Consider the following 67,654-nt stretch of genomic DNA (forward strand, 5'->3'; position numbering starts at 1 on the left):
GACAATAGGCGTGATCATGAGATAAACTCGTTACACGGAGAAGCAATATTGAGACTTTGGCAATATTTGCAGACAATAAAAGGCGTATCACGTGACTTGTTTTTTTTTCCCTTGGCATTAAATGTCACAAGTATCTTCCTTTACATGCCTCACCTGTACACTGGTATCCCCCTGTTTCCATTCCTGGATTTTGTCTCACCCATCGTACCGTGTCTCTCTCTCTCTCTCTCTCTCTCTCTTTTTCTTCCTTTGCCTCTCTCTCTCTTTCTCTCTCTAACTCACACTACCTCCTGTCATTGGGCCATCAGTGTCTGTCTTCTGATAATGAGTACTGTTTCTGTTTATGTAAGCACATTATTTTCATTTTATTTTTCATTTTGATGGAACGTGGTTTTTATGTGTGCGTGTGCGTGCGTGTGTGCGTGCGCGTGTGTGTGTGCGTGTGCGTGGTGGATGGATTATTGCACATTTCAGTGGCCTGTTTGGGTGGTTGGAAGAATCATGCTGGCGTAGATTTGTGTTTATATGTGTGTGTGTGTCTGTGTGTGTGTGTGTGTGTGTGTGTGTGTCTGTTTTTAGGCCCGCCTCTCTGTTCATCGTGCAGTCATTATGGGCCGCCCATTTATTAAACATTTAGGTGTTTTGTGTTTGGATTGTAATAACTCTCTACTCCTCGAATATCCTCTCATCTCTACCCATCCTACCACGCTCCCCCCGTCACCTCGTGGTTCCTCCCTTCCTTTGTTCCTTCCCTCCTCCCGCAACTCCCACCACTCTCGTAACATCTTTGCCCCATGTCACCGTGTCTGACACTCTTTTGTCCGTACCTCCGCCTACCTTGTTGTTTTTTTCCTTGCTTTTCTCCATCCCCATTCCCCTGCTCTTATCTTCTCCTTTCTGCCCCCCCCTCCCCCCCCCCCCCCCCTCATTTTACTTTTCCGTCCTGCCATCTGCCTACTTTGCTTCCTCGGCCCCTCCCTCCCCCCACCCCCCCCCCCCCCCCACCCCCCCCCCCCCCACCCCCCCCCCCCCCCCACCCCCCCCCACCTTTTCCTACCTCGTCTCCTCCCTCTCTCCTCCTCTCTCTCCCCCCTCCTTCCTTCCTCTTTTTTCCGTCGCTCCTCCTCCTCCCCCCCCCTCCCCCTTCTCTCTCTCTCCCAGGTGTCTGTCTGTCAGGAGATGCTCGCCGAGTTTCGAAACGCCGTCTCCTGTAAGAAGAGCTCCCGCTCCCGCCGCCGCCGGCCCGCCTCCGGCGCTGCCGCCGCCGCCACGCCGCCGCCGGCCTGCGCCACCCCGGCCGCGTCGCCATGGGGGCCCCGCGGCCCCTGCGCCTCGTCCGCGAGATGCGCCTCAGCAACGGCAGGCTGTACAGCGGCGCCGGGACCCTGACGGGCGGAGGAGGAGGAGGAGGAGGAGGAGGAGGAGGAGCCGGGCCCTTGGCGGGCGGAGGAGGAGGAGGAGGAGCCGGGGAAGGGGGTGGAGGCGGGGCGGCGGAAGGGTCCGCGTCCGGGTCCGCGTCCGCCGACCTGGGCCCGGGGCCCCAGCGCATCCTGGAGTTCCCACTGGGGGCCAGCAGCGCCACGCCGCCGCCGCCGCCGGCCCACGCCGCCGTGACGCTGCCCCCCGCGGCGGCGGCGGCGGCGGCAGCACGCGGCTGCAGCCACGTGCGGATCTGCCAGGAGTGCCGCCGGATCCAGAACCTCCGCGGCGGCGGCGGCGGCGGCGGCGGTGGCGACGCCGGCCCGGGGCCGTCCGCCTCCACGCGCATCCCGCCCTCCTCCTCCTCGGCGCCCCTCCCCAGGCTACCGCCGCCCCCGGCCCCGTCCTCCTCCAACACAGACAGCGAGGGCGGCGGCGGCGGCGGCGGCGGTGGCGGCGGAGGGCCCAGCCCGAGGCGGCCCCACACCCCCGGGCCCCTGCTGCCGCCCCTGCCCCCGCCCCCGCCGCTGGGCAGCAAGGCCACGGACTTCTTGGCCGAGCAGGACTGAGGAGAGGCCCCGCGGAGATGGTGGAGGTCATGGAGCAAGCGCTGGCAAGGGGGGTGGGGGGGGGGGGGTGGGGGTGGGGGGGGGGTGGGTGCGGGGGGGGGGTGCTCCGTCGGAAGACATGGCACTCCCTCTCCCTCACCCGGCCATTGACGCCGGGTCACGAGGTCAGGGAGGTGGAGAGGAGTGGGGGAGGGGGGCGGCCGGGACGACTCAGAAACTAAGTGGAACCTGAAGGGACCCACGGAGCCCCCACGGAAAGTGAGGCGAGCGTCAGACGAGAGTGAGAGACCCGTAGACTCCCAGGCAGGTACGCTGAGCAGCGCGGCCGAGGACGGACGGACGGACGGACGGACGGACCGGCGCTTTTCCTAGCCCGGCGGTCGAGTGGCGCTCTCTCTCTCCTCAAGGCGGCTCACCTCTTCTCCCGCCTGCTCCCGTCTGCACACACAAACCAGAAACGACATGGAAGCAGGGACAAGCAGCGGGGACAGGGACGGATCACTCATCACTGTGTCCGAGCTACTGTTGACTCTCGGCTCTCTGTTTCCACCTCCTTTCCCCGCCCCGTCTCGGTGTACTACATCTCAGAGGTCAGGAGCTCGGGTTTGGATCCACAAAAGAAGGACCTTTGTCCGAACGGGGTTGTGGCTCCCGCACTGAGCTGGAGAGGAGGAGTCGGCGCTAGAGGGACAGACGTTATTATCCTGTGTGTGAATCTTATCAAAGCGTGACTTTCAGACTTGACAATAATTCCTGTCGTTTTTTTTTTTCGTTCTTCCTGGGTTGTCTTTCTTTGTTTGTTACCATTATTCTAAATGGGAATTAGAGAAAAAAAAAAAATACAATAAAAGACTATTTGTGACACATTTGTGGTGGATTAGAACATAAGGCGCCCCACACAGACGCCTCTCAAGTTGCTTAGAGAGTGAGGTGGATGAAATCATTTCTCGTCCGGTCTGCGTTTGTAGTGAGTGAATGGGATGCGTTCATGTTGAACTGTGTGTGTGTGTGTTCGCTATTAAGTCGGTCAGTAATTAACCAAAGGGAGGGCGGCTGTGTATCCGATGAGCGCATCGTTTTTATCAACGTGTGATAATCCAACAGTGACAGACAACAAGAGGGTATGAGAGGCTCTGAGACGTACGATTTGTGTTTCTAATTAACTGCCACAACTCTTGCTGTGGATTCTGTTCTTCTCTTATTATTTCTACCCCTGATTTCACCGAATGAAAGGAGACAGGGTATTGGAACCAGAGGAGAGAGAGAGAGAGAGTGAGGGACAGAGATTGGGAGAGAGAGAGAGAGAGAGAGAGAGAGAGAGGGAGAGAGTGACGCGGAGAGAGAGAGAGAGAGAGAGAGAGAGAGAGAGAGAGTGTGACACGGAGAGAGAGGACAGGAACAAATCTTCTGGCGGCTGTAACGGGATGCCACGGTAACCGAATTATAAATCCCTCATTGAACTACTTCCACTACCAGATCTGTCCTGATCTGGGGGTTTTCTGGGCATCTTCTAGAGATGCTTCCACTTCCAGCGGGGGGGGGGGGGGGGGGGGGAAATCTGCAGCTTTCTGCTGCTCTGTTTTTCAAAGCGACAGACTTGGCAGAGCGTGCCAGAGGCTCTGCTGCCAAAGTCACAGCCCCCCGACAACACAGCCCTGTCAATAGTGTGCCATAGATCCGCCCCGACGCCCAGTGACCTCCAGCGACAGCAGCGCACTGATTCAGGATTGAGCTGGAACTCTTAAGCAAACACAATAAACACAATTGGGAGAAGGAATCGATTGTCAGGTGAGGGTTTATTTTTTTTTTCTTTCCCCGCTCCTCCTGCTCCTCTTCTTCTCCCTCCTCTGTTCATCCCGAGAAATGGAACCCAGCCGCGGCTTTGGTTTTTGTTTTGCATCACGCGTTAGAAACCGTTCTGACGCATGAAGTTGCCGGTCTGAGTCGCTCTAGTTATACCTCTGGGAGATGGTGGGTGGGTGATCCGCTGGGGGTCCGCTTTCTACATTGAAAACTACAGAGGGCACATGCAGGACCTACAACGCTATGTGATGCCGTAACTGTTTTGTGGTGTTGATGCTGTTGTCCACCGGGGGAACACAATTACAAATCACTACGATTATGTTGGCAAATAAGGCCCGGCAAAGAATAATGTTTTTTTTCATTGTTTACCATGACGGTGTCGAGTCATTCTGTCGTAACGTTGGCGGACAAACAGTAAATATTTACTGGTTAGTCTATTATACTTGCAGAGAAAGGTATGGTGGGGGAGTGTATTGCAATTTAAATGTTGTGTATTCGCCTTGTAAACAAGGCACAACGCTAGAGGGTTGTACACACCAGCCCTTTTACTGATCGCTCTCTGCTGAACCATTCTAGGTTCACCCTCTTCCTCTCCGTCGTCTGATGTTTGATTGTTTTGTTTTGTAAAAAATGACTGCAAACTCATGGACATTAGCCATCCAACATGCACATGACAGAAGTGAATGTGAACACACACACACACACGCGCACACACACGCACACACACACCTCAACACACTGTGAGAAACACTGTCTCTCACACACACACACACACACACAGACACACATAATGAAACATGTCTCTCACACACACTCACCGTCACACATAAACACACACACACACACACACACACACACACACACACACACACACACACACACACACACACACACACACATTCACACACACAACACTGTCTATAGTATAGAGTTATTTCCTCTTCTTCATCTATGAAGTCAAGTGAACATACCTGATGAGCTGAATTGTGTAGCTACTGCTCAAGATGATGTTACTGTCCAACAAAATAGTTTGTGTTAACTGCAGCCAACAAGCTACTGGGGACCATGTTAGAATATGAATGGATGTCAGGGTATAGGGTTATAGCGGGAAATAGGAGGAGGGGGGGCGGGGGTCACTAAACTCACCGAAGAGGCGTCAATGCGAGGGGGTCTTTCGATACAAAAAAAAAGATTTTTGTTTACTTTTTTGTTCCCAATTCATATTTCTATACTAGTGATACATGGATTATTGAAACAATGATGAATATTATTATGATTAAATCGTTATTATTCCTATTGAACTGAAAGCGGTGTCTCCCGGTGCATTTGTTTTTGTTTGTGCCGCAGTGGCCTGCAGGCAGGAGTTAGCGTAAAGGTGTGCTAAAGCTCTCCACAGAGACTCCTGTTGTCGCTGAAACCTTTACGCACTCTCTTCAGTCAAATAACAAGCACTTCCACACGGTGTGTTATCTGTGCTGTGCAACCAGACGGCTGTGAGAGTGTACACGCTGGTATGCTCTGATTACCGAGCCCGGTGTTTTGAAGTTGGAATATTTTATTAAGCAAAAGAATAAAGAATACATTGTTGTTTATTTAATTACAGCTAAACAGTTAATAGTTAAACAGTTAAAGACAGACCACATGCTCTAACATTTTTAGACTGCCCACACATTTCTTTTGCGTAAACAGCTTCAAGCTTAAACACGCAATTTGCATTTGCTTATCATGTTGCATATCAAAATATGCAAACATGTACATTTTTGTGTACATTTTATGTATATACTGCTATCAACATAATTATTAGATGTCATTAGCAGATTGTGGGGATCAACGCGTTGTTATGTACAAATTAAGTAGAAGGAATAAAGCAGAACATAATATATACATATATATCGCTAAAAACTCAATCAGTGAAATTGTAAAAATCCACTGGTCGTTATCAGATAGTCTTGAGAAACACAGAATTACACAAAGCAGAAAGAGTAGAAAGTATTTCAAGACATTAAACACAACTCCAAAGTGTATTGGTGGTGCAACACGCTAAGAGGAAGTAAGACTTAATTATGTCTTTTTCATCTTTAACATATTACACAAAGCAGATTTAATCTAATTCAACCAATAGGGCTTGTAGATCAGAATGCATCAGGGGATCATATTTGTTATTGTGGTGAAAGAGTGGTATCTCCATCTTATTTCTTCTTTGGATGTGCCACTGCAACCTTTAACTACGTGATGTCATCCTCTTCAGCATATTTCTCGTTGGATGATAATAGGCTGAGAGAGAGAGAGAGAGAGGCGCGAGAGAGAGAGAGAGAGCGAGTGAGAGAGAGAGAGAGAGAGAGAGAGAGAGAGAGAGAGAGAGAGAGAGAGAGAGAGAGAGAGAGAGAGAGTGAGAGAGAGCGAGAGAGAGAGACATAATGTTTACATAATGTTTCATCTATGTTTCTACCATAATTGCTATATTTCTGTGTGCGGTCTAATTACAACCTTGATATAAATAGGCTATTATCAACTTGTTTAAGATAAGGACAAAGGAGAAGTGACACAGCTGTACTCACCACTGGGGACTATGTTGTTGAGATTTGTTTTCCTAGAAGCACAGCAATGAACAGAGCTGTGGTCAATCATTCATAATTAATCTATAATAAATTATCTATTATCTATTTTGTTATAAACACAAATTAAATTTGATATGCCTTGACACTTTTGATAAATACAGCTTATCATGTTATTTTGAAACTGGGTAATAGTACTATAGGTACATAAATGATTAAACACATTTATATATATATATATTTTAATCAATTCTGACTGCTAAAACCCAAAAAGTAGCAATTAGATGGATTTTAACTGTACACACACACACACACACACACACACACACACACACACACACACACACACACACACACACACACACACACACACACACACACACACACACACACACTGATAAATTGTTAGAAATAAATTGCTAAGGAACCATTGAAGGATTCCAACTGAACGCACCGTCCGTCCCCCCAACACACACACACCTTTTCGGATAATGACTACATAAGCCACCACGATAAGGCTTGTTAATGATAAATTCACAGCAACGGCCATCACTATTCTGATTATCACACCTGCTACGATACAAGTCATCCACGATTAACCAATTCCAAAATTAGCGTCTGACATGTTGATGGATCTCTTAATTTAGTACTGGTCATTAATGTATTATTTACCATAAGCCTTGTTAAGGTATTGCTTTGTTTAAATGCTTTAGCAACACATATGCCATGCTAAGCCAATTTAATTGAGAGCAAGAGATAATACTAATACTACAATAGGCCAATTCATTGATTGACAGATGGTAGTGATTTACCTTGAACTACAAGTTGAGTGTTTCCCCTAATAATACCATAGGGGAAGACACTGAGTATGCAGGTGTACCGGCCCCCGTCGTCCATCACTACCTCTCGGATGACCGCGGAAAAATCATGTTCGGAAGAGTTTATTAAAGAGAATCTGCCGTTCAGATGGCTGTCGGAAATAGATACAACCGACGGTGGTAGATAAACAAGAATTGGTTTTGAAATGTTTTTGACAACATAATCCCACTGCATCTGTTTCACTTTCAATTCTCCTGGGTTTTGGAGTTTGCAGGGAAGGATGACGTCAGAGCCAGTGTAACCCGTCACCGTAGGAGGAACGACGATCTCTGGAGCAAACGGGGGGGCTGAACAACACGGACAAACAAACACCAATAACACAATCAAGTAGTTAGAAATTTAAGAAAACCGTCACACATAGTGGCCGAATACTGTCCATGGCCTATGACGTCAGTAAAATGAATGAAAATTAAATTTAAATAATAATTTTTAAGTCTGTTTATGACAGCTTAAGTAGCCTGTAGGAAGACACAGACACATGAAGACTCAGAGAGAGAACCTGCAAGCAGAACCGTCAGTCAGCTGGTGAGTCATAGTTCCTGTTTAAATAATCAACCACCCGAAAATAAACATAATTTCATCCACACATCCACAGTGACTTACCTCGAACTACAAGTTGAGTGTTTCCCCTAATAATACCATAGGGGAAGACACTGAGTATGCAGGTGTACCGGCCCCCGTCGTCCATCACTACCTCTCGGATGACCGCGGAAAAATCATGTTTGGAAGAGTTTATTAAAGAGAATCTGCCCTTCAGAGGACTTTTGAATTTAAATAAATCCGACGGTGGTCGATAAACAACAATTCGTGTTGAAATGTTTTTGCCAACATAATACCACTGCATCTGGGTGACTTTGTTTTGTCCTTGGTTTTGGAGTTTGCAGGGAAGGACGACGTCAGAGCCAGTGTAACCCGTCACCGTAGGAGGAATGACGATCTCTGGAGCAAACTGGGGGGCTGAACAACACAAACAAACAATAATTAATACATTCAAATAGAGGCACAAATATAATACAAATAAAATATGCTGTAGGCCTAGAAACAAGTATGCAATAAATACAATAGATACAAGTATCTAATAAATATAATATATAAGTATGATGTTGATGATAGACTGGAGTAGATACATTTGGAGTGTATCTTAGTGATCAACTGGTTTGTAGTAAATATAACAACAAGAACACTAGATAAAATTCATTCAAGTCAGGAGTATACTTCAATCCCACTGATAAATGATGATTATAGTGAGACCACAACTGGCTATTACAAGACGAACAAGGTGCAATAGCAAAACGGTTAGAGCTCTCAAAATAACCTAACCAAGAAAGACAAGTAGAAACATGCAGTAGGCACATTGATTAGGCTTTTAGCTTCTTTTTTGTTGTCTTCTAGTAGGCCTTGCTAGTGTAGTGATCCTCAGTAGGGGTTGCGAACACAGCTTTTCCTAGCTCCTCCCCCTGCACCCAGGTGCACTATAAAATGGCCAAGATGGCTGAACTCAACCTCTGCTGGTTGCCTACCAGGGTGGATCCCCTGCTGCTGTTCTGTTTTTGTTCTGTTTTGGTTCTGTTTTTGATATTTTCTTTTGTTTGCTTTGGTTAAGTTTGCTTTTGTGTTATTTCCCCTTTTCTGTTTCATTGTTTTGACAATTGGGTTGCTGGTTTACATAACTTTTGTTTTGTTGTTTGGTTTGGTTTGGTTTTACTCCAGTTTTCTTTATTTAGTGTTTATCATTATTGTATTAAAATAAACATTTAATACATATATTGTCTCTGCCTCTTTTAGATTTTCGAACCTGTGTCCTTATAATTTCTGTAAGGTAATAGTTTAATTTTCTTTGTTCTTTATTTCCTGGGGTGCAATTCCCCAGGTGGCGTTGTCGGTCCCTCTTTAGTTATCTCCCCCCCGTTTATATTGAGTTTTATACAGAGTCCCGCCACATTTTGGCGTTGTCGGCAGGATTTCTTTGAGGCAGAGACTTGTACTTTTCTTTTTTTTCCACAACCCAATTGATTTGTATATAGCTTGTTAGGGTTTATTATTATTTTTTTTACAGAACAGCAGCAGGTGCCGGGCAGTTCCTGGCATGGACAGTTTCTTTCACCTCTTCGGTTTTGTTTCCTCATGGAGGAGGAGGTCGCACAATTAAGAGACCTGATCACTCAGCTGCGAGCTGAGAGTCAGCGGATGCGTCGGGAGCGAGGGGTTGGCCGGCCTTGGCCCAACACCTCATCAGCAGTTTCATCGGCTCCTGGACTCTCTTCAGCTCCTGTTGCAGTGACTGAGAGACTGGTTCATTTCCCCAGAGACCGGAGGTGCCCGCTGTTTCGCCGCGGGACGGGACTGAGCATTGGGGGGTGGATTGAGGAGGTCCACGCCTGTGTACGAGCTCGTCACCTGTCTCCAGTAGACCAAGTACTCTTCATCTATGAACACCTGGGTGTCCAGCCCTATGAGCAGGGCGACCAGCGTCAGCAGCACCCCAGATGCATTCTGTTGTTTAGTGGTGGCATCCAACCAGGGGCAGTCATTGGCCCTCATGTAGACCCAAGTATTCACTTGGTTTCTGACCTGGACCCCCAGTCTACATGGTTCCTAGTCCACATGGGTTCCTAGTCCAGATGGTTCCTACTAGTGCACATGGTTCCTAGTCCACATGGGTTCCTAGTCCAGATGTTTCCTACTAGTGCACATGGTTCCTAGTCCAGAGGGTTCCTAGTCCAGATGTTTCCTACTAGTGCACATGGTTCCTAGTCCAGAGGGTTCCTAGTCCAGAGGGTTCCTAGTCTACATGGGTTCCTAGTCTACATGGGTTCCTACTAGTGCACATGGTTCCTAGTCCAGAGGGTTCCTACTAGTGCACATGGTTCCTAGTCCATATGGTTCCTACTAGTGCACATGGGTTCCTAGTCCAGAGGGTTCCTAGTCCAGATGGTTTCTACTAACTCTCTGGTGTCTGTGCTTAGTGGCTGTGCTGTGTTTAGGCCATGGCAGTAAATGTAAATTGTCGGGCCGCCAATAAAAAACCAAGGGGGTAGATTGTAGTGATCCTCAGTAGGGGTTGCGAACACAGCTTTTCCTAGCTCCTCCCCCTGCACCCAGGTGCACTATAAAATGGCCAAGATGGCTGAACTCAACCTCTGCTGGTTGCCTACCAGGGTGGATCCCCTGCTGCTGTTCTGTTTTTGTTCTGTTTTGGTTCTGTTTTTGATATTTTCTTTTGTTTGCTTTGGTTAAGTTTGCTTTTGTGTTATTTCCCCTTTTCTGTTTCATTGTTTTGACAATTGGGTTGCTGGTTTACATAACTTTTGTTTTGTTGTTTGGTTTGGTTTGGTTTTACTCCAGTTTTCTTTATTTAGTGTTTATCATTATTGTATTAAAATAAACATTTAATACATATATTGTCTCTGCCTCTTTTAGATTTTCGAACCTGTGTCCTTATAATTTCTGTAAGGTAATAGTTTAATTTTCTTTGTTCTTTATTTCCTGGGGTGCAATTCCCCAGGTGGCGTTGTCGGTCCCTCTTTAGTTATCTCCCCCCCGTTTATATTGAGTTTTATACAGTCCCGCCACACTAGAATGAGGTAAGTTCCGGATTTGAGAAGCGCACTAAATCTTACAAAAACAAATTGGTTTACTTGACAATAAGAAGGCAACAAATGAAAAGGGAGTATGCAAAGGAATATGTTGATATTTATTTTAGAGTACACTATCATAAAGCACCATTATCAAAAGTCAGATATGTAACATGACTATTTGTGACACCATTGATTAGGTGAAAAGTGTGTGTTAGTTTGGAGCTAGTCTACTCACCAGTTGGTAGAATTAAGAAAGCCAAGACAAAAAGTCTCAAGCAACGCTCCATGGCCAATAATTTGGTAGAATAAATTACAATTAAATAACTAAATGTTTTTGACAGCTTAGACAGACACAGAAAGACTCAAAGAGAGAGTGCACGGTACAAGAAGAAGTGAATTTTCAATGTCAGTTGTCAGTGTGTCGTATTTCCTATTTCAATCACAAATTACCAAAGACAGCCTACACATGACCAAAGACAGCCTACACAAGAGCAACCAAAAGCTTGGATATATAAAGATGATGATTGTAGAATCCGTCCCCACACTTGTAGAAGTGTTGGGACAGCAACATCATTTCCTGTATCGCCGAGCGTGCGTTGGATGGTCGTTCACGAGTGCTTCGAGTGTTCTTCGTGCCCGCCGCCAGCTTTTCCTTGGCTCCTGAGGTTACCGCCTTCTCTTTAATCTTCTTGTTGTGCATGAGTGTTTCTTTGTGCAAGGCCCAGCACATTCAGAATCAGAATAAGAATCAGAATCCTTTAATTTGTCATTGTACAGTGTACAACGAAATTGTAGCAGCGTCCATATAAATACACAACATATAAATAGTAAAAGAAAAAAGCGTAAAAAGTACAAGGCAGTAGTGCAATACGCATAAAAATCTAAAATAGATAGGTTTGTTTTTACAATTATTGCACGATTGTGTGTGTGTGTGTGTGTGTGTGTGTGTGTGTGTGTGTGTGTGTGTGTGTGTGTGTGTGTGTGTGTGTATTTTCGGAACCTTATGTAACAGCTTCATCTCGTCTCCATGCTGGGGAAGACCTGGGGTTGGGTGACTCTTTTCCTGCCTTTGGAAAGCGTGCCCCCTCTGTGACCTCGGATCCCAGTGGTTCGGCTGATTCCGCTGTGACTAAATCTGCCCTAGTTACTGAGGCTACTTGAGATCTACTAGAGCAGTGGTTCTCAAACGGTGGTACGCGTGCGTTCTCTAGTGGTACGCGGAGTATGAACGATTATTTAAAAAAAAAAGTTGAAGCAGAGCTGGGTTCACCGTAACTCTCACGGGTTCACCGTGTGACACACGCTTTTGCCTGCTTACACACACGCCACACATCCAACAACAATAACAATCCTGATCGCTCCCCCCCCCTCAAAAATCCCGATCGCATTGTTGACGGTTCATTTATTACATAAATAAACTGGCTACAACAATGAAACAATAAATTATTTACAATGCTCCGAATGAGCACATGTGTGATGGCCGTGCAGTGTTTCCCACACATAGGCCAATGTGTGGCGCTGCGCCACAGATTGAACAACGAGCGCCAGAAATTGATTACGCTTTTCTTATTTATTTTTACTTGAACGCGTTTTTTAAATGTAACTCCGCCAGCCCGTAATCGCGCCCCCGTAATGCTGCCAGTCCGACAAGTTCCCATTCCGACAGTCCTGTGCGCGTATGCAAATTAGCCATGTGCGCCAAACAGAAGAAGGGCCCTATCTTGCGCCCGGCGCAATTGACTTTCTACACCGACGCATGTGTCGTTGCTAGTTTGCACCCGGCGCAAAGCTGATTTTCCCCCGCAGCAACCAGGCACCACTACACTTGCATGTTAAATATTATGATGTCAAAGATTATGCATACGTGTGAAACTGCATAGAAATAGCGTGTGGATTGTGGAAACTTTTTTTTTTCCATAGGGCTGCATGAATGAACATGAATGAAGTATAGTAAGCTATGCCATGCGTTAAAATAATAATAATAATAATAACAATAATACATTCGAGAAAGTATATTCCAGGCTTCCAAAACAAAATCTAGTTTTAGGGTAGGCCTAAATGATTGGTTAAATGATTTCGGAAAGAACAGCTGATACAGCGGTAAATTGTAGGCCTACTTTTAAATCAATGCATCTGCAAACACCGTACAGCCAACACATATGTTCTTGACAAAGACATCGTGTACAAGCCCATTACTTTTAGGATTGATGAGTATTTGATCGTGAGAAAACATAGTTTTACCGCGAGTGAGTGTTTAAAATAATGAATGAATGCGGGTGATGCTTGGTGCGCGTGTGTGTGCACGCCCATCTGTCTAAACACACGCAAATTAAACACGTAAGTGTATGAGAAGGACATCGAGTCAGTCGACCTGCGATAAGCAGCTGATTCTGAACGAACTCGTCTTCGAGATGGACGTGTTCTAACGCATTTTTAATCAATGAAATGTTAACACAACAGTATGGCATAGCCTACTATACTTCATTCATGTTCATTCATGCAGCCCTATGGAAAAAAAATGTTTCCACAATCCACACGCTATTTCTATGCAGTTTCACACGTATGAATAATCTTTGACATCATAATATTTAACATGCAAGTGTAGTGGTGCCTGGTTGCTGCGGGGGAAAATCAGCTTTGCGCCGGGTGCAAACTAGCAACGACACATGCGTCGGTGTAGAAAGTCAATTGCGCCGGTCGCAAGATAGGGCCCTTCTTCTGTTTGGCGCACATGGATAATTTGCATACGCGCACAGGACTGTCGGAATGGGAACATGTCGGACTGGCAGCATTACGGGGGCGCGATTACAGGCTGGCGGAGTTACATTTAAAAATCGCGTTCAAGTAAAAATAAATAAGAAAAGCGGAATCAATTTGTGGCGCTCGTTGTTCAATCTGTGGCGCAGCGCCACACATTGGCCTATGTGTGGGAAACACTGTACTTGAATAAGATGAAGTTGAAATAAATGATGAAGATAAAGATTGTAAAAGCCAACAGGGGTGAAAGTTAGGACCACAGTCCAGATTGTGTAGGGGGGGGGGGGGGGGGGGGTAATATATGTTAGCTAACTAGACAATCAGATGGACAGTGGCTATACAGTATAGCTAGTCTAGCTTTCCAACCCAATTTTGTGTAGCCCACCTTCGTGAAATGTGTGATAAACAGGAAAAGGTCCTGCCACACTTACCTGACAACTGGAATGGGGTAATTTTTGGGATTACTGTTGAACTACTATGTGTTCACCCGGCTATGAACTGAGACTTGATAAATCATATTATCAATATATAACATATCTTGCCTTTTCTCGCTATAGTGTAACACTATATAGTACCATTGATACACTTATTAATACTAACCGTCATGAAACGTATAGCAATACTAACCCACTCTATATATATCTCTCTCTCTTCCCCCTTACCTCACTTGTGAGGTAAACCATTACCAGTCATCAGCCATCCTTGTATTTGGCCCTCATCGCACCTAAAGTCCCATCCCTATGACTGCCCTACCATCGCTTGTTGCTGTCCCCTTGACCGGATTCCTGGCCTGCGCTGCCTAGCGATCCACTACTGCCCTATGACAATTCCTAATCCCTATGACAATTCATCCCTACACTAGACTATTTGAACTTTCTGACACTAAATGGGATTCATGCATTATCATACTGGTTAGGTAACCATCCCACCTCTTTGTAACATACACCCCAGGTGGCTCTAAACACCATGTTCTGTTCTCTACACCTAACTAACCTATTCATTTATCATGTATACAAACCTCACTGCCCTGTAACTGACCCTAGGCAGATGGGTCAGGCCCTCGAGTCGTGGATCTGCTCGAGGTTTCTTCCTTCATGTATCTCCAATTCTAGGGAGTTTTTCCTCGCCCCTGTTACTCATGGGCTCTCTCTGAATGTTCAATACTCTGTAAAGCGCCGTGAGACGTGTAATGTCTTGGCGCTCTATAAATAAAATTGAATTGAATGTTAACTTGTGTATAATTTCCAATTTCTATTGATATATTTGCATTTCATTTATATTAAGTTAAAATTTAGTTCCCCGGCCCCATTCGTCTTTGTAAGGAAATGTTCTATTTTGTCTAATTTTAGGCAAAGTATAAGACAATACTTTCTTAACAGTATAATTGGAACCATGAATAAGTCGTTCAAGTAACAATATTGAAATACTAACATTGTTGGGTAAGACAGAATTTGGTTTTATTCTGAATCCAGTGAAACAGATTGGTGGTTTTAGCTGATATAAAAACTTTCAGGTGTTTATTTATGTTTAAGTATTTGGCAGACGCTTTTATCCAAAGCGACATACATAAAAAATACATATAAAACAATCACTGTAAACATAATAATTTAAGGGAAGAATGTAATACAAAATATCAATATAAAGTGTCAAGACAGAATAAACTCTGCTGCTGCAGCAACAGAGATACAGTCTATAAGTCCCTAAGATATATAGATATCTAATGTATGTATTATTTTTCCAATAGAAATCAATGAGCCTCTGATACTTCACTGCATGCTTAAGACGTCGTAACCATAGGCGTCTTACGCTGGGGTTACGCCGAGTAGGCCTACCCACCAGTTTTCGTCAAGATTCACTTTGTACCCACCACTTAAAAAGACAAAAAAAACTTGAGTTTAAATATTATGTATTATTACACGGCTCTTCTCAGTGCTGAACACTCCGTTCACTTGCATGGGCCTTCCCGACTTCCGGCGGTGAATTGTTTTTTGATAATTGACCGTTGCTAAGCACCTAATGACCGCTGTCAGGGAAAGCAAGCGAAGCAAGCCACTTCCGCTTCGCGTTGGTGTCCCAGTTCGCCCTGTCGGGGCTTATTTTCCCGATAATGACCGGCGTTCTCTACATTATCCCTTACTTATGTTTGTATGAGCTGCCAGCCTGGCTTGGACAACGAATGAGGTATTGATACCGATACTCTTTGGCTGGGATGCAATGATGAGGCATCAGACAATCAAGTCGTTTTAGCCTGAATACATGACGGTAAACAGCACCAGAGCAGGTTGGTAGTACCATGGACACACAGAGCGATCACCTGTTGAACTAAATGGATGTGGCAGGCGACACCGCGGGATGCATCTGCAGACCACTGCCACATAAATAAAGGTAAGACGCGATATTTATTGCTTAAGGTTTGCTGGTGCAGTGGGGAGGTCTTTTGTGTTTTTTTGCACTCAAGTGGTCGGCTGTCTTAACTCTTGCAATTGATGTTAGCCATAGCCACCAAGTAGCCTGACTTATCCACGGTTTGCGTTCGTACAGTGTTGGGTATAGTGGAGATGACGATAGTGGAGTAATCAGTGGAATAACTGCGGTGGGGAGTGCATGAGTTTTGGTCAGAATGCCTGATTTAGATTGGATGGATGCATGTTGTGAATTGAGAACAGCCAGCTCATGATGTGATACAGCGTTCAGCTGTCAACACGTAGTTAATTTCCTTTCTTTGTTTGTGTTGGTAGTTTAGTCATGTCATGTCACGTTGTCAACATTGGGTACATGGAGCACAACATAGTGGGTCATATGTCCAATGCTTTTTGGGAACACTTTATTCATAAAATGTGTCAGACATCAGACCGTTTTTTGTATCCACAAGTTTCCACCACCCCGTGATGCTTTGCGCGAATTGTGGGCTTTGGTTACTACGAGATCGATGTAAACAATCGCCGTCAGTCATTCATTCATTACGATTTCAACCAATTATTTAGTTTTGTCCGGTTGTAAGTACATCCTCAAACGGCACACGTTGTTTCCGAGCTTTTTAAAGCCATAATTGCATTCAGCGACAATATCCAGTGATGTGCTCAGCCTGCCAGCTGATCAGCTACAAACACAGCGGAGGCAACCCGAGGGGTGTTCCACCAACCAGGCTGAACGCAAAGCCGGGCTTATTCCGCTTAGCCGGGCTTCTTTCAGCTGGAGTTGCGTTCCATGAACGGGAATCTCCGCTAAGTAACCATGGCAACTTATCCGACCAAACTAACCTGAGGGGTGTTCCACAAAGCCGGTTTTATCACTTACTTAGCTAAGTTAATCCAGGGTTAGCGGCAACCCTAGGTTTTCCGTTCCAAAATGAACACGGTATGTAAGTTGCTATAGAAACATATGCTCTCAATCAAACCTGGTCGGAGCAGGTGCCCAGAGATAGGCTCGTTCAGAGCCCAGAGATAGGCTCGTTCAGAGCCTAGCTCTGGGCTCCCCTGCGGTCGGGGTCGGGGAGGAAGATTCTCCTTCCTCTGACAGATGTACTTAATGCAAGTCGCTTTGGATGAAAGCGTCTGATAAACGCCCTGAATGTTAATGTCAACATGACCACAGTCATATTGCCCTCTGACCTCTGACCCTGGCTCTGCTGCGACCCCTCTGTTTTTGTTTGCATAAAATATGTACAGATACAGATTTAATACATGTAAATGTTTGACTAATATATTGGAACACTGTTCAAATATACAATATAAGAATATTAAAGTAACAATATAATGTATTCTTTTATTAATGTAATTTGAAACATTTAGTGTCATTTGGATTTCTGTACGTTTTGATAACTTCATCACTTTGACAATAAATATCTGAGCTGATTGATTTTATCATTTTTTATGCCGTTATAGCATTTCTATTTTGTGAATAAACAAACGCAACTATAAAGACTTTCATAGTTGCATAATTTGCCCAAATGTTGTAATTTGCATATTTAAGTTAAGTACGTTGTGTTCTATTTTTTTATGTTCTATAATAGTAATTGTATCAATACAGTTATAGTTAATTAGTTATGTTACACATTAGGCATTTATTTTTTTATTATTTTTATTATTTTCATCAAAAGGAAATACACCATCATACGGTGTAATTTCATACTTCAATCAGCATACAATTCCTGGTAGTAGTATTCCTCTACTCCATATGGTTTTAAACCACACTCACACATCCACATAATATATACCATTTATTCCCACTCATCCACATATCGTTCACCTTTTAAACACACAAACCCAAACACACACACACAGTTTGTAACCCAAACCCACCCACCCACTCCCACCCCCGCTCAACACACACACACACACACACACACACACACACACACACACACACACACACACACACACACACACACACACACACACACATGGCGACATCTATGGCGGCGCACACCTGCATGTAGTTCCGCTGATTATTCGCTGATTATTTCGCGGGTCTCGGTGCGGATGGCGCTGCGTCTCCATTGAGCCTCACTGTGCTGCTGCTGCTGCTCGCGCTCCGTCAGCTGTTGGCTCCACCACATCAAACAGGTTAGATTGAAAAAGACGCTGAGCCGTCTCCATTACACGGTTAATATTGACGTTATTTTAGTAGTTGAACCGAAACATGGTTAGAAACGTCCGGTTGAAGTTATAAAAGTAACTAATGATCCGTCTGGTCCTTTTGTTTTCCAGGTTGACCGTCGGGTTAATTAACGAACACTTTTTGAAGTAAAACGGCCCGCTACATCCGGACCTGCTGTGAGTAGGACACTTATTTATAATTTATCTTAATTGTTTTTTACTCTAGGCCTACTTGATAAGTTGAATAATAGTAGTTCTGGATGTATGTCGTCGTAAGCTGTTTTTAATTGATATTTTTCGCCGGGTGACGCGGCTGCCGATATTTATCAATGACTCCATGACGGAGTTGGCGGCGGAAGACGTAGGGGGGCGGGGCCATGACGTCACAATGACTCCGCACTCGGTTACCGTGTAGTTAGATGGGAAAAATAACTTATTTTAATAACTTATTTGGATTCATTGGATTAATCACTAATTAAAACACACACACACACACACACACAGCCACACCCACAAGCCGTAAAACTAATCTCGTTGCTCTCCTTCACAGCTCAAGAAGAAGAAACAGATTCTGTGAGTATCACGATCGAACCACGAAGAAGAAGAAACTGAACTGTAAGTCACAACATTTTCTTTTAATGCTGTGGGCTGACAGCGTTTAGTTTGAACCGGTTCTCAGGCCCCGCCCCACGTAGGCCCTGCCCCGCCCCACGTAGGCCCTGCCCCGCCCCCTATATGGCCCCGCCCCCTCTCTGGCTCTCTCTCTCTCTCTCTTCCCCCCCCCCCGTTCTCATGCCTCTCATTCGTCCCTAGAAGATACTTTATCCGTCCACTTTCCTACTACATTCCTCATCATTGCATCACATCCCATGTGTGTTGTCCTACTGATAAGGGTGTGTGACTGACTGACCAGAGATGCATGCGAGGGTTCTGCGCTGTTTGAGGCCTTCAGTTGTGTAGACGTTCCCCCTCAGGGGAACCCAGTGTTTAAGAGGCCGTCGTCACGTCAGTTACATGAACTGGAACGTCCTTCAGGATGGAGACAGGGACTCCTCAAGGAGACACACCAGGGGGCAAGATGTGAGGGCTGTCCCTCTCAGCAACTAGAACCCAACCTGGTTCCTGCACCTGAGAACCACAGAGCACGTTCCAACGTTCCCTCCGTACGCTTTGAAGCCCTAGCCCCCCCACCACTGGTCTCTCCGTCAAACCCTCCACTGGTCTCTCCTCTCAAAGACCTACAAACCCAGCACTGGTCTCTCCGTCAAACCCACCACTGGTCTTTCCGCTCTCAAGTACCTACAAACCCACCACTGGTCTCTTCTTAAAGACCTACAAACCCACCACTGGCTTCTCTTCTCTCAAAGACCTACAAACCCACCACTGGTCTCTCCGTCAAACCCACCACTGGTTTCTCCTCTCAAAGACCTACAAACCCACCACTGGTTTCTCCTCTCAAAGACCTACAAACCCACCACTGGTTTCTCCTCTCAAAGACCTACAAACCTTCCACTGGTCTCTCGTCTCTGCGGGGCGATGGCCTCCGTCGCCCCCGGTCGATCGAAAGGGAGTCGGGTTCAGATTCCCAAATCTGGAGAGGCGGAGATAGGTGCCACGAGGCGTCCAGTGCGGTAACGCAAACGACCCCGGAGAAGCTGGCGGGAGCCCCGGGAAGAGTTCTCTTTTCTTTGTGAAGGGCAGGGCGCAAAGACTTACAAACCCAGCACTGGTATCTCGTCTCTCAAAGACCTACAAACCCAGCACTGGTCTCTCCGTAAATCCCACCACTGGTCTCGTCTCAAAGACCTACAAACCCAGCGCTGGTCTCTCTATCAAAACCTCCGCTGGTCTCTCCTCTCTCAAGGACCTAAAAACCCACCACTGGTCTCTCAAAGACCTACAAAACCTCCACTGGTCTCTCCGTCAAACCCAACACTGGTCTCTCCGTCAAACCCTCCACTGGTCTGTCAAAGACTTACAAACCCAGCGCTGGTCTCTCCGTAAATCCCGCCACTGGTCTCGTCTCAAAGACCTACAAACCCAGCGCTGGTCTCTGTCAAAACCTCCGCTGGTCTCTCCTCTCAAGGACTTAAAAACCCACCACTGGTCTCTCAAAGACCTACAAAACCTCCACTGGTCTCTCCGTCAAACCCAGCACTGGTCTCTCCGTCAAACCCTCCACTGGTCTCTCAAAGACTTACAAACCCAGCGCTGGCCTCTCCGTAAATCCCGCCACTGGTCTCGTCTCAAAGACCTACAAACCCAGCGCTGGTCTCTCTGTCAAAACCTCTGCTGGTCTCTCCTCTCTCAAGGACCTAAAAACCCACCACTGGTCTCTCAAAGACCTACAAAACCTCCACTGGTCTCTCCGTCAAACCCTCCACTGGTCTAGTCTCTCAAAGACCTACAAAGCCACCCCTGGTCTCTGTCAAAACCTCCACTGGTCTCTCCTCTCTCAAAGACCTACAAACCCACCACTGGTCTCTCCTCTCTCAAAGACCTACAAACCCTCCACTGGTCTCTCCTCTCGTTTGGCTTTGTATTCCTTTGAGTATTGTCATTGTTTGTGTAAATACACAATCTAATAACTGAAAATAAAGAGGTGTGATCTTTAACCTGGTACTGGTCAATCTTTATGTCATGGGGCACTACGTCATGTGAGGGGCAATCGTTGCCCTGGCATGGGGCACTAAGTGTGAGAGGGGCAATCTTTAACCTGGTACTGGGCACCACATGTGTGAGGGGGAAATTTTTCTACTTGGCTTGTATTACCTGAACATTTTAATTTTCAGCTATAGGAGGATGCTACTCTTCCTGAAACACCCTTGAGTGTCATTTGGTCGGATGTTTCTGATGACTCAAGTCTGTGGCCTAAATCAAAGAGGATAACAAAGTGGGTGTTCAATACAGCAAGAGCCTGGCGCGATCTAGCATCTGTATCTCAATTCGACCTTCTACACACTGGACAGGATGACTTGAGTGTCATGCAGCTTGGACTGTAGTCGAGTAGTGACTGAATCATGCAAACAATGGGAAGCGACAATGGCTACTTGGTACAATGGATGATGGACTAACTGCATTCCGAACGGACAATCGGATGAGAAACCAACTAACTGAAGATGGAAGATGAAACATTCTGCAACGTGGCTTCCCTACCTAACCTCAACATGATGGACTGCTGGCAAGCCCTCTGGATCTCCTGTACTCCTGCCCTGAGATCCAAATATTTCTCGGACTGAATCGGAAACCATCTTGGAAACATCCCAACTAGCGTCCCTGTCGAGCTGCAGTTGTGCTCTTCTTCAGAAGAGGTGAAGAAAGCCTCACTGGGGCTTCAAGGTCTATGAAGAGGAACGTTGAAATGTGCGCCATGATTCTCTACTGTAAGAGCTGTTGTATTCTAGTCGCCGAGAGGGGGAGCCTCACAGCCTACCCTTTAGCGTTTCTCCTTGGAGTCCCTGTCACGGTCTTGACGGACGTTCCAGGTCATGTAACTGATGTCACGACAGCCTTTTGAAAACTTGGTTTCTCCTGAGGGGGAACCTCTACAGAACTGTAGGCCTCAGATGGCACAGTATCCCAGCATGCGTCTCTGGTCACTCAGATCACACCCTGATCAGTAAGGCAACACTCATGCAATGTGCATGTGATGTTTTAGAGAGTAAGGAAGTAGACAAAAGGCATGAGAACAGTTTGTTATTTTGTACCGTTGTCAGCCTTGTTTATGGGTGGGAATTATTTGTTAAATGGGGGGGATATGAAATGTATAGTCAATTATTTGTACATGAACCAACAGCAACAAACTACTAGATCTGCTCAAGGTAAGTCTGTTGGCTGTATTTTGCAACAAGACGACCAAAGCACCCCAAGATCTCCATCGTCGTTCCAGCTCAAGGTAAGGGGCTCCTGCGGGGGGGTTGGTAGTTAGATTCGAGACCGTGATGTGCACGGGTCTATAAAGATGCTGTCTGACTTCACAGGATCTCCTGGACCAGGGTGGACCAGAGGCTGAGGACCAGCAGGTGACCAGATCCCACTGGACCAGGTATGGGTCACCAGGGTGGATGATTATTATTATTATTATTATTATGTGGATGTGTCTAGTGCTTTTCTCGCACTTAATTATAATGTAGGGTAACTAGATCCCCTAGACCAGGCATGGGGTACCAGGCTGGACCAGAGGGTATCCAGATCCCCCTGGACCAGGAATGGGGCACCAGGCTGGACCAGAGGGTATCCAGATCCCCCTGGACCAGGAATGGGGCACCAGGCTGGACCAGAGGGTATCCAGATCCCCCTGGACCAGGAATGGGGCACCAGGCTGGACCAGAGGGTATCCAGATCCCCCTGGACCAGGAATGGGGCACCAGGCTGGACCAGAGGGTATCCAGATCCCCCTGGACCAGGAATGGGGCACCAGGCTGGACCAGAGGGTATCCAGATCCCCCTGGACCAGGAATGGGGCACCAGGCTGGACCGGAGGCTGTGGACCGGAGGGTAACCATAACCAAACACTTGACACCTGGAGGTTCTTTTTAATTATTTCAAACGATCGTAGAGGGTCTTCATTCGTTTTTCCTTCAGATTTTTCATTCTGTGAATTTTAGCCAAAGCTGTGATTTGAAGTAATTAAGGTCACATCAGCTGCTACTACTATAGTTTATCCAGTGTACATCAAGGTGGACACTAAAACACAACTAAAACGTAACAGCTGGTCACACTTGGTAACGTAACATCACCCTTTTAATGTGTGTTTGTATTGTGAACAGATTAAGCTGACGACCCACCAGGAGCGAGACGAGGACTACGATGGGACTGCTCAAGTCTTTGGAAGGTTAATACCAACAGGTTTTTTTTACATCGTTTCACCACCAAAGCTATGCTGTTAAATTCACAGAATGTTTTACTATATTCCTGAATTACAAATTCCCAAGTGTGTGCATGTTTCATGTTGAAGTTTAAAATTTGATTTGATTCAGAATGATTTAAACAAGGTGTCCAAAGAATAATAAACTACTACCACTGTGTTTCTAGTGTAGAATTCTCAAAACAAAAGTATTTTCTTCAACACAAATTCTATAAACTAAAAAAATCATGGACAAAATTATGGAGGAGGAGCCACCTATCTGGAGGGAGACCCGGAATCTGGTTAGCCGCCTAGCTGGACATCGTTAGCTTCATAGCATAATGGATATCGTTAGCTTCATAGCATAATGGGTATTGTTAGCCTCATAGCATAATCAACATCGCTAGCCTCAGAGTTATCTATATCATTAGCCTCATAGTATAATTGATAGTGTAGCATAATTGACATTGGTAGCCTCATAGTGTAATCAACATGGTAGCCTCATAGTGTAATCGACATGGGTAGCCTCATAGTCTAATCGACATTGGTAGCCTCATTGACATTGTTGGCCTATGGCTAGCAACATAGATTATGCTACGAGGCTAACGATTTGTGTTTTTCCTCTTGCAACATTTCAGTGACCCACTGACGGCGCCTCGTCGGAGCTGGACGGTGGAGACTTCGGATTCAACGTCTACCTCGCAGGACGTGACTTAAGTCACGGGTTGTCAAGGGTTCCTCATGGTTCAGTGTTAGGGACAGAGTTAGGGTCAGATGGTCTCACGATGAACCATTGGTTTTTTTTTTTAATCACATCCCAGAATTGTTTCACTGTGTGCACAGATGTTGAAATGTATACTGATGTTTTATGATATAAAATCATTTAAAATGACCTGGTTGTGTGGCTTGTTGTATGGTAATTTTTATTATACACATGCATGTTACCCTAATGAGGTAAGGTTACCTCTCCCCTCCCCTATATCCTAACCTCCCCTGTCCCCTCTCCCAACCTCCCTCCCCTATACCCTAACCTCCCCCTCTATACCCTGACCTCTGTCCTCCCCATACACCCTTACCTCCCCCTCCCCTGTCCTCCCCCCTCCTTTACTCATACCTCCCCCCCCCCCCTCCTCTAACCCTAACCTCTCCCCTCCCCTATACCCTAACCGCCCGCCTCCCTCACCCCCAACCTTACCCTAATCCTCACCCTTATCCCTAACCCTAAACCTAACCTTAACCATAGCAGCGAATATCAAGCCAGTAAAAGCATGTATGACGATATTAGCTAACTAGACAATCAGATGGACAGTGGCTATATAGCTAGTCTAGCTTTCCAACCCAATTTTGTGTAGCCCACCTTCATGAAATGTGTGATAAACAGGAAAAGGTCCTGCCACACTTACCTGACAACTGGAATGGGGTATTTTTTGGGATTACTGTTGAACTACTGTGTTCACCCGGCTATGAACTGAGACTTGATAAATCATATCAATATATAACATTTCTTGCCTTTTCTCGCTATAGTGTAACACTATATAGTACCATTGATACACTTAATACTAACCATCATGAAACGTATAGCAATACTAACCCACTCTATGTATCTCTCTCTCTTCCCCCTTACCTCACTTGTGAGGTAAACCATTACCAGTCATCAGCCATCCTTGTAATTGGCCCTCATCGCACCTGAAGTCCCATCCCTATGACTGCCCTACCATCGCCTGTTGCTGTCCCCTTGACCGGATTCCTGGCCTGCGCTGCCTAGCGATCCACTACTGCCCTATGACAATTCCTAATCCCTATGACAATTCATCCCTACACTAGACTATTTGAACTTTCTGACACTAAATGGGATTCATGCATTATCATACTGGTAAGGTAACCATCCCACCTCTTTGTAACATACACCCCAGGTGGCTCTAAACACCATGTTCTATTCTCTACACCTAACTAACCTATTCATTTATCATGTATACAAACCTCACTGCCCTGTAACTGACCCTAGGCAGATGGGTCAGGCCCTCGAGTCGTGGATCTGCTCGAGGTTTCTTCCTATATGTATCTCCAATTCTAGGGAGTTTTTCCTCGCCCCTGTTACTCATGGGCTCTCTCTGAATGTTCAATACTCTGTAAAGCGCCGTGAGACGTGTAATGTTTTGGCGCTCTATAAATAGAATTGAATGTTAACTTGTGTATAATTCCCAATTTTTATTGATATATTTGCACTTTTAATCTTGCTGAATTCTACAAGGCAAATATTAAGTTAAAACTTAGTTCCCCGGCCCCATTCGTCTTTGTAAGGAAATGTTCTATTTTGTCTAATTTTAGGCAAAGTATAAGACAATACTTTCTTAACAGTATAATTGGAACCATGAATAAGTCGTTCAAGTAACAATATTGAAATACTAACATTGTTGGATAAGACAGAATTTGGTTTTATTCCGAATCCAGTGAAACAGATTGGTGGTTTTAGCTGATATAAAAACTTTCAGGTGTTTATTTATGTTTAAGTATTTGGCAGACGCTTTTATCCAAAGCGACATACATAAAAAATATATATAAAACAATCACTCTAAACAATTTAAGGGAAGAATGTAATACAAAATATCAATACAAAGTGTCAAGACAGAATAAACTGCTGCTGCATCAACAGAGATACAGTCTATAAGTCCCTAAGATATATAGATATCTAATGTATTCATACATTGTTTATGTAGGATATACGTATATGTATATATAACCTAATCATATTGTTTCTTCTACTTAAAAATAGCTGACCGTTTTTTTCCCCTTCTCGGGGATTATATTCCCAGTTTTGATCTCGGACGTCTGGTCACTTATAGCATATAAGAATATTCTATTACTGTTAAGCCAACTATGAATAATAAAACACTGCAAAACATGTGTCCTTTATCATAGCTACACGTATGACAAAAAAACGCGTGAAAATCAGTGGTATTCAGTGAGGTAAGATTAATTAAATGCGCTGACAGTTCATTGCTCCTGCCAAATGAATCATACTGAGTGGAGCGGATCACCACTCCCAAGATGGCGGCCCCGTGTCTCGTCAGCGCCAGTAGGCAGTAGCGGTCGATGCTGCGTCTACTTATAAGATGTCTATGCCAAAAACCACGTGACTCCTCATTCTCAAATTGAGAATGAGGAGTCACGTGGTTCACACAACTTCACACACCGTGTGAAGTTATTTTTTCGTTTCGGCAAGTAGCCGTGTAATAATGTAGCCTATAGAACGGCGCCGGTTATTATCTAAAATAAGCCCCTTAAGGGAGAAGACACCGCCACTTCAAGTCGGGGTCCGGTTCGCCCTGTCGGGGCCTACCGTAATTTCCCGCATACAGGCTGCATCATGGATAAACCGCAAGCCTTTCATTTATGTATTTAAAAAAGAATAAGAATAATTAGGTCATGAATAGGCATATAAAACCCTTCAGCCAAGTGATCACTGCAAATCGATGTTAAACTTGAACTTGCTTTCCCCCCCTTTAAGACCAACTAGGTCTACTGCTTGGCACGCATTATTTTTGTGCAGCAGCTATGGACCTGTCTTTCTTTAGGCTACTGTCTCCGAGTGCGTGTCGCTGTTTAAAACCTGACGAGGTGTTCACCAATGAGCTAGTTTACCATAATAAGACCGCCATACGAATCTGGAAAAAACGAATAAAGACAGCGAGGATGCAGGGAGTTCAGCAAGGCTACAGCTGAAGATCAAGGTAAATAGGTGCTGATATATTTTAAACGTCAGCATTAGAGGAATTGACGTGTTCCCCGATGGACAAATTTAACGCTCAACTGTGTGTTTATGCTGAGACTGCTTTGCTTTTTGCTACCTGTCTGTGTGCGCCGTGCGGGCTTTGCGCACCGTCAAGGGAAAGAGGCGGTGGTTGAAAAAAATATTAGTTAAATATTAAAGTACAGAGAGTACTGGTCCAAGGCCCAGGGTCTTTTTCGGCTCTATAGCCAGACTATAACCTGGCTATTGCCAGACCAAGCTCAATCGGAGATTGCACGTTGGTCTGGGGAGGCTGCTGTCAGTTTCTTCAACACAAGAGGTGTGATCAACGGGCCTAGTTCAATTGACTCTGTACGCAATTTGCTGCTTACCGTCGCTTCCATTGTGTTAAACCAGCCAATAGCGTGCCAGGGGGAAAAGCCAGCTTGGTGATTGGCTCCTGCAAAAACGTATGGAAACTAGAAAGAAATGTATTGCTCTTCTCCAGACCCTTCTGCAGAGCCAACTCAAATCTCCGGCAGAATGGGCTGGGGCTACCCAGTCTAGCCGACTAGGCCTTGGTCCGCCTTGGCTGAGCCGGACGTTTTGGGTATCAGAGTACCCTGTCATGGACGACATGGTTGCTGCCACGATTCTCCCTGGTAAGGAGATCATTGGGAAAGTGTCCTGACTGAAGTCAGGCCCTGTGAGAGCAACCTACAGCACTACATTCGGCTCTGGTGCACTTCTGGCCAAGCTGTCCCATGCTGCTTCCCTACTCCTCGCCTATTTGACTAGGCTTATTCCTCTTCTCCCAGAGGGGGACAAGGGTCGGCTTAAGGAAGCTATGGTGGTCACCATTCTCCTTAAGCTGCTTCAGGCCCTGTAGGGCCAAGACTGCCCTCCAGCCGGCTGTGCAGCAACGCCTCGGTTCTTCAGGGAGAGAACCCCTACGGCCTGGTCAGTCTCAGGAGCAACGCGTTGGCCACCGCTGGGGTGCCGAAAGACCTTCACTCCGTGACAGGTGCGGTGGTGTAACGTGGCTGTCGGTGCCAGACGGGAGGTCCTCCGGCTGGAGATCGCCTCCCTTCTTTCGAAGGATGCCTTTAGGAGGTTAGAGCTTCCAGAACAGCATAGTGGGTTCCATACTACAATTTTATTGTATTAGAGGAAGGAGGAAAATTACAGAGGAAATTACAGGAAATATTAGAGGTTTGCGTTTCAGGGAGTAGCGCAGAAGTTTCAGGTTCTTCTGTTTAGGCTCTCCCTAGTGCCGCGAACACTCAAGAAAGTGATGGACGACGTTCCGGTGCCCCCTAGCATCGTCAGAGATTCGGATCATGAGCTATTTTGACAATTGGCTGGTGTGCACACCCTCAGAAGCACAGGCAACCAGAGACACTCAGATTCTGCCGCGTCATGGTCGGAGTCTCAGCCTCCTCCTCATCGTGTGTACCTCTCAGACAATGAGGTTTATTGGGATGTCGCTGTGATCGACACTCATGAGGGGCTCAGCTCCCTCAGGTGCAGGTGGAGAAAATACTGTGTCACCTCAAACGCTTTCGGAACAGGGAAAGGGTTGTGACCGCCCACGAGTGTCAACAGATGGCTGGCCTGTTGACCGCAGCCCCCTCACCCGGTGCCCCTGGGATTGGTTCATCTGCCGCCGTTCCAGAGGTGGTTCAACTCCCACGGTATTCATCCAAAGACGGTCAGGCAGCGACGCCTTCCGGTGGCGCCGATCTGATCTGCACCCCTCTAAGATCGCACTCGCTACCCTTCTTGACGGACAGGGTGGGTTTGAGCAGGATCCATTACAGGGTTAGGGTGTGCACCGACGACGCATCTCTGGAAGGTTAGGGGGCGGTACACAAGGGTGTAGTGGCAAGCAGTCTTTTTTTTTTTTTGCACATGAGGTGGCAGTGCGTGGTCACGTGCCATGTGCACTGAACATAAGAGTGACAGGTAATACAACGAGCTGGTGAATGAAAAAGGTCAGAAGATTTTATTATCAAAAGAATGAGGAAATTCTAGTTGTCTCTTTTACGTCTGCAGTTAAACAGTTAAACAGTCAACTGGGTTGTTTTTTTTACATGAATAGCTAATAAACTTAATAAGCTAATAATAAAAAAAAAATAGAAGTGAAACTGTTTAAGCAACAATGGTTTAAAAAAGTGTAGGCAGCCCAGTTTATGTTTCACATAAATGGCTTCAAGGTGATACATCAATTTGCAGTTTCTTATCATGCTTACAAAATTCAGAGTACCAAATTGTATATATATACTGTACATGAATATCATATCATCTATCAGTAAATTGCTATCACTAGCAACGTGATTAGCACAATTTTGGGGACACTGTGGGATTGTCAAGAAAAGAAACCCAAAATAGTTGTGAAATGGTCCAAATCCGATTGTGGTTCTTCAGAGTCTTGAGAAACATAGAATAACAAAGAGCAAAGGGAAGTACATTGAACACACTAAACATCCCCAAAAGCCTTCAAAAGTGTGGCGCAAAATGCAAGGATGATATAAGATGTATATATTTCTTACTTAATCTTAGCATATTAAATGTATCTATTTTAGTCATATTTATCTATAAATATATATTTATATATATATACATATATATATGTATATAAAATAAATTATAATAATACATATATATATATATTTATATATATTTAAGCAATAGATCACGACAGGCTGTGGTATACGCTCATTATACCACAGTTAAGGGGCTACGGTTACGTAAGTATGGCGAAACGGTTACGTAAGTATGGCAAAATGAAAGTCATAGACACCCTCAATTTTGAAAAAGCGAGAAAGTCGGAAAAGCATTTTTTTTTAACAAATACAAAAAAGTAGTCCCTCCTGGCTGCCTGCAAAGTGTACGGCGGTTGCTATGCAACACACTGTAGTGTCCTTCAGAGAGAAGGCTAGGGACGGTAGCTTGGTTCGCCGGCAATTTAGCTTTCTATCGAGTTCACTCACTGTGTGCATATTGCTTTACAACATTTCCACCCTCTCCAGCAATCAACATGTTTTTAGGCTTCAGTAAACTATGCTATTGCTTTTATATATAAATAAACAACAGTTCAAGTTAGGCGCGGAGTGATACTGAACTCTGTAAACTGAACGGGCGTCATAGCTGTGTGTATACGCTCAATATACAACAGATCGCTTGATTTAAGCCACCCATTTTATATATATATATATATATATATATATATATGATATTACAATCAAACAGTTGTATCCAGCGTTTTCTTCTTCTGTTGACTTAGCACTGCAACATGGGAATACGTGACGTCATCGTCCTCAGCATGTTTCTTATTGGATGAAAGTGTGTTGAATCCACTACTGGTTGGTTGGTTGAATCCAATGCCAGTGTACACCATATCCTAATGGCAGAGAGAGAGAGAGAGAGAGAGAGAGAGAGAGAGAGAGAGAGAGAGAGAGAGAGAGAGAGAGAGAGAGAGAGAGAGAGAGAGAGAGAGAGAGAGAGAGAGAGAGAGAGAGAGAGAGAGAGAGAGAGAGAGAGAGAGAGAGAGAGAGAGAGAGAGAGAGAGAGAGAGAGAGAGAGAGAGAGAGAGAGAGAGAGAGTAAATGTGCTGTTATCAATTTCAAATTCCTCTTCTTGGAATGTATTTCACAAACCCTGTTGGAAATCAGGGTTACTTTTTTATCTGTTGGCCGCACGTAAAAATAATAACTTCATAACGCACAACAAAAGCATATCACTGAAAAAATTTCAGCACAGAAAAACACATCTGTCAGTGTTTCTTACTTCCTCTCTTTTGGCTCCAGATGCCCCAGTTGTATCTGCTTCTGCTCCACTTGTATCTGGACACAAGATGTTTAATAAGGCAAGTGCTGAGGATAAGATCATTTATAGAAATTACACAGCTGTACTCACCACTGGGGACTATGTGGTTGAGAGTTGTTTTCCTAGAAGCACAGCAATGAACAGAGCTGTGGTCAATCATTCATCGTTCGCCAGCTTTAAAAGGCTACTTCCATTTTCAACAAGTTACTAATCTATAATCGATAAACGATCTATGTCTATAATGTATTATGTATCTACAATCTATTTTTAATAATTATAAATTAAGTTTAAGATAGCTCTACCCTTTTGGTAAAAGTTATCTTATTATATTAAAACATCGATTAGTAAAATAAAAACAATTTAAACATTCATTTAATGAATTGTAACTGCTAAACAAGAAAAAATTGCCATTTGGACGGATTTCAACTGAAAACATGTAAACACACACACACACACACACACACACACACACCTTTTTCGGACAATGGCTGCAAAAGCCACCATGATTATTAATAAAGTAACAGCGACGGCCACAGTGACGGCCATCACTGTTCCGATCGGCGTAACGTATGACGGCGGCTTCTGGTCTGTGAAGAAAGACATACGCTTTGGTTCATGTCTGGGTGACTCATTTAAGACAATGGTTTCCTAACATGGCATAACATTACACATGTGATATATTTTTGTATTATTAACTCCTACAGTTTTCAAGGTATCGACGACAAACTAATTCCAAATCATTGGGCCAAGTTATTAGTGAAAATGTGCAATAAAACATCTGCACAGAATTTCGCACATATGACTTTTCAATTCACAGTACATGTAGAGTACACACTTAGAACCCCAAATTAGTGGTGTCCAAAAAGGTCAGCAGCACGTCTGCCACAAAGGGCCTAACCCTAACCCTAACCCTAACTCAAACCCTGTTTGACAAAACATTTTACAGCTTGCGGCGCCCGCCAGCCTTTTAACTAGAACTAGCTGTCGGCCACACATTAACCAGGTTATTGTATCCCACCATTGTCTTCCTGTTAAATTCAGAATATAATACAATATCCTGTTGAGTACATATAAGGCTTTGCATGACCTTGCCCCCGGTTACAATTGTAATCGATGCCCTGACCCTATGGAACCACCTCATCAGAAGATGACTTATTGTTGCCTGAGCCACAGCCCCGCTATACGGGTAGCAATACAACAAGGCACTTGAACTTTCTAACACGACACGCGGACAGAATGCAGGCCCACAGTTCCAATGAGGAGCAGCACACTGAGGAAACCTCTTTGCAGAGTTTATTCCTTGGCCAAAACAAAAATAACACTACCGTCAACAAGGCTATCTAACGAAAGCAACTCTGCGATCGTCAAACTACGACGCACTGAAAACTTCTCTCAAAAAACGTATTCTATTGGTTTGTTTAATAGACACTTTTGCCTTTCAGTAAGCCCGTCCCCTGCCCCAACCCCTTAGCAACCGCACTTCCAGAGTCGCTGCACATACACCAGCAAACCATGACAAAAAACACCCAGTTTACCAAACTACAACCTGCACTGTGTAGCTTTTATGCTGCAGCTTTTGACTCCTTTAACAAAAAAAATCATCATTATTACTGTAGCTAAATCCCATGCCAGTAAAGATTGCTAGTGGCATACGTACATAGAGCAGGTTTAAAAACCAAGAATAAATTACAATCTTACATGGCGCAAAAAACAGAATGGATCAATACAGCTGACCAATAGGTGACTACAGGCCGCACATGAAGAACCCCTGACCACCTCTCCTCCAACACGTTAATTGTATTGTCCATTCATTTATTATTTACCGTTATTATGGATATTATTGTTGATTAATTGATGTATTGCTATGTTTAGGCTTTAGCAACACATTGATTTGAATTGAGAGATCAAGAGAATACTAATACTACAATAGGTCTATTGATTGACAGATGGTAGTGATTTACCTTTAACTACAAGTTGAGTGTTTCCCCTAATAGTACCACTGGGGAAGACAGTGAGGCTGCAGGTGTAGTGGCCCCCGTCAGCCATCACTACCTCTTGGATGACCGCGGAAAAATCATGTTCGGAAGAGTTTTTTAAAGAGATTCTGCCCTTCAGAGGGCTTTCATTAATAGATACAGCCGACGGTGGTAGATAAACAAGAATTGGTTTTGAAATGTTTTTGACAACATAATTCCACTGCATCTGGGTGACTTTGTTTTCTCCTGGGTTACGGAATTTGCAGGGAAGGACGACGTCAGAGCCATTGTAACCCGTCACCGTAGGAGGAATGACGATCTCTTGTGCAAACTGGACAACTAAACAACACAAACAAACAACAACAATGATGAATACATTCAAATAGAGGCAGCAATATAATACAAATAAAATAGTCTGTAGGCCTAGATACAAGTATGCAATAAATACAATAGATACAACAAGTATGTAATAAATATAATAAATATTAATGTAATAATGATGATTACAGTGAGACCACAACCGGGTATTACAAGACGAACACGGTGCAGTAGCAAAAGGGTTAGAGAGCTAAGTAGAAACGTGCAGTAGGCAGGTTGATTAGGCTTTTAGCTGGTCTCCTAGTAGGCCTAGTTAGAATGAGTATGAACAAATAAACAAATGCTTTTCATTCATAGGTTGATAGAGACTTTCAATTTCAAAACATACGTTTACAAAGCACGGATAAGTCATATTTTACAGTCAATAAGCACAAGAATATTATTAAAGCCAAAGATTTCAGTAGCAAGATATACAGTAGCTAATAAATTGGTTTGCTTTATAATTACTTTACAACAAAGAAAAGAATGGTTGAATATTGGTCCACCTGTTGACAATCATTATATATAATATATAATATATTAACATGGTAGACTAAATACATATAAGAGGAATAAGTGATAGCCCATGAACTGTTAATTTTAGAGTAAAGCATCGTCAAAAGTCAGATATGTAACATGACTACATTTGTGACACCATTGATTATGACGTGAAAAGAGTTAGTTTGGATCTCTCACCTGTGGGTAGAATTAAGAAAACCAAGACAAATACTCGCCAGCAACTCTCCATGGCCAATAATGTTGTAGAATAATTTGTAGAATGAATGATAATGCAATAATACTAATAAGTTTTGGTCCTTTTATGACAGCTTATAGCCTAGAGAGGAAGAAGACACAGACACGTGAAGACTCACAGAGAGAGAGAGAGAGAGAGTACACGGTACAAGCAGAATTAATGTTCACAGTCAGCCGGTGAGTTCCTATTTTAATAATCAATCACTGCAAACAGCCTACACAAGAGTAACCAAAAGCTTAGACAGCCATTGTCATTGATCGCGTATCATGTATTTTAATCCAAATAAATATTACAAATATATAAAATAGCTTACAACTCAAGAGACCATTCTGTGGTTGTTTTGTTTGGTTCCTGCAATAATTTCTTTTGAGGAAACAGGAAGTTGAGTCAGATGTTACACAGCGCTAACTCAATAACCAAAACCAGTGGTTATTGAGGAAGAGAGCATATATATATTTAGCATGTTCCATTTGGGGCCTCTAGCCGTACATAACGTGATTCACAATGCCTCATCAAACATGAATTCAGTGAAAGGAATTTCACTAAAAGTCACTGGAAAGAGACAGGAATATGGCAATTAGACCTCTTAACCAGGGGGATCTGTGGGATCGCTCTGTGAACATTTTGAATCTTTGCAAAAAAGGAGGCCACACAGCATCCTAACCCTACCTGTAACCCCAACCCTAAGCCCCCTTGTGGTCTGAGAGGGCCAAGGTTCGGTGTGGGGGTCCCACCCAGGCCCTGGAACCAGGTTGTCAAGTCTCAGGGCAGTAGGACCTTCCTATCGCCACACATTCTGATCCACTTGGTCTCGCAGGCCACACTTCTTTGTTTTGTTACTTCCTGTAGAGCTAGAGCACCCAGACGTGTAATCTTTAAGAGACGCCAGGCAGAGAATGTCTAATGGGAGGAGAACTCTCTGGTAACTTCCTGTTCCTGAACCGGTTGCGGTAACACATCTCTGTCCATGCGAGGGCGCTCGCGGGTGAGTGCAGCATGAATGGGAGTCGACGGGGTCTCACCCTCAAATTCCACTTTTCTCAGGGTGTAATGTTTTGTCAAGTCATTTGAAAGTTGCATTCAAAAGGGGGGGGGGGGGGGCTAAGATAATACACTCAGCTGAATATTGCATTTTTTAAGTTCACTTATCTGTTCTAAAAAATCTGTTCAAAAAGATGATGACGTCACTGCCAAAGGTCCTGCTTTACGGCAAGTTCTGAGTCACTTTGGCACTTCTGCATATATAATATATCTAATAAATATATTATACTATATATATATTATATATTATATATATACGTATAATATACGTATAACAATTAACTTTGACGGAAAGTCCTCCTTAAGATAATGTTTCTGATTCTTCTTTAGCTTCAGATGCCATCAAGCGGGGTCTCTGGTCGTAATCAGTCGCAAGTCCGTTCCTGACCAATCAGCATTCATTAGCAGAATGCTAGCGTGTACGGCCAACAACGGCCCAAACTGTAAGAAATCAAAAGGACATAAGTACTCATTCATTCGACTTTTGAACTATAATCTATATTGAACTTGCAGAATCTGCAATAAAATCGGCGATATTTCAACGACAAGCAGGTGAAAGAGATACATTTAGCCGTCTGGCTCCATAGACCCCCATTCAATCTGCACTCGCCCGCGATCACCCCCAGTGGAATTCTAATGGAACTGCAACCAAGTTCGACACAATGGGGCTCAATAGAGTGCCAAGGCTCTCCGTAGACGGGCTCTGCCCCAGGTCTCTAGCTCACTCCCAAGAAGGTCCCCTACTAAGTACATAACTTCCTGTAGGGCTGGATGAACAGCAACTATTTTAGTAAACCTTAATGGCTTGATTCATATAAATGAGACAAGACGTCTCTATATTACACCCAAGTCTAACCCACTGTGTTCACCAGGTTACCTCCCCCATTTCTGTATGCATTCAGATGTTATGTTGGAATAGTCAGTTTGAAGTACCAAACATTGAATGAAAAAAATAATTTTAATACAGGAAATTGTAGCTGCTCATATTCTTTTCATGAGGTACCCCAAAACACAAAAAACATGTATAGTAATTTTAAATTAAACAACTCGATGAGATAATTGGTGTTTAATTGATTCAACGTTTTATTTTTTAATTATCATTAATTTACTGATACAATAACGTTTTCACTCAGTATGGGATTGTATTTGGTGGCGTCGGCGACCCTCTGGTCCACAGAGATGTGATTTCATGTTCCTGTGCGTCCGCGTGACATGACATCCTCCATCTCCATCATGAAGAATAGGACTTCAGTGTGGAACAATCTATTGAGAATTTGGAAAGTTATGTTTTAACATTCAGGACCAAGAACACAGGATATTTAATACGTATTGAATGTTAATATCACTAATGTTTTAACGTGTCCCTCCTTTGGTCGTTACACTCACCAGCCTTGTCAACACGTCAGTAGAGATTCTCCCACGTTGAGAGATACAATCAGCAATAGTGGGAATGACCAATAGGGGGCAGAACCGGACGCTTAAAAACAGAATATATATTGTCATTTAATTCATAATAAAAAAAAACTGTTAATTACAACAAAACCACCATAATAGACCCTTTTCACATGGGTGTCATTGTAGCAAAAACCCAGGAGTCGCTCATAACAATACTTATTGTCTGCTCCTCTGATATACCAGGACACAGCGAGCAGACGTGTCTTCACGTAATGTTATGGTTCCACGTCGACGCAACGCAAGGGGGTTACGGACCCATGACGTCCTTGCGGCCCCTCCTTGCGTCCACCACAAGGGCCTGACGTGCGCCTGCTAAAAGTGTTAACCTTCCGTCAACGAGGCGACGCAGCAGCAAGGGCTGTGATTGGTCCGCTCACTAAAACCCGACGCTGCAGAACCACAACCGCTTCACGACCGCGTCGAAGCGTCTATCTGGCCATATAACTGAGCCCTTTTGTCTTGTACTACGCTGGTACATCAAAGGAGCAGACCGCACCCCTAATGAGTGACACCTGACGTCTGTCCTACCATCACGCCTCCTGTGCATCGACGACAGCAGCGGCACCGTTGGACTTGAGCTCAAACCTCACCCCTCAAGTACAGGCGCGTCGAGTTCTCCAGCTTGGTCACCCGGTTGTTGACCGTGCAGGTGTAGTTCCCCGCGTCGCTCTCCTGCATCCGCTCCACGACGTAGGCGGCGCCGGTGACGCGCGTGTCGTTGCCGTCCAGCGCCCAGCGGTAGGCGGGCGGGGGTACCGAGTCGGCGCTGCACCTCAGCAGCACCCGGTGGCCCAGCGCGGCTTCCCGGGGTCCGACGATGGACAGGTTCAGCGGGCCGACTGCGGTGGCGGAGGGGGGGGGGAAGCGGTGGTGGGGGGGGTCATTGTTACGGTGGTTTGTTGTGTTGTATTCACGTCACATGAGAACGCACACCACACAACACATCGTGAATGATATCAGCAGCGTTCACTACATAGGCTACGTCCTCAACACTGGTGTATATCTTATGACATACATAAGTTGACTTGGGCTCACCGCTGCACCGATGTGCCCTCATCATCTCGACTAACCCACCCCTACACGGACGGGGCTCATCATCGTCATGAATACCTTAATATGAGCGTCGCTATCGACGTCTACGTGACGTCATGTCCACCCTAACCACACGCCCACACGTTGACCTCATGCATACCTAATCAGCCATCGTCACCGCATCAGGCAGACCTACAAACTACATCCTGACTTCATCATGCATTCCTTTCTTTATCTACATCGTCATGACATCACCTCTACCTTAACCACTGTTTTGAAGGGTGCTATTTTGTATAGTGCAAGCAAGGCAAGTATGGATACTTAAGTGACGTCAGCACAATGAGCGATTGGGTCGTGTTTGGTCCACGAGCTTACACCGACAGCGCAGTTCAGTCCTGTTTATGTAAAGTCTGTCTCTGGTGTCATGTCATCAGTCAGATAATAAAGTTGCCACAAGACTCGACCGCTGCCAGGTAATATGTCTGACGTCAATAATAAGACGTCAGCACCACCGTGTACGTGTCGTGGTTGGTTGAACTTCTTCTTTGGTTAAACAACCCCATCCATAATCTCTCCTTCAGCAAGAGAGAAGGCCCCGTTACTCACAGTTGACCGTGAGATCGTACGCCGCGGTCACGGCGCTGACCGGATTGCTGACTCGACACTGGTAGTTGCCATGGTTATCGCTGAGCACGGGATTTATGGAGAGCATTTTGGCGTCGGCGGAGAAGGTGACGCGCCCCGGGGAGGGGAGCAGGGGCCGGCCGTTCTTCGTCCACTGCCGGGAGCTCACGTTGCCGGCGGCGGCGTCGCACGTCAGCGTGGCCGCGCTCTTCCCCGCGACGAGGGTGGCGGAGGGGGCGGGGTTGGAGATGGACACCCCCGTTACGGGCGCTGGAACCAGCAGAGAGAGAGGAGACGGCGTTGTTAGGGCTCTGTGCAGCGATGCTGTGGGTGGCTCATAGGTTGCTGCCATTAAAAAAACAGGCAGAGGATTCACTTTTTTTTATGCATGGTTTATATGCTGTGATGTTGATTCGCTCAGCCAGACAGTTTTGCACTCAAAAGCTGTTTCAGTGCACGTTGAAACCGTTGCATGCGTGTCAAATATTGAATGAATATTTCGATTTTCTGCCTCACTGCATTCCCTTAAACTCTCTTACTCTTCTTATTATCTATTCAAAGGCCTATTTTTGAACAACCCATCCTCTTGACTAAAACAAACACCTGTTAAATGCTCCCTTTAGTCATTTGGTTTAGGTAGCCATTATGATTGTCTTCTCTCACAGGATTGCAGAGTTGGAGGTTTTTTTCTCTAGCGGGAGGATAAAGGAGTATAGTCCCTTTTCCCAGAGGCGCCGTCCCAGGGCAATCACAGGTGTTGCTCACAACACTATTTATGGCCCTGCTCCTTTGATGTACCAGGGCACACGGTTCATGGTCAATGTGTGTTATCTTCATTAGTTTAGTGCACTATTATTCACACATAAAAATAGCAGACCCATAATTGGTGTTATGGGCGACTCCTGTGTTTGTTTGTTCTCTACAGTAATGCCTCTGGGACAACGGTCTCTTCACCGGAGCGCCACTCACATGTCGACGTGATCGCTTCCATGATAAACACACACGTGGCCCCCACGCACCCCCCCGTGTCAAGGCCCGCCCCACCGGCCTCACCGTACACGTCGAGCCGCACGGTGCCCGTCTTCTGCTGCTCTCCGTCCGGAGTGATGCTGACCAGGTAGTCCCCGCTGTCCCCCAGCGCCAGGTCCCGGAGCTGCAGGGAACCGGTGGTCCGGTCCAGGGTCACCCTGCCGGCGTAGGCCGCGTCGACAAAGTCGCTGCCGGTCACGGTGTAGGTGATGAAGTTGCGCCCACCGACGCTCCAGCCCACGGAGATGAAGGGCCGGGCGGAGGGTTTCAGCGTGGTGCTGAACTGGACCGCCCCGCCGGCGGCGCCGTTGAGCGGGCCCGCGGGCAGGATGCTCCCCCCCGCGCACACCCCTGGAAGACAAGAGTCCCGAGGGAGAGGCCATGCTGAGGCATGCCTGGTAGCGGTGCTATATGGGGGCCTGGCTGAGGGGCTCCCCATCTCACCAGCATTGGAGTCAGGGAATGCTCAGTCTCCACGTTCATAATATCGCTCCTAAAAGTTTACCGCTGAGGAAAGTGTGGTTAGATTGAAAGTTGTTCACGTGATGTCGTAATAGTGAGTCAAACATAAGTTACCTGATAAAACGAGGGACAACGTGGCGATGATGTGGTAGTCCATGGTGAAGAAGAAAGGTCCAACAACGGTCTCCTCGCAGGCTTGTTTTTTAAAGTCAAACATTTCTCAGATGTCTCTGGCTCTTTATATGGCCGAGCAAAAGGGGGAGACGGTCAAAGCTCCCTCCTTGATGAGTAACAAGGAGGCCGCACAATGTTGACCAAACTGCTGTGTACATACCACCAGTACGCCCATGGCTATAGGACCAGTCAAGCATACAGAAGGTTGGCTCCCCCTGAACTTGATTGGTTCCAGAGGAAGCGTTGTGCCATTAAATCAATGGCAGCCATTCATGTTGAAACACATACTGATCGATCTTCTATTAGGTCTAATTCCTAGTCTTTACTAACATGGTTAGACATTCACATCCGACAGAACTATCCAACAAGGCAAATACTACTGTCTGGCTGCCAAACAGCCCCCTGCCAATGCTACCTTAGTTGTTTAATGGTAAAGATGAACTAACCATGTACTTACAGTTAGTTAACTACTTATCTAGTAACCATTAATAAACATTAGTTAATGCAGTAGTAAGAATTATTATTGGCTATACCATTAGGGGTTAGGGTTAGGTTGATACACGTACATGATATACATACATGTATAAATTATATTAAATTAAATAATGTATAAATGAATAACATGAACACCATTAGTAAATGATTAGTTAACTGTGATTAGTTAACTTAATTAACTGTTAACAACAGCATACAATGTTGCTTAAAGTGTCGAGTTTCATGATTTACCATAATTCGTAAAGCAATACATTTTAAAATCAAATCACATAGATTCATCATTTAAGGTTGAATTCCACTTGAGTATAACACAGCAAGCCAGCAGAGTAACTTATTCTCCATTTGTTTAATTAGACTAGATGAATGTCTTTTAAAATAATGACCAGGAGTTCGTCTCCTAATCACATTGAGGGTATGACTGCTGATTCATTGTCCAGAAACCTACAGTCCAGAAGCCAAGGCCCACAACCTTTATTCACACAGAGGCTAAAGTGCTAGTAAAGATGCCAGTTAACCAAAGTATAAATATCTTGTTTGATTTGAGCCGTATCATGTGTGGGCCAGTTCTTTCCAACGGATATTGTGTGTTCAATTTATGATGCTTTTAAGTGAGTAGGTACAGAGCCTTTTTAAAGGGGCTTTGCTTGAACAGAAGCAGCCGACCGTGGCATTCTAGATGAGGGTGGATCAAAGCGCTTGCAGGTCACCCCGGAAACACTCCACACATCCAGCAGACTCCGCGCCTCCAGGCCCAGGGCATGCGTCGCCGCACGGCCCCCCCGGGGGCAGGACGCCAGAGCCAGGAGCCAGGCCTGCCCATAATCCTCATGTGTGCACTTCACACAAGCTTCTAGAACAACAGACCATGTGTGGATCTATTTTACCTGGTGTTTTTTTCAGGTAAAACAATAACAACATCCATATTAGTGATTAAAGTCCTGTGCAGTGCCGCTTCACGGGACATTTACATTTGCACTAACACTGCCTTGGTGAGGGGTGTGTTCAGTCCCTGAGCAAGGCATTAACACTGCTAGTTTTGGGTTAGATTCTCTGGGTATAGCTTTAACACTACCAGGGTTAGGGTTTCAATACCCTGGGCCTTGCTTTAACACTACCAGAGTTAGGGGTTCAACACCCTGGGCATAGCTTTAACACTACCAGGGTTAGGGCTTCAATACCCTGGGCCTAGCCTTAACATTGCCAGGCTAAGGAGTTATATGATTCCCTGGACAAGGCATTAACACTGGTGTCTGGTTCCCACATATGCTAAGAACGAATGCGTCAAAGCATTGTGTGAGAGCCGAGGCTCTAAATAAACGTGTCCACCAATCAGCAAACACAAACAGTGTGGAATAAAGGGTCCTGATTGGCTGCTGTCCCTCGTTCCTGTTGAACTCCTGGCGTGTGCGAGCAGTTTCACGCGTCAGTGGGTCAATAAGGAGGACGGATCTGTAACGTTTTTATTTGGGATGAGTCAAAACTCACTGATAACAATGTACAACTGTAAACAGACCTGTTGCCCCTGCCCCCTACCCCGAGTAACGTTTGCACAAGTACAGGATCAGTAAGGCACTGGCTGTTGACTATGAAGGAATGTTTATGGTGTGATGTCTGGCAGTGTGGCAGCATCGCGTGTAGACTATGATTTACTGGAACCGTTCCATATTGAAGATTCCAACCCACTGACTACCCCTCCCCCTCAAACACATCTCCCTTTCCAACCATTGAACTTAGGAGCAGCTACGTTGGCCAGTAATGTTCCAAAAATAATATAAAGGTACCAAAATGTACACACTAATACAGAATATACACTTATAAATCATACTTATGAATATTATATTCCATCTCTGCCAAGTCCATTCAGCTAGAGGAATCTTAATTATAAACACTTATCCTTAAAACATGATTTAAGGACAAAACTAAATTGACATGCAGGGAATATTTGAGACCAGTAGAGGGCAACAGATGGCAGGGTTTATACCTTCAGTAATTATTATGTTTATATGGCTTGCACTGGGCTATGAATAAGTTCTTATCTGTACTTTCCAGATAACCAGCTATTCAGTATATGGAACCATAAACCAGCATAAAACTTGAGCTTGTATTAGTTTTATTTAATTTATTATTATTGCTACTATTACAGGAAAGGGAAAGTGGCCCAATAGCAATAACAATTAAAACTGCGAGCAGTGTTGAGGGAGTCAAGCTGATAAACTAATTAAACAAAATCAAAACATAAAAGATAGATCTAACAGGACAAACACACGGCCTTCAGCACTTTCGACAAGTTGCACGTCAAAAAATAAAGGATCGACTGAGATATGATAACACTCACCCCCTTATAGGTCAAAGGTCACCAAATTCATTGAGTATCTCCATGATGATGTCATGGGTCTATGTACCAAGTTTGGTTATGATATGTCAAAGGGTTGCTGAGAAATTGGCTTATTTCCTGTTTGGCGGTTTTGCGGTCAAATTTGATTGGCTGTCGCAGATATTTCTGTGAGAAATCATTTACTAGCTATATGGGGAGGTCTCATAGTATCACCAGACATTGGAAATGTGTTTGAAATATACTCATGTGAAGAGAGAGGAGTTAAAACACCTTGTCATTAATTATAGCGCCCCCTAGAGGTCTAAGGTCACCAAACCTAATGAGCGTCCCCATGATGATGTCATGGGTCTATGTACCAAGTTTGGTTATGATATGTCAAGGGCTGCTGAGAAATTGGCTTACTTCCTGTTTGGAGGCTTCGTGATCAAATTTGATTGACTGTTGCGGCCAAACGGTTTTGAATTTGGATCATCTGTTGAATAGCTTTTGTGAGGCATGGTCTGATCAACATATGTGCCAAGTTTGGAGATGATTGGACAAAATGTGTGATGTGTGAAACATTTTGAAGGTTTTTGACATAAACCAAGATGGCGGAATATCCATCATGACGCAAAATGACGTCATAGGGTGCGTTGAACTCGGCTTGGCCCAAGGATTTCAATGATGCCTTGTTTGTGAATATTGGATGAATGGGTCAAAAGTTATGAACTTGAATGCATGTCCAACTTTGACCTGTTGGTGGCGCTAGAGCTCATAGCCTAGCGACCTCAAATTTGCTGTGAGGGCTTATGGGACTGTCCTGAATCAGTGTGCCAAATTTCACAACCTTTTGCCATTGGGTTCTATGGGCTGCCATAGACTCCCATTGAAGGATAATAAGCATTTGACCTGTTGGTGGCGCTAGAGCTTATGGGCTAGCAACCTCAAATTTGCTGTGAGGGCTTATGGGACTGTCCTGAATCAGTGTGCCAAATTTCACAACTTTTTACCATGGGGTTCTATGGGCTGCCATAGACTCCAATGGCAGGATAATAATAATAGGAAACAATACGAAAACAATGGTTGTCTCGCAGCTTCGCTGCTTGACCCCCAATAAATCAGAACAACAATAAAATCCCCCAAAAAAGAATTCTCTGTTTAAAATACAGAATAATTGCAATAATTGCATCGTTACCTGGCTATATCCAACACAAGCACCAGGATTCATTTATTTTCATCTTCTCATTACCCACTATTTAACCTTCAATTATCCATTCAATCCAGTTTTGAAATCCTGCAGAAAAGAAAGAAGCAAAATAATATTCCAATATTATCTCTGATATGTATTTGCATAATAATAATATGATATTGCATAAAATTCACATGGATTATATTCATTTACTTTACTTATATCAATTTACTTTATATTTCCTCAATACAAAATGTAGGTTATATTTACCATGTTTGTTGTTTGTTGCTACACTTTTTAGTCACGTTATAATTCTGTCATTTCATAACTAGATCTATAGGAGAAAAATGATTGAGAAATATTATTCAATTATTCGCACACACACACACACACACACACACACACACACACACACACACACACACACACACACACACACACACACACACACACACACACACACACACACACATTCACGCATGCTCATCCTTAAATCCACCAAGTAATAACAAGAACAACATAATGAAACTGCCAGATTCATAATCATCATCCTCATTCCCATCATCATCGTCATTCTGCATGTCTCATCTCGGCTAACTGCTCTTTAATGACCTACTTTTTATGGACCCTCCTTGCAACGACACCCACGACGACTCCAACCCCTGCTGCTACAGCAACAAAACACGCGGCCGTTACAGCCGCAGTCGTTGCTATGGCAGCCGAACAGCGATTCTCTGCGAGAGGAGTAAAAGAAAAATTCCTCCGCTTGGTAACCAAAACAAGCCTAAACATTTCATACATTTCATGGTCACACAGGAATCTGTCAAACTGGTCCCAAAAGGGGGATATGCACAACAATTAGCCTCAAAATGAATTAGCCTTTAGGGCCTACCGTTGAGGGAGACCACATGATCAGCAGCTTGGCTGAGGTCGGTCAGGGTATTGACAGCGGTGCAGGTGTACTTCCCACAGTCAGAGCTGGTGACTGATTCTATGACGTACACCGGCCCCTGGACGGTGGTGTGGACACCGTTAAGGCTCCAGGTGTAGGAAGGAGGAGGCACAGACGTAGCCGAGCAGTAGAGCAGCGTCACCTCCCCAAACTCCACTAGACTCGGACCTATGACGGCAAGTCGCTCAGGCCCATCTGAACAACCAGTCAACAATTCAACACTTCGTACAAGTGCCTATGGCAAATGCCATTTGGCTTCCATTTGACATGAAGATAGTAGTCAAAGATAAGAATTATGTTGAGCCAAACTCGTATTTCTGGACTAAAATGTAAGGCTTTGAGTAAATGGTTACAAGATAAGGAACAAGCAAAGAGCAAAAGCTTTAAAGCTAAGTGAGGTTGTCCTGACTCTCAGTGGGTAGAGCTAGGCATCAACACCGCGGGTATCAGGGAATTGATTCTCACTGTCTCCCCCAACCCGTCATTGGAATGAATATACTCTAACCCTTACCCTAACCCTAAAACCCTAATAAGGTATGGCAATGTGGATGAGAGTGTCCACCACATTGCATGTAGGCTTATTAAAGCATTAGTGAGCAAAACATTCCCTCTCACTTAATGTTCCTTTGTAAGTGCAACACAGAACATTAACCCCCCCTTAACCCCTTCAAACAGGATGGAGACGGGAACTCACAACCAATGGTCAGAGCCAACGGCCGGCACACGTCATCGCTGACCGGATTGGAGACGTTGCAGGTGTACGGCCCCCCGTCGTAGCGGGTCACGTTGAGCACGGTGAGGGCGGTGCCCCCGTCGCCGATCCGCACCCTGTCACTTGATGCAGTGATCTCAGAGCTGCCGTTCGTCCAGCGGTAAGACAGGGAGGTGCCGGCGGAGACGTGGCAGGTCATCCTCACGGAGCTGCTGAACTCCAGCAGGTGTGTAGCGTCGGGGGTGACGGTTACGCCGGAGACCCGCTCTGTGGGGAAATCACCGCTAAGATAAGATAAGATAAAACGAGATAGACTTTGTTCATCGCAGGTGAGAAACGTATGGTTTCACAGCGGCATTAAAGACGGGACATTCAAATAATAATATTAAAAACGTCACACAATAAAAATAGAATCAGTTCATAACAACAAATTAAATAATAAAACCAAACCACACACCAAATCGTTCCAAATAGAACATACAAAATGGGTAAAAGTGAGCAAAAAAGTGGGCAATGTAGCAGGTCCTCCCTGTAACCCACCGTACACGTTGAGACCGGTGCTTCCATTGACCTGCTGGTCTGTGTGCGTGGTGACGTCCACGGTGTAGGCACCACTGTCCCCCACGGTCAGATCCCGCAGCTCCAGCCATCCGCTGGTGGTGTTCAAACTGATCCTCTTCCTGTACGCAGGGGACACCAGACTGCCGGCGGGGGTGTACAACACGATGTTGCCCTGGTTAAACAGCCAAAGGATGGACCTGAACGGAGGGCCGGTCGTGTTGAGGTCCGTCAAACTGAAGTCGGTCTCAAAAGTCATCCTCCCTCCAGTTACTCCAGTAAGGGAGCCCGTTCCTAGGGCTGCCTGCCCAGGACAGAGGGCCAGCGCTGGGGGACAGCATGGAGAATAGGAATAGTGGAAAATGCATATAATGTAGGCTAATTTCTTTATAAGTATTATTACTTGATTTTATTGAAGATTTCTTTAGTTCTTTCTTTCTGTGTTCTTCTCTCTCTCTCTTTCTCTCTATCTCTCTCTCACTCTCTATTCCTTTCTTTTTCTTTATTTCTTCTATTTCGTATTTTTATCTAATTATTTTTAACAAAAGTGTTTAGGCTACATAACTCGGCCTTCGGTCAAGCCACTCAATCCCATCCACTTGATTTAGGTTAATCAACTGTTAAGTCCTGATTAGCCTGTGTGATAACTCTGATAGCGCTGTCTTACATGACGACAATAATGATAATGATAAAATAATCTCACCTGCTAACATGAACACGTTGACACATAGAAGCGGAGGTCCCTTCATGTTGATTGAGCATACACACATAAACGGTGGACTTGTAAGGGCGGAAATGCACTTAAATTCATTGCTGTTGGCGTGATTTCTGGTAGCGATAGCGAACAGACAAAGTCCAGCGGTACAATAAAATCTTATAGATTCACCACTGAAGAAATGAAGTGACTCCAGCTATAATCAACATACATTGTCACGTGATATTTGCATTCTCCATTGTGACTTCTTAACTTTTTTCTTTACAGTAAAAGATGCATTACATTTCAGGAACGTCAATTCATGTATTTTATTCTATCATATTTTTGTTTATGTTTTTGTTCTCTGTCCTACTACAATCCAAAGCAAAAAAACACACGTGGACGGTGATGAGCTGGATTTTAATTTAGCCATTTATACAAAGTACAATAATAAACTAAATGACATTATCAAACAGAGCCTACGATTAGCCAAACATAGAGCCCTAGACCTGAGAGGTTGGAAGGGGAAAATAATAAGCAAACAGAAAAATCAAAAACAGAAAATCAAAAACAAAAGACATAACAAATATATCAGCCAATTACGTCCACCTATTTGTGTCCCCGCAGTACCATGATGCTGACCGCTGCCACATTGGGGAGCGAACCAAGAATCTTTCAAACCACTATAGGCCACCACTATATACCACTATATACCACTATTGACATTCCTTGCATGAATGTCACTGCAAGTGAATGTGTAATCAATGCTACTGTTGTTTTGATATGAATATTAATGACCCAGGTTGTATGTTTATGAGAGGTGCAATAATCCTTCCCTGTGATAAAGAGTTATATTCCGCTAGCTCTGCAGGGTGCATAATGAAGTTCAAGGCACTCTCTTTGATACAGTAGTAAATTCTATGATGGTACACTTATTAAGCATGGAGACCATCCTTGGTCACGTGACTTCAGGTGATCGCTACAGGGATCAGTCTGCACACCTAGCCGCCGACATCGATTTCGGCCAATCAGGGACTGTGACGTAGCTGATGATGTAACCAGGGCAATCAGGGACTGTGACGTAGCTGATGATGTAACCAGGGCAATCAGGGACTGTGACGTAGCTGATGATGTAACCCGAGCAATCAGGGACTGTGTCGTAGTTGACGATGTAAAATAGTGAGACCGTCGCTGGAAAAACAGTCATGGCGTCTCCCGAAGCAAGATGGAGAGTAGACAGCCATAACTGCAGTTATTGAAGAAATAGACTCAATAACAACAATTAATCAAAGTCTGCAATTGAGTCTGCACTAGGAGAGTTTCTTGGCGGAAAATGCATTTGGTCTGTCAAGGCTTGTACTCCTGCCCACGTCGAGGACAGAAGTACAGACTGATCCGTTTAGTGAAACAGAATCGGTGTGGTGTGGTGATGGTCTCCAGACGACACCTGTTAGGCTGATAAGGGGCAACTGTCATTGTCATTGTTACATCATTGTTACATTTTGTTTTGTTAAGTTTCAGTTCTGATTACACTTTTGCCAGACATCGAACTATTGTTGGAAAATTCCAACCAGAGTCAAGACCATTATCAGGGACAATGGCCCACTGGCAGGAACACCAGAACCTGAAATGGCTGAGAGAGAGAGAGACAGAATTAGTATTTTACTCACTATGCTTTGGCAAATATATGTTTTATGTTGAGGGGGGGGGGGGGGGGTTGCAGAGAGAGAGAGAGTAAAACACATCACAAACACTGTAAAGCTAACTACAGCTAATATAAATCTCTATTGTACCTGTTCACTGTATTATACCGTAGTACTTATTGTAATAACTTACTATTGGCACTACTGCACACTAAATGGACATGTCAACCTGTGTAACAACTTTATATGTATCTTTCATTATTTTACATTTTTACCTTTTATCCATTTTTTTTACCTTTTATATTGTACAGCTAAAAGACAGAGATGGGTAAAGACTCATTCTGTGGCCCACTTCCAGGAAATAGTGTGAATCACTCCCTCAGCTCATGTTTTGAGGAGAATCCATATTTCACCTTTTTTTTGCAGCACTGTTATTTTTTTCCTGTGTGTACAAACCGTTGAGCGTGTAGACCGTGGACACCACCACCCCTGTGAGCTCATTGCGGGCGGTGCAGGTGTAGTCCCCCAGGTGGTCTTTCTCCAGCTCGGCTATGACATGCTGAGGACTGGGGACCAGGGCGGAGCCTTGGAACTCCCAAGTGAACGTAGCCGGGGGCAGCGAGTCGGAAGCACAGCTCAGGGTGAGTCGCTTCTCCTCTACGGCCGGATCGGGATGCTGCTGCACGGTGGGAGTGTCTGGGCCGTCTGGAGAGAGGCGACAAGAACAGACGGATCCAGACAAGAATTCGATGGTTATGATCTAACCTCGTCATACGATTACGGTTTAATGACTATACAATCACAATTTTACTTGCAGTACTCACAGTAAACTGTGAGCTGGCATGTGGCGACTTCGTGGTCGTACAGATTACTGACATTGCAGTGGTATTCTGCAGCGTCCGTTCTGTTCACACCTTTGATCATCAATACTCTATTGTTTTCTAGAAATGCGATTCTATCACTCGGCAACAGTGGTTGGCCATCTCTTGTCCACTGTTTGGCATTGCTGGTTTCTCCATCATCACACAAGAACCTGACCTCACTCGTCCCCTCTGTGGATGGGGGGCAGGTCAACATCGGGGTTGGGATTTTGGCTGCAAATGAGAAAAAGTTGAAAAGATAAAAGGTATTGACCCAGCCTGACACCGCCAGACCAATTATACTAAGCAACTAAGGCCAATCCAATCCAAATTGAGCAAGCTATTGAGAAGAACAGCGACCATAAGCTACATATTAACCACCACATATTACAATCTGGCTCAAAATAAAAATGAAAGATGATAATGAGCCACATATTCATACCACTTAATACAACCTAGCTCAGAATAAAAAAGAAATCCAAATTGAGCAAGCTTTTAAAAAAACGAACAACCACAAACAACATGTTCCCACCACATATTAGAATCAAAACAAAAAGGAAAGGATGGAAAGAAAATGTTAACAAGTTATCGAAATTTGAATAAAGGGGAGTGTGTTATGTTTATCTGTGTGTTTTTCATTAATAACATATAGATGTTCATTGTTGTTTGTGTGGATGGGAAAATGAAACGGAGTGCTTCTGATCACAATAAAATAGTTTTAAATATTTTTGGTCTTGTGATTTAAATGAGCGTCACATATTGCTGCATGCACTTTTTAGACGATCCCTTAACATCTGCAGGAAAAGCGCACCTGAGTTCGACATTCAAAGCCGTTTATTTGTAATATAATCGGAATATTTGGTGATACTCAGCAAACTAAGTGTGTGAAATATTCCTAAATGTCCAGTCTTTACAACAAAAATAACCAAAAAATAACCCGGAATAATTTCAAGACGCGATTTGGTTTTCAAAAGGGGAAAAAAGGCGATGGTCGGCTAGTTTCACGGCGGTCTACTCACGGTGCACCTCCAGCACGGTGGTTCCTGACATTGAATGTCCTGAGGCCGGTATGATGTGTACAGTGTACTCCCCGGAGTCCTGTTTGGTCAGGTTTCTGAGCTGCAGGGAGCCGGTTTCTCTGAATAAGGTTGTCCTGTCCGCATAATTTGGCTCGACTATGGTGTTGGAAATGGTCGAGGTGATTATGAAAGACCCGTTAACGGCCCAGGACACAGAGGAGAATGGGTCGCTCGTTGGTTTGATCGTTGTCGTGAACGTCGTGTTCTTTCCATGGGTACCGTACACGAGGCCATCGATAATGTTCCCAAAGCACAGCTCTAAGACCAGAAATATTCATAAAATCCTATATTATACAGATAAAGATATGATTACAGTCAGAATAATAAGTCTAGGCTACATTTGTATGTATTTATTACCTGTTGTAAGAAGCAAAAGGGATATTCTGATGAAATTAGTATTCATGGTGAGGCAGACTTGTTTCCCCTTAGTCAAGCAAATTACTTCTGGTTTTTACACCTTCATTCCAGCTGATAATATGCCCAATAAATCAGCTCTGCTCTACCGGTGGTAGATGTTAACTACATTGGGTCTATTGTTTATGTATTTAGAGATGTATTTAAAGATGAGCTATGCTTGAATATTAAAAGTCGTTCACCTTCCTTCAGTGTAGACTAAGTTATAATAATGATAAATGACTGGCTTCTTGTTAAGGGTGATACGCTCCAGGGACATTTGACGCGCGGCGCAACAAACACTCTCCAGTCTCTCAAACTATAACGTCAATGTGGCCTAACGCCCACTAGATGTCGCAGGAGGACTGGACGAACGGTTCCGTCAGTAACTCGTCAGTGGGTGACGTTTACAGTGGCAACCCTAACATAATACCCCTGGTGGCCACACATGTTTTTTTTCAGCTTAATCCTTTGGAGACATGCAATACTGAGTGCATCTCTGCCTTAACACACTAGAGACTAGCTGGTAGAATTCAATGATCCGAACCAGTCGTGTGTGTGTGTGTGTGTGTGTATGTGTGTGTGTGTGTGTGTGTGTGTGTGTGTGTGTGTGTGTGTGTGTGTGTGTGTGTGTGTGTTTTATATACAACATTACTTATTTTTTTGTCTGCTGTTGGTAATGCATCTTCGCAATCGCATTTGAGTATAGACTGGCTACGCCAGGCTATACTCAAATGCTCATAGGACTTGACGTTAAATACACCAAATCGGTATCTCTCATTTCCAGGTCCCAGCACCAGAGGAGGTGTGCTGCCAGATCTTCTCAATGGAGCTGTGGGACAGAGCGTCGTGTTTGCTCCCCTGTATCTGGCCAGGGCTCCATCTGCAAAACATTGGTTTGAGCAAGACTTTTGCATGAGCCAGAGCCATAGTAATAACAATAGTTATTATTTGTATCATCCTCATCGTTATACACTATATCAAAAACTGCAGGCCAGGAAAGTGAAATTCCTCCCTGTTAATAACCCTATTTTATCTCTCTTATTTCTGTTTGTTTGAAAACTATCACAACCGTGAGGACTAGCTCTGGCTGTAGCTTAATCATGGCAGGACTACTCTGCTTTCTGGACCTGGAAGTGATTGTCTCATAATGTGTCTCTGTCTAATATATGGTTAAGCTCTGGTCCGGTACAATGTGATCAAAGCTGTGTAAAATGGTGAATGATGGGTTAAACCCTATATAATAGATACAGTATATCACATACAAAGTGATATTCACACAAAGTATGAGGAATTGAGAAATGAATATTAACTTTGTGTTTGTTTGTGTTTTATCAGGCGGTTTAAGAGGAACTTATGTAGATCCCACATACAATATCCTTTTGTTGGCCTTTTGTCAGAACAAAAGACAGACTACCTGTTGGTTCTGTAAACTGCACTTTTGTTCTCTGTCCTAGCCAAAGCAAAAACCACATGTATATGATTATGAGTTGGATTTAAATGTTGTCATTCAAACAAGATTTATCTATAAACTAATAAACCTATAAATCTATAAATGAGTTGAGTATCAATGGTTAGGTTGTATGTTGATGCAAGTTGCATAATCATTCACTGTGGTAAAGAGTTAATTTCCCCTAGCTTGGCAGGTTCCATAAGGAATTTCAAGGCAAGATAACTCATTAACCTTGATACAGTAAATTCTATGATGGCACAATTATTATGCTGATAACAGGTGACTTTTCACCTTCAGTAGCCAAATACGTTTTTTTTTTTTTATGTTAACATGTACCATCGACCTGTTGTAGAAAGAGTCCAACCAAAGACAAGACTTAGCCCACTGACCTAAACCTGCATTAGTTGATGAGAATTGAGAATGAGAATGAGAATAAATGTACTGACAGAGATAAAGACAGGAAGATACACATATAGTGTGTGTGTGTGTGTGTGTGTGTGTGTGTGTGTGTGTGTGTGTGTGTGTGTGTGTGCGTGCGTGCGTGCGTGCGTGTGTGTGCGTATATATATATATATATATATATATATATATATATATATATATATATAAACACAGAAAGTAATTTCAGTAAATTATAAGTCTACATTTGTAGGGATTTATTATCTGTTTTAAGAGCGCTACGTGCTACTTAAGTGCTATGAGGAAATTAGTATTTATGGTTTGGCAGAAGTGTTTCTCTTTAGTGTAGCAAATTCATCTAGTTTTTCCTTCTGTCAGCTGATAGGTGTGCCGGGTTTATTGCTCATGTTTTTAGACATGTATTTAAAGATGAGGCATGTTTGAATATAACTCATTGTTCACCTTTCTTAAGTCTAGATTGAATCGTAATAATTATAAAGTACTGGCTTTTTGGTAAGGGTTGTTTGGTTGGCCTACTTATCCAGGGACATTTGTGCGCAACAAACACTGTCCAGTCTCTCAAACTATAACGTCAATGTGGCCTGACGGCCACTAGATGTCGGAGAAGGACGAACGAACTGTTCCGTCAGCAACTCGAGTGGGTGGCGTTTACATTGGCAACCCTTACATATACCCCTGGCCACAAATGGTTATTTAAGCATTAGCCTTTGGAGATATGCCATACTGGGTGTATCTCTGCCTCAACGCACTCGTTGTGACTTACTTTGGTATAATTCCATTTTTCAGAACACAGTCATTTGGAGACCAACCTAATTAGTCAAGCAGTAGCCACTAAAGTACTGACTGATTGGAAAAATGGATTTATCACATGGTTATTGCATGGTTGCTGTATGTTTGGCTTTAACAGGTAAGAATGGACGTTGAAGAGCATTAGGTGTATGCATGTATGTATGTGTGTATGTGTGTGTGTGTGTGTGTGTGTGTGTGTGTGTGTGTGTGTGTGTGTGTGTGTGTGTGTGTGTATGTATGTGTGTGTGTGTGTGTGTGTGTGTGTGTGTTTTATACACCGTATATCATGGTTTAAAAAAATTATTGTTAGTGTAACTATTAAAAACATTGAGATATAGCTCAAGTCATATTTGCTATGATAAAGCAAACTGCAACGGTGAATAAACAGATGTACTCAACGTGTCTTGACATTGAATACCGAACCTGTCCACATTGGTATCTCTCATTCGCAGGACGGAGCGATGGAGCTGGTGTGCTGCCATATTCTTTCACTGGAGCTGTGGGAGAAAGTGTCATGTTGAAAACAGATCAGAGCAGTCAAGCCCAAATGATTTCAGTGGTATGGAAATTCAAGGGATTGGATAATGGTGCTGACATACCTATCATAACATCATCATCAACCATTGAAGACATTATTGGCGAAGACTATATTTCTAGGATCCAATTGGACAAAACATCCGGATCTTTGAATCTCTCAAGCTTGACTCTAGATGACAGTGGATTTTACAGTGTATGCCTCATTCCTTCATCGGGACCTGGAAAAGATGGAGCATGCAACCTGCAGGTCGATGGTGAGTAGAACAGTTGAAAATAGCACTCACGTTCATATAGCTTACCTGTCTCTATAAATGAGGATGTTACAGCATAGCAACATGTCTTTAACGGTCAACCTCAACTCTAACCCTTTCTGATAAAATGGCTTTTGGTTTTTCCGTAATCATATTTGCAAGATAAACATCCGTCCTTATTCTATTATGGTCTGGCTCTCATTTGTTTGTGAACACAACATTGTTGGAGCTATTTATTTAGTTGTAGTACTTAGTGCTGTTTAGTTTATTATTTTGTTTAGTGAGTATTTAGTTTTTGGTTATTCTCAGTCAATTTGCTTGATTTCATTATGATTAGATTTCTATTAGTATTCTAGTTTATTATTTGTTTACTTTAGGTGTTTCTTGTTTATTATTTGTGTTTTGTTTCATTTGGGCACGGTAGGGGGGCACCTGAAGTTATATAGGTAGGCTGTCGGTAAGGGACCAGCATGCACCTGGGTGGGCAAATGGTTTTTTACCGGAGCGGGAGAGGCACAGGAATTTTCTTTGTTCTTTGTTTGCTCGCTGTTTGGTTAAATAAACCACGCTTTTTGTTGAAACTGGACATCTGTTTGGACATTATGTTTTTCCCATCCGCGTACACCACAACCCATGGTGCAACAGTGGCCCTTTGATTAATATAATTTGAAGTTTGATTTGATACTTTTATCTGTTTGACAATCGGCTGCTACATAAGTAAAAAACCTGCCCTTGGACTCAAAGGAAATAAGCTTCAACACTGGACTTGTTGCATTGTGCGCATTATGGACGAATGGAAAGCAGAGATTGTTTAATCACCTTTTGGACTCAGCCACGGCGCGCATGCTGCTTCTGGCCCAGATCGACAAGACGTTCAACCTTCTCAAAGAAACCGGTATGTGATATAACTGTAAAAAGCTGTAATGGAAAACGGCCAAACGAGTGGAGTTTGACACAGTATCTCACAATACATGGAGTTCAATGAGTGCATGGTTGAATCGCTACATGTCTACTTTTACGCACGGCCACGGCGCATTCATTCATTCATAAAAAGCCGGCCGCAGTGTGTGTTTGTTTGATGAAGAGGATCTGTTGGTCAATAAGCATCGTGTGTTTGCAACTTGCTCTTATGTGCGTTTGTGGACTGTCATTGGTGTAATAAAAAAGGAAAGAAAGCAATTAAAAGAAACGGAAAAATGTCTGATGTTGCTGCAACGGAGGCTGAAGAGCCGTCATCAAAAAGAGTTGTTAAAATGTCTTCTAAAGGAATGGAATACATTGTGATAAGGTATCAGGAAAAAAGGAGTGCAAAATGCAAACAAGCTAAAAGATGCATGGAACATATGAGTGCGTTGATGGCATCAATACAAAACGTTGATTCAGTAAAGAATGAGCTTGCTGTGTTCATGCAATGTTACCAAGACGCAAATGAATCCCATACATCTTTTATGAGTCTACCTTTGCCCAAAGATGAAGTTGAAAGGCAAAGCAAATACTTCTTGGAAAAAATGACAATGTTTTGTGATTTCACTGACAACGTAAAAGGCTGGCTCTTTGATGCGGGTCATCCATATGTTGAAACAAATAAAGACGATCCTGACAATCAATGTGTTGCTGATGGAATACATCCTGAAGATAGTGCCTCCAATGTTGCAAGTATAAAATCAAGTTCGCTAAGATCACACTCCCGACTATCACGGAGTTCATCAATATCATCTGCACGCATCAAAGCTGAGGCCGATAAGGCAGCGCTTGTGGAGCGCATCGCTGCGCAAAAAAGGAAACATCAAATAGAAGCGCAACAGGAAAAACTGAGGAGAGAAAAGGAACAACTTGAGCTTGAAACGGAACTGGCAGCAACAAAGGCAAAGCTTCAAGTCTTGGAAATCCGTTCACAGTGTGGCTCAAAACATTCAAACGGCATGAACTCTTATTTTGAAAGGAACAACTCTCATGGTGCGAGTGAATTAAATCCCCATGCCAACACCTTTGTGCCTGATAAAATGAATAAAAAAGATCATGCTCTTGGTTTGTCTGCTCCTGAACTCCAACCACCAGTGGTTAAGCCTAAACAAAAACAGATTAAACAAATGGATGAAATGACATTAACGGTTGAAGCTCCAGTTCATGTGATGCAAACTGTAAATGGAACTCAAATGGGACATGCTCACCATCAAACTGCTCTGACTGACAACCATCAAAATGACATTGTGAACATTATGCAAAGACAAAATGACATTGCTGCGTTGCTTGTCCAACAAAATCTGTGCTCTAACCTCCCATCTAGGAATATCCCTGTTTTTGATGGAGACCCACTCCAATACAGGTCTTTCATCAGAGCTTTTGAAAATGGAGTGGAGGAGAAAACAGACAATTGGAGTGACTGTTTGCACTTTCTTGAACAGTACACCAGGGGGCAGCCAAAAGACCTGGTGCACAGTTGTCAGCACTTGCCTTCAGAGCAGGGATACCACCGAGCCAAGAGTCTTCTTGCGGAGCACTTTGGAAATGAACACAAAATTGCAGCTGCATACATGGAAAAAATACTTACCTGGACACCTGTAAAAAGTGAGGACATTAAAGGGTTGCAATCATTCTCTTTGTTTCTACGTGGATGTTCAAACTTAACAGAGCAACTGATGAACATGAAAGAGCTGGACTTACCATCTAACATGAGGAGCATCATTGTGAAACTTCCTTACAAGTTAAGGGAAAGATGGAGAAATGTTGCTTGTGATCTGCAAGAACGAAGAGGTAACAGAGCGATGTTCGCTGATCTTGTTGGTTTTATTGAAAGACAAGTCAAAATTGCTTCAGATCCAGTTTTTGGCAACATTCAAGACCCACAGCTCACCAACTCCAAAGCTTCCACTGTTAGTCACTTCAAACAAAGGAAAAAGGGAAGCAGCTTTGCTACTAACGTCACTACAGTAAAGGATGGAGTCATAACTCAACATACAGGAAACAAGATCAAGTCCTCCACTCTCAACTGCCTGTTCTGTTCACAAGTTAATCATTCAATGGACCAATGCTCACAGTTCAAGATGACAGTACACAGGGACAAGATTAATTTCATTAAAGAAAAAGGAATCTGTTTTGGTTGCCTGAAAAAAGGCCACACTAGCAAATACTGCAGGAGTCGTTTGGATTGCAACGTGTGTCACCAAAAGCACCCAAGTGTCCTTCATATAGAGCGTCAGGATAAAGCCACACCCTCTGATCAACAGTCTGTGAGCTCTTCAAATGTTTCACCTGCAGTGTTTCAGACCTGTGGCCATATTGGGGCCGGTCATGAAGATGCCTCCATTTTTTCTATTGTTGCAGTCAAAGTCAAGAGTCAGAGGAGCAACAAAACTGTGCAGACGTATGCTTTCTTGGATCCTGGGAGCTCAGGAACATTTTGTACGGAGAACTTGGCAAGAAAATTGAATGTGAGAGGTAAAAGGACAAGTATTCTGTTAAGAACAATGGGTCAAAAGAAGATAGTAAATGCTCATGTGTTGTCAGGTCTGGAAGTGTCTGGTCTGAATATGAATGACTTTATTGAGTTACCTGATGTTTTAACACAAAAGAACATGCCTGTCTCATCACTCAATATTCCACGACAAGAGGACGTTGATCAGTGGTCGTATCTCAAGGCTGTTCAACTTCATGACATTGAGGAAGGTGTTGATCTGCTCATTGGAACTGATGCACCAAAAGTGATGGAGCCTTGGGAGCTCATAAACAGCCAGGATGAGGGACCTTATGCTGTCAGAACCAGGGTCGGTTGGGTCATTAATGGTCCACTTCGTGGTGGGAGCAACAAGAATAAAAGTGACTGCTCTGCTGTAACATCCAACCGGATCTCTGTTGAACATCTTCAAGAAATGCTGGTTAAACAGTTTAACCATGATTTTAATGAGAGGTCATCAGATGAACAGATTGAAATGTCCAGAGAGGATGTCAAGTTTATGAATGTTATGAATAACACCACAAAGTTAATTGGAAGCCATTACTGCATTGACTTACCCTTCAGGCAGGAAAACCCTCTCATGCCAAATAATCGTCATGTTGCAGAACAGCGCCTCCAGAGCCTGAAAAGAAAGTTTGCCAAGAATGGTCAATTTAAAGGAGAGTACATCACATTTTTAAACAACATGGTGGCTCAAGGATATGCTGAAGTGGTGCCTTCTGATCAACTTAAACAGAGTGATGGAAATGTATGGTATATCCCTCATCACGGGGTTTATCATCCCAGAAAAGGCAAGCTGCGAGTTGTTTTTGACTGTGGAGCAGCATACACAGGGACGTCACTGAACTGTCAGCTTTTACAGGGCCCTGACTTTACCAACTCTCTAGTTGGAGTCCTTGTTCGATTTAGACAAGAGCCCGTTGCAGTAATGGCCGACATCCAAGCAATGTATCACCAAGTTCATGTTTCTGAAAAGCACATCAACTTTCTCCGCTTTCTCTGGTGGCCTGGGGGAGACGTTTCACAGGCTCCAGTGGAACATCGCATGAAAGTTCATTTGTTTGGAGCTGTGTCGTCACCAAGCTGTGCAAATTATGCATTGAGGAGAACAGCAGATGACAATGCCGAACATTTCCCCCATGAAGTGGTCAATACAGTAAAGTGTAATTTTTATGTCGATGATTGCTTGAAATCAGTGGCCTCAGAGGAGGTGGCAGTACAAGTGGTCAAGGATGTGACTGCGCTTTGTCACAAAGGAGGATTTAATCTTTCCAAATGGATCAGCAACAGCCGAACAGTGCTGCTGTCAATTGCTGAAGACTGCAGAGCAAAGGAAGTGATGGAGCTGGATTTGGATGTGGACCAGCTTCCGATGGAGCGAGCTTTGGGGCTACAGTGGTGCATTGAAACTGACAAATTCAAGTTTAGAACCTCAGTGCAAGAACAGCCACAGACAAGAAGAGGTATTTTGTCAGTGGTCAGCTCACTTTATGACCCCTTAGGTTTTTTGTCCCCATTCACCATTCCAGCCAAGCTGTTGTTACAGGAGCTTTGTAGGAGAAGCTTGGGGTGGGATGAAGCTATCCCCCATTCTCTCTCCAAGAAGTGGTTTGAGTGGTTGGAGGATCTTCAGAAGGTGGCTGAATTCAATGTGGATCGCTGTATGAAACCCAGAGACTTTGGAGACCCTGCCACTGCACAGCTTCACCACTTCTGACGCCAGCCAAGTTGGATATGGAACAGTGTCCTATTTGAGACTGGAAAAGGATGACAGCGTTCAGGTTTCATTTCTGTTGGGAAAGGACAGAGTTGCTCCACTTAAGCAGACAACAATTCCTCGACTGGAACTCACAGCAGCAGTTCTTGCAGTTCGAGTTGACAAGATGCTTCAGAAGGAGTTGCAACTTAAGCTGGAAAAGTCAGTTTTCTGGACCGACAGCACAACTGTTCTTAAATACATCTGTAATGAAACCAGACGATTTCAAACTTTCGTGGCAAACAGAGTCTCCTTCATCAGAGGAGCATCAGATACTGATCAGTGGAGATATGTTTGTTCTAAGGAGAATCCAGCAGATGATGCATCAAGAGGAATGACGGCAGATAATTTCCTGACAGGCAGGAGATGGATAAATGGGCCGAAGTTTCTCTGTGAGCCAAAGGAGGTTTGGCCTAAATTGGATGCTGATCTTCATGTTATTCCTGCAGATGACCCAGAGGTCAAAAGGGAGTTGACTGTAAATTCTGTTGTTGTGGATTCTAAAAGTGCCACAGATCGCCTGCTCTGTTACTTTTCATCCTGGACGAGACTAAAAAGGTCTGTTGCCTGGTTGCTGAAGGTCAAGAGAACTCTTGTGTTATTGGGACAGAAGAGAAAGGAGCTGTGTGCCTCTAAATATCTCAGCCAAGACAAGCTGGAGCCAAAAGAGCAGGAAGTGAAAAGGAAAATTCAGAGCTTTAAAGCCACACTCAAAGGACAAATCTTGACTCCTGAAGATCTGGAAAAGGCAGAACAGTCAGTCATTCAGTATGTACAAGAACACAAATTTAAAGCTGAAATTTCCTCATTGAAGAATGGTTGTAAAAATGTTGCAAAAGGGAGTCCTCTGTACAGACTGGATCCGGTGATGGATAATGGAATCCTCAGAGTAGGTGGTCGGCTGGATAAATCAGCATTACCAACAGAGTCCAAACATCCAGTCATTTTGTCCAAAGATTTGCATGTATCCGTACTGATTCTGCGTCATATTCATCATCAACTGGGACATGCAGGAAGAAATCACATGCTGTCCAGGCTGCGGCAGAGGTACTGGATCATCAATGCAAACTCTGCTGCAAGGAAAGTTATATCTGACTGTGTTGTTTGCAGACGCAACAGAGGGAAACTCATTGAACAGAAGATGGCGGACTTGCCTGAGGAAAGAGTGGTGCCTGATAGAGCCCCTTTCACAGATGTTGGAGTTGACTATTTCGGGCCCATTGAGGTTAAAAGAGGCAGAAGTCTTCTTAAAAGGTATGGAGTGCTTTTCACCTGTCTGACTAGCCGTGCTGTGCATTTGGAGGTGGCACATATGTTGGATACAGATTCCTGTATAAATGCTGTCCGGAGGTTCATCTGTAGACTAGGCCCAATCTCCACCATCAGGTCTGATAACGGCACAAACTTTGTTGGAGCTAACCGGGAGCTGAAGGAAAGTCTGGCTGGTTTAAATCATGGCAAAATTCAGAGAGCGTTGGTCCAGGATGGCATAAAATGGAGCTTTAACACACCAGCAGCTTCCCATCATGGTGGTGTTTGGGAGCGCCTGATTCGCTCTGTGAAAAGTGTTCTGACTTCAGTTCTCAAACAGCAAATTCTCGATGATGAAGGGCTCCAAACTGTTTTTTGTGAGGCTGAGGCCATATTGAATGACAGACCCATCACTAAAGTCTCTGATGACCCGGACGACCTGGAGGCACTCACACCTAACCACATTCTGATGTTAAAGGGCAAGCCAATCATGCCACCAGGACTGTTTGATCGCAATGATTTGTACATCAGGAAAAGGTGGAAGCAAATACAATACATGGCAGAACTGTTTTGGAAGAGATGGATTGCTGAATACTTACCAATGATGCAAGAGAGACAGAAATGGACAAGACCAAGGAGAAATCTCGTTCCTGGAGACATCGTCCTCATTGCAGACGCTGCAGCCCCAAGAGGATCTTGGCTGATGGGGAGAATCTTGGATGTGAGAGCAGATGCAAAGGGCCTGGTACGCTCTGTGCGCCTTCGGACCAGGACCAGCATTCTGGAGAGGCCTGTGACGAAGCTCTGCCTGCTGTTGGAAGCAGGAATGTGACACCATGGACTTTCTCTCTCTCTCCCTCCCTCTTTTTCTCTCTCTCTCTCTTTTGTTGTTTCAGGTACATCATAAAGAAGAAAGTGAACTGAAGCTAATGCATGAACTGTCTAGTCATAGATTGGGTGGAGGGAATAGCTCCTTTGATAAATTAAAGTAATTGTGATTTAGTGCACAATTAGGGGCCGGAGTGTTGGAGCTATTTATTTAGTTGTAGTACTTAGTGCTGTTTAGTTTATTATTTTGTTTAGTGAGTATTTAGTTTTTGGTTATTCTCAGTCAATTTGCTTGATTTCATTATGATTAGATTTCTATTAGTATTCTAGTTTATTATTTGTTTACTTTAGGTGTTTCTTGTTTATTATTTGTGTTTTGTTTCATTTGGGCACGGTAGGGGGGCACCTGAAGTTATATAGGTAGGCTGTCGGTAAGGGACCAGCATGCACCTGGGTGGGCAAATGGTTTTTTACCGGAGCGGGAGAGGCACAGGAATTTTCTTTGTTCTTTGTTTGCTCGCTGTTTGGTTAAATAAACCACGCTTTTTGTTGAAACTGGACATCTGTTTGGACATTATGTTTTTCCCATCCGCGTACACCACAACCCATGGTGCAACAGTGGCCCTTTGATTAATATAATTTGAAGTTTGATTTGATACTTTTATCTGTTTGACAATCGGCTGCTACAAACATAGTTTGGCAAACTGCCAGTAAAGGCCAATCCGGGTTAGGGTTATCTAAGATGTTACAGTTACCAAGCAGGTAGCATTTGATGGCCATTACTGTTATATACCAGTGAATTCCGTATATTTGTCCACCCCCTCCCCCTGACTCCCACAGAGCGAGTCTCCAATGTAATCGTCACCCCACACACCACATACCCTAACCTGCTGGAGTTCAGCTCTGTGACGATGTCCTGCAGCGTCTCCGCCGGCACCTCCCTGTCTTACCGCTGGATGAACGACAGCTCTGAGATCACTGCATCAAGTGACAGGGTGCAGATCGACGACGGAAACACCACCCTCACCCTGCTCAACGTGACCCGCTACGACGGGGGGCCGTATCAGTGCCGTGTGCAGAACCCAATCGGTGGTGAAGACAGTGACCCGTTAACACTGCACCCCGTCTGTAAGTATCCAACCCTCCTGCCTTACCTTTTACATTCTGGCACATGCATGTGAGACATTATGGGATGGAATACATGGATAGATCATTTATTGTCCCCTTGGGGAACATTTTTCTCAGTCAATAGACAAGAGAACCACGACAACAACAACATACAAAAAAACTACAGATCGCAAAGTTCATAGTGGCCAGTATTGCACATGCCATCAGAATAAATAAATACAATGGTAAAAATGTCATGTAAGACAGTATTGTGTTCCCCGGTCAGACCAAGTTGAGCAGGGGAATTAAAACCTTATTTTTAGGTTGGTTGGTTTAAAAAGCTGTTGGATTGAATGTGTGAAATGTGGAATGAATGACTGTTTCATGATGTTATTTAAAAAAATGCAATTTCAACTCTGGGTGAAGACTCTGAAACTTTGATCTTAACTTTACAACAATTGCATAACTTCAAAGCACTCACCTCAATTCATATTGAATGTGCAGGCATTGCTAAAATGACCCTTGTATGGTTTTAGCTCTTTGCTACACATTTATCGCACCCCAGTTGGCCCAAAGAAGACCCTTTGGAGGATTTACCCACCACAAAGAATGCTCCAATGCTTAACTGGAAGCACGATGGAGCTAATGCTGGCCTAGTAATAATTAATTTGTTGTGTCAATATTTGTTATACTAGTTTTTGTTGTGGTTCATCACAGGTTTAGAATCTGAATCTGTGGTCATATCTGGCTTTCAGACGGACCAGTGAGCATTGAGATTTTAGGTCCGGTAGACCCAGTGGAGATCGACCAGATGCTGACGTTATCCTGCAGCGCTGAGTCCACCCCTCCTGCAGACTTCACCTGGATGAATGGAACCAAGAAAATCGGCTCTGGCCCTGAGTTTTCCAAAACGGCAACGCTTTTTGACAGTGGAGAATACACATGTGTAGCGGTGAACAAAATCACTAAGTTGGAGCTTAGAGCAGTGAAAAACATATCAGTAACTCTCGCAGGTACATCATGACCATTCATCTTATATGGACAGTCGTGCACATACAGACACACACACACACACACACACACACACACACACACACACACACACACACACACACACACACACACACACACACACACACACACACACACACACACACACACACACACAGATTGATACAGACACACACACAAACACCAATCTGTTCCCCTCTCTGAATGTTTCCTCTTTACAACCCATAATCCCTTCATCTTCTCTCTTTTTCCAGAGGCAGTGCTTCCCAGTGATCCCCAGTTGTCATCTGGTGCCATTGCTGGTATAGCCATTGCAGTGATAGCCGTAGTGCTAGTAGTCGCACTGTTTTATCGCGTCCACGCAAGCAGGTGCCCCCCTCCACACATGCAAAGAAGGATCTTGTGATGTCGCACTCAAGTAGTCTATTCACATAATAATCACCGCAATAAATAAAACAAAGAGTTCAAGATTTGTTAGATCTGAGATTGCCTAGTTCTCCCATTCATTTGAGTTCACGAGTCAAGTTAGTAATTGAATTAGTCAACAATTATTTACATGACTGACATAACATTACATGTCATGTCAGTCATGTAAATAATATCCAAATGTGTGTAACAGTATAACAGCCAATGGATCCAGTCACAGCAGTCGATACATTATGACTATGTTATGGCTGTACTTAATCATGTTGTTTATTCACATCTCGGAACCTTCACTACGTGTGTATCAGCTTCCTTACCTTTTTTTTGTACTTTTACTATATAGAACTGTTGTATTTGATTATACGTGTTTGGGCCATATGATTACATGTATGTGTATACAGATTACATTCCAAATGAATTCCAGTGTGTATAATGTGATCAAAATGAAGCCACTTTTGAAATACATTTTAAGCACAGTGTTGACAAATATGTTGTGATGGTGTTTGTGATTCACTTGAGCTATTGTCTCAGCCTTTTGGATATGCAATTAATTGTTCACACATCAACAAGGCTATCTTAAAGTTATAACTACGTGTATTTACCATGTTCAAACACCTCAACTCAACTCACCTTGTCCTCAACTTCCCCTGCTCAAGTGTTACAAGCCTCTCCCCCTTGAGTTATCTAGTAAGCACCCAATATCATTGGTTTGCCCACTATTAGTTACTTATCATTAAAGGTCAAACCATTTTCTCCGAAACATGCACTTATGAGCTCCTCTCACAGATCCTAAACAGCCCCTAGCAGGGCCTCAAACTAACTGTGTTGTGCTATATGGTCGGTTAGCCATCTAACTCTGGTCCAAAGTAGTTTTTCTCTGCATCTGGATGCTCTGCCCAAGTCAGATATAACAGTAGCACAACACCATGTGATGCATATGGTGGGGTCACGTCTCACTCGATGCAGGGTAGGGAACGGACTCAACACTGTAGGGTTCAGGGGGGGGGAGGTAGGCGAACGCGTTTGTCGACAGGGGGGGGGTGTTAGGCGAACACGATTGTCGACGGGGGGGGGGGCTTGGTCGGACGCGGGAGGGGTGGCACCTTGCTCCGCCACTGAACATTCGTTAAATAGAGCAACTACACTGTTGAATATATTTTTTAATATTTACACTATAGTATATTGGTCTAATTTAAGGATAATTTAATTTCTTCCCAAAAATGTAACAAAACAATCCAAAATGCTGGCAGTAACTAAGACACTTTCCAGACTGGGGCTGCGGTCCAATAGTCAATAGTCCTTTTTACTGACCAATCACCAAGTTGTATCTTGGAAGTGGCAGCCATGATTAGAGCTGTTTGAATTGAAAAGGAAAGATGCTTAAATCGTTATTTTCTTATCTCCTTTAGCATAAAGGAGATAAGAGGGTCAAACCATTATCTCCTCTAGCATAAATGAGATAAGATTCCTTTACAAAAGGAAAGTCATTATTGTCATTATTAAACCTTCATGATGTAATCATAAAGTCACCATGGAGGTTAAAAATATCAATAAGGTATCAATAAACAAAGAAGAATAAAGAATAAAGAAGAAATGTAATCTTATGAGAATAACTATATTGTTAAAGGACATTTTCGGTATTTTGAACATGGAGCCCCCTTTCTGGTTTGTCTAGAATGAAATAGAGTGGTTGACACCGAAATTTTCACTATTGGTCCTTTCTTGGGTATTTAGCTCATTTCAAATCGCCCCTGCCTGCTTCAGAATGGCTGGCGATGGGCATTCACAAACCTGTCCTTAAAACAACCCTAAAATTCTTTTTTCAGAAATGTGCAACTCACCAGTGGTTAGTGGTGTTCGTTGATGTTCCAAATCAAGTATCTTAGCGAAATACAGTTTCTGTCGTGTTTTATTGCATGTGATAAATGTGCAATAAAACACAACAGAAACTTTATTTCGCTACGATACTTGATTTGGAACATCAACGAACACCACTAACCACTCGGTGAGTAACAGGTTTATACACACACGTAGCAGCCATTCCGAAATACTGGAAATGTCCTTTAATGCAGTTATTCAGCCATCATAAAAAATATTTTACAAGATTGAAAAGGAGCAACCGGGAATATTTTGGTGGGATTCAGCCAACCTACCTGAGGTTGAAAATGCTGTCCGAAGCAATCTTTTATCAGTTTGATCTGTCTGCCTTGTTAACATAATAATAATTTATATACTATATCTTATCCTGATATTCTAAATGATAAAATGGATAAACTGGTGATGAATAACTAAACAACAAGAGATGTGCTGGCTCCACAGCGAGGCCAGGGCTTGTTTCAGATAAAGGTTTGATCAAACATGGCATCCTCAACAGGGCACGACTGGTGGCTGGAGATGGGAAGTGCAATGATGTATTAGGAAGGATCGTGTTGGTTAGTGATGACGTCAAACCAAACAACCTCGTTGTGGTCTATTCTATAAACACTGACAAACCACATGGCTCTATGAAAATGTTATGCTCTTTCAGCAAAACTGTTGTTTCTCTTAAAGGACAATTCCGGTATTTTGAACATTGAGCCCCCTTTCTGGTTTGTCTAGGATGAAATAGAGTGGTTGGCACCGAAATGTTGACTATTGGTCCTGTCTCGGGTATTTGGCTCATTTTGAATCGCCCCTGCCTGCCCCACTTCCAGGAAATAGTGTGAATCACTCCCTCAGCTCATGTTTTGAGGAGAATCCATATTTCACCTTTTTTTTGCAGCACTTTGTTATTTTTTTCCTGTGTGTACAAACCGTTGAGCGTGTAGACCGTGGACACCACCACCCCTGTGAGCTCATTGCGGGCGGTGCAGGTGTAGTCCCCCAGGTGGTCTTTCTCCAGCTCGGCTATGACATGCTGGGGACTGGGGACCAGGGCGGAGCCTTGGAACTCCCAAGTGAACGTAGCCGGGGGCAGCGAGTCGGAAGCACAGCTCAGGGTGAGTCGCTTCTCCTCTACGGCCGGATCGGGATGCTGCTGCACGGTGGGGGTGTCTGGGCCGTCTGGAGAGAGGCGACAAGAACAGACGGATCCAGACAAGAATTCGATGGTTATGATCTAACCTCGTCATACGATTACGGTTTAATGACTATACAATCACAATTTTACTTGCAGTACTCACAGTAAACTGTGAGCTGGCATGTGGCGACTTCGTGGTCGGACAGATTACTGACATTGCAGTGGTATTCTGCAGCGTCCGTTCTGTTCACACCTTTGATCATCAATACTCTATTGTTTTCTAGAAATGCGATTCTATCACTCGGCAACAGTGGTTGGCCATCTCTTGTCCACTGTTTGGCATTGCTGGTTTCTCCATCATCACACAAGAACCTGACCTCACTCGTCCCCTCTGTGGATGGGGGGCAGGTCAACGTCGGGGTTGGGATTTTGGCTGCGAATGAGAAAAAGTTGAAAAGATAAACGGTATTGACCCAGCCTGACACCGCCAGACCAATTATACTAAGCAACTAAGGCCAATCCAATCCAAATTGAGCAAGCTATTGAGAAGAACAGCGACCATAAGCTACATATTAACCACCACATATTACAATCTGGCTCAAAATAAAAATGAAAGATGATAATGAGCCACATATTCATACCACTTAATACAACCTAGCTCAGAATAAAAAAGAAATCCAAATTGAGCAAGCTTTTAAAAAAACGAACAACCACAAACAACATGTTCCCACCACATATTAGAATCAAAACAAAAAGGATGGAAAGAAAATGTTAACAAGTTATCGAAATTTGAATAAAGGGGAGTGTGTTATGTTTATCTGTGTGTTTTTCATTAATAACATATAGATGTTCATTGTTGTTTGTGTGGATGTGAAAATGAAACGGAGTGCTTCTGATCACAATAAAATAGTTTTAAATATTTTTGGTCTTGTAATTTAAATGAGCGTCACATATTGCTGCATGCACTTTTTAGACGATCCCTTAACATCTGCAGGAAAAGCGCACCTGAGTTCGACATTCA

At 44.0% G+C, this 67,654-nt stretch overlaps 5 protein-coding genes across 5 annotated transcripts in view; 3 read left to right on the forward strand and 2 right to left on the reverse strand.

The window, feature by feature from the left end:
* The window catches only part of LOC311350979 (uncharacterized protein), a gene marked incomplete at its 3' end in the record, with an annotated part of 12,344 nt that extends 12,319 nt beyond the window's left edge, over positions 1–25 (forward strand). Inside the window, exon 9 of the mRNA XM_084471069.1 lies at positions 9–25. Coding sequence (XP_084327195.1) covers positions 9–25 — 17 coding nt within the window. The remainder of the gene's footprint in view (positions 1–8) is intronic.
* Positions 26–1,176: 1,151 nt separating this feature from the next.
* On the forward strand, positions 1,177–2,015 carry LOC311351151 (uncharacterized protein). The gene has a single exon (XM_084471248.1). It carries the CDS (start codon positions 1,308–1,310, stop codon positions 1,986–1,988), a length of 681 nt encoding a protein of 226 aa, XP_084327374.1. The 5' UTR covers positions 1,177–1,307; the 3' UTR covers positions 1,989–2,015.
* A 19,898-nt stretch (positions 2,016–21,913) lies between these two features.
* LOC311351472 (uncharacterized protein) lies at positions 21,914–23,734 on the forward strand. The gene is made up of 5 exons (XM_084471620.1): positions 21,914–22,053; positions 22,139–22,203; positions 22,310–22,655; positions 22,928–22,992; positions 23,643–23,734. Exons 1-5 carry the CDS (start codon positions 21,916–21,918, stop codon positions 23,719–23,721), a joined length of 693 nt encoding a protein of 230 aa, XP_084327746.1. The 5' UTR covers positions 21,914–21,915; the 3' UTR covers positions 23,722–23,734.
* A 6,244-nt stretch (positions 23,735–29,978) lies between these two features.
* Positions 29,979–33,716, reverse strand: LOC311350980 (sodium channel regulatory subunit beta-2; the record flags this gene model as incomplete). Its single annotated transcript, XM_084471070.1, has 6 exons — positions 33,592–33,716; positions 32,524–32,877; positions 31,035–31,149; positions 30,653–30,684; positions 30,524–30,579; positions 29,979–30,137 (listed from the first exon to the last, which is right to left on the reverse strand). Exons 1-6 carry the CDS (start codon positions 33,641–33,643, stop codon positions 29,979–29,981), a joined length of 768 nt encoding a protein of 255 aa, XP_084327196.1. The 5' UTR covers positions 33,644–33,716.
* Positions 33,717–35,844: 2,128 nt separating this feature from the next.
* Positions 35,845–39,449, reverse strand: LOC311350982 (cell adhesion molecule CEACAM6-like; the record flags this gene model as incomplete). Its single annotated transcript, XM_084471071.1, has 6 exons — positions 35,845–35,953; positions 36,077–36,167; positions 36,736–36,984; positions 37,784–38,071; positions 38,855–39,181; positions 39,407–39,449. The coding sequence occupies 5 exons, from the start codon at positions 39,447–39,449 to the stop codon at positions 36,085–36,087; spliced, it is 990 nt and encodes a 329-aa protein (XP_084327197.1). The 3' UTR covers positions 35,845–35,953; positions 36,077–36,084.
* Between the last annotated feature and the right edge of the window lie 28,205 nt (positions 39,450–67,654).

The sequence above is a fragment of the Micromesistius poutassou genome, assembly GCF_964030765.1.
Source record: "Micromesistius poutassou genome assembly, chromosome: 8".
In the NCBI taxonomy this organism is placed as follows: Eukaryota; Metazoa; Chordata; class Actinopteri; order Gadiformes; family Gadidae; genus Micromesistius; species Micromesistius poutassou.

Excerpts from the sequence above, each read along its gene's own strand:
- LOC311351151 (XM_084471248.1), top strand. The coding sequence starts at position 1,308 with ATGGGGGCCCCGCGGCCCCTGCGCCTCGTCCGCGAGATGCGCCTCAGC.
- LOC311351472 (XM_084471620.1), top strand. The coding sequence starts at position 21,916 with ATGAAATGTATAGTCAATTATTTGTACATGAACCAACAGCAACAAACT. Across the intron at positions 22,204-22,309 it reads ACCAGATCCCACTGGACCAG|ACCAGGCATGGGGTACCAGG; the intron begins GTATGGGTCACC and ends TAGATCCCCTAG. Across the intron at positions 22,656-22,927 it reads CGGAGGCTGTGGACCGGAGG|ATTAAGCTGACGACCCACCA; the intron begins GTAACCATAACC and ends TATTGTGAACAG.